Source organism: Dendrobates tinctorius, unplaced genomic scaffold (genome assembly GCF_039654945.1).
Source record: "Dendrobates tinctorius isolate UK_male_01 unplaced genomic scaffold, ASM3965494v1 ptg000103l, whole genome shotgun sequence".
Taxonomy (NCBI): Eukaryota; Metazoa; Chordata; class Amphibia; order Anura; family Dendrobatidae; genus Dendrobates; species Dendrobates tinctorius.
In genome coordinates, this window is record NW_027361771.1 from 40565258 (window position 1) to 40637346 (window position 72089).

The 72089-nt window shown below is 47.4% G+C and overlaps 1 protein-coding gene across 1 annotated transcript; it reads left to right on the top strand.

The window, feature by feature from the left end:
• The first annotated feature begins 5476 nt into the window (after positions 1–5476).
• FTSJ3 (FtsJ RNA 2'-O-methyltransferase 3) lies at positions 5477–57507 on the top strand. Its single transcript, XM_073588277.1, has 22 exons — positions 5477–5774; positions 9453–9547; positions 9676–9781; positions 11704–11750; positions 13536–13615; positions 30454–30553; positions 31359–31553; positions 32511–32626; positions 32738–32836; positions 33212–33312; positions 33404–33490; positions 33885–34007; positions 34168–34303; positions 34784–34983; positions 35066–35183; positions 36242–36326; positions 36941–37124; positions 37197–37282; positions 47288–47390; positions 53540–53723; positions 54038–54132; positions 57157–57507. Exons 2-22 carry the CDS (start codon positions 9481–9483, stop codon positions 57326–57328), a joined length of 2484 nt encoding a protein of 827 aa, XP_073444378.1. The 5' UTR covers positions 5477–5774; positions 9453–9480; the 3' UTR covers positions 57329–57507.
• Positions 57508–72089: the final 14582 nt, after the last annotated feature.

A 72089-nucleotide genomic window follows, 5' to 3' on the forward strand; every position in this document is an offset into this window, starting at 1 on the left:
AAATCCGCTATAAAAACGCTAAAAATAAGCTTCGCATTCATTTCTATGCATTTTGCACTTTTTGTGCATATTGATACGTATTTACCGCGAAAAAAACGCTTTGCGGTAAAAAACACAAGGCAATGAGAAAAAACTTTGTCCAGCTCCACGATGTACTGAAAAATATTCTTTATTCACTCAATAGAAATGAGGTTTAAAAGCCAGCATGAGTTACAAGGCATGGGATCGATCTACGCGTTTCGAGTGGCTAAGCACTCTTAATCATGATACGCAGCTTTGTCCATGGATAGATCTTATATACTCTATCCGGTCTACACACCGGTTAAATAATTAATTAAAACAAATATAAAACAAATAAAGAGAAAACTAACAATCACAATTAAATATAACAATTTGATTCATTAAGATACAATATTATTGCCTTCAGTAGTGTTTTATCTTTTTTTTTTTTTTAATTTCTTAATTTTTATTCATTCTTGTTATTATCTATGAAAAAATGAAGCAAACTTCTGAAATAGAAGAGAAACATAACAGATCTCAATGTTGCAACCATTCACGACAGTAAAATTCACATAGGTACAATTTTTTCAAAATGCATGCGGGTTTTCAATTACATATCAAAATTTTTATTTCTTTTTTGTGCAGTGTAATTGAAAACCGCATGCATTTTGAAAAAATTGTACCTATGTGAATTTTACTGTCGTGAATGGTTGCAACATTGAGATCTGTTATGTTTCTCTTCTATTTCAGAAGTTTGCTTCATTTTTTCATGGATAATAACAAGAGAATAATGAATAAAAATTAATAAAAAAATAAATAAATAAAATACTACTGAAGGCGATAATATTGTATCTTAATGAATCAAATTGTTATATTTAATTGTGATTGTTAGTTTTCTCTTTATTTGTTTTATATTTGTTTTAATTAATTATTTAACCGGTGTGTAGACCGGATAGAGTATATAAGATCTACCCATGGACAAAGCTGCGTATCATGATTAAGAGTGCTTAGCCACTCGAAACGCGTAGATCGATCGCATGCCTTGTAACTCATGCTGGCTTTTAAACCTCATTTCTGTTGAGTGAATCAAGAATATTTTTCACTACATCGTGGAGCTGGACAAAGTTTTTTCTCATTGCCTTGGATTGTGCGCTTTGACACAGCGGTCTCGTGCTCCGATGTTGGAATGCTATGTTTGGTGAGCTGGCTTTGTATCCTGGTAAAAAACACAGCATGCTCAATAATTTCGTGGATTTTTCCACATTTCTGGCCATTTCTATGGGTCTGGAACCGCGTGGAAAAAGACGCATAAAAAGTGCGTTTTCTGCGCAAAAACCGCACAGAAAAAACCGCGCAGTTTCTGGGAAGGGAGTCCGGTTTTTAAGCAGAAATTTTCTGCTACGTGTGCACATAGCCTAATGCCCACCTGAGCCTCCCGATGCGGGACATATCATGATCCGCTCACATGGCCGGCATCCCCGAGTCCAAGGCGATCCTGCTGTCCGTGCTGTTGGAGGAGGACACAGTGATGGATCTGAAGCATTCCCTGAAGTGCCTCCATGGTTCCGTCAGAATCTCCTCCCGAAATTACCTCATTTCCGGTCACTTCCGGTGGAACGTCACGTGCGAACTTTAAAGTGCTCCTCGGGGATCCGCCGTGTACGCCTGTGTCCGCGGTAAAAGTAAGCTCCCAGCCGGGGCAGTGGGGCAGAATCTCTCTCAAAATCGTGACTGTCCCGTTGGGAGGTATGAATGCTCCCCATCATACACCTTGTACACAAATGGCTCCACTTTTTATGCCTCGTACACACACGGCTCCGCTCTGTACACCTCGCACACACACGGCTCCACTCCGTAAACCTCGTACACATGCGTCTCTGCTTCGCACACCTTGTACACACGTGGCCACGCTCCGTAAACCTTGTACACAAATGGTTCCACTCCATAAACCTTGTACACATGCGGCTTTGCTCCATACACCTTGTACACATGCGATTCCACTCCGTACACCTCGCACACACGCGGGCTCCGCTCCATATACATGCGGCTGCGCTCCGTACACCTCGTACACGTGCGGCTCCGTTCTGTACACCTCGTGTACACACACAGCTCCACTCCGTACACCTCGCAGACGCGGCTCCGTATACCTCACACACGCGTGGCTCCGCTCCATACACCTCGTACACAGACACGGCTCCGCTCCGTACACCTCGTGCACAGACACGGCTCCGCTCTGTACACCCTGTTAACCCCCCCTGACCCCACACATAATCTTCCCTCATCCAGCACGATAAGAACCAGGACAGCAGAATCCTGCATAAACCAAGGGCCTGTGCGCACAGGACCTGTGATGAGGTCACAGGAGGGGAGGAGTCAGGGGTCACATGATCAGGGGGCCCTGACTCCTTCCCTCCTGTGACCTCATCAATTACAAGCCTCTTGCACGCAGCACCAGCCTGCAGAGGCTAAATTGTAGGTACTGCGGGTAGAGGAACGCATTATGCCGCCTGCCACTTGAGCAGCTGGCTCAAATCGCCTCATTATAGCTGCACCCCTGATTATACCCTATGAGGGGGCTGCATTACACCCTATGAGAAGTTTGTATTATATTCTATGTGGGAGGGCTGCATTATGCGCTATGAGGCTGCATTATAGTTTATGGGGAGGGCTGCATTATACCCCATGAGGGGGCTGCAATATACCCTATGGGAGGGGGCTACATTATACCCTATGAGGGGCCTACATTACATTCTATGGGGAGGCTGCATTATACCCTATGAGGGGGCTACCCCAACCTTTGCAATATCAATCATTAAAACGTGTACCACCTTATATAATATCCTGATATTAGCGTGTTTTACCGCACAATTGGTGGTATTGTATTTATTTCTATGTAGCAACACAGTGGGCCCAAGGTGCTCCAGTCTGACACTGTCTGTATATAATATACAGTGTTTAGTATCAGTGTACAGGTAACACAGTGATCATCAGTGACATTATACACAGGAGCTCTGTATATAGTGTAAGAGTCCAGGTAATACAGGGATCCTCAGTGACATTATACACAGGAGCTCTGTATATAGTGTAAGAGTCCAGGTAATACAGGGATCCTCAGTGACATTATACACAGGAGCTCTGTATATAGTGTCAGTGTACAGGTAATACAGGGATCACCAGTGACATTATACACAGGAGCTCTGTATATAGTGTCAGTGTACAGGTAATACAGTGATCAGCAGTGACATTATACACAGGAGCTCTGTATAGTGTCAGTGTACAGGTAATACAGGGATCACCAGTGACATTATACACAGGAGCTCTGTATATAGTGTAAGAGTCCAGGTAATACAGGGATCTTCAGTGACATTATACACAGGAGCTCTGTATATAGTGTCAGTGTACAGGTAATACAGTGATCAGCAGTGACATTATACACAGGAGCTCTGTATATAGTGTCAGTGTACAGGTAATACAGGGATCACTAGTGACATTATACACAGGAGCTCTGTATATAGTGTAAGAATCCAGGTAATACAGGGATCTTCAGTGACATTATACACAGGAGCTCTGTATATAGTGTCAGTGTACAGGTAATACAGGGATCTTCAGTGACATTATACACAGGAGCTCTGTATATAGTGTCAGTGTACAGGTAATACAGGGATCTTCAGTGACATTATACACAGGAGCTCTGTATATAGTGTCAGTGTACAGGTAATACAGGGATCACCAGTGACATTATACACAGGAGCTCTGTATATAGTGTAAGAGTCCAGGTAATACAGGGATCTTCAGTGACATTATACACAGGAGCTCTGTATATAGTGTCAGTGTACAGGTAATACAGGGATCACTAGTGACATTATACACAGGAGCTCTGTATATAGTGTCAGTGTACAGGTAATACAGGGATCACTAGTGACATTATACACAGGAGCTCTGTATATAGTGTCAGTGTACAGGTAATACAGGGATCACTAGTGACATTATACACAGGAGCTCTGTATATAGTGTCAGTGTACAGGTAATACAGGGATCACTAGTGACATTATACACAGGAGCTCTGTATATAGTGTACAGTATATAATGTCTGTGTACAGGTAATACAGTGATCACCGGTGACATCTCTAGTTGAAGTCCTTCATCTTTATCCATCACACACAGCCATCACTTCTTCCAGCCAGGGCTCATCTCTGCAGAAAATAACACAGTTATCTAGAGCACATTCTCAAATTTTTCCCCAACTTCTACATTTTGCCACATTAAAAAAAAAGCGACTGTCGCCCTGCACAGTAACAGGATCTTCACTCTGACTGAAAACAGTATCCTCAATAATAAAATATCACAGCAGTAATAATATCCATAATTAGCCCCTACAACAATTGTGTCCTACATCATGCTCCCGTGTGTCCCATTCCCGGTCCCAGGTCTCTCCACACGGCCCCCATAGTGCAGCTTTGCAAAAAAAAAAAAGTTTCTCCTTAGGCCTCTTTCACACTTCAGTTTTTTGCATCAGTTGAAATCCGCCAAAAAGTCAGACAAGCGGATCCGTTCTCAACTGATGTGAACGGATGGCACAGGATCCGTTTTCAGACGGATCCTGAAAATATGGAAATTTAAAGGAAACGCTGGCCGGGAAGGAGAGAGAAAATTTTTTTTTCTCTTTTGTCCGGCACCCAGAAAGAATTTCGGGTTAAATGAGTGTCTGGAGGATCCGCCACAGAAAAAAACGTTACAAGCTCCGTTTAGAAATCTTTGAGGATGGTGACGGACAGGAACTTTTGGCGGATCCTCACAAAAAACGGATGCAACGGACGGCAATCCGTCACAATCCGCCAGTAATGGAAGTCAATGGGGGAAAAAAACGGAGCCTCAAAAAAAATTGAGGATCCGTTTTTTTAAAAACCTGGCGGATTGTGACTGATTGTAAAAAACTGAAGTGTGAAAGAGGCCTTACCTGGCCGAGGTCCAGCGGTGTCCTCTCCCGGATTCATCTGAGGAGCAGACGCGCCGGAGTATGGCAATGACGCCATATGCTGGCAGCGTGCGTGCTGACATCAGCTGCCGGCCTGAGTTTGGCTGGCGGCTGTTAAATGGTGCCATGTGGAAAGCCTTTATGTGCCCAAAATCCAGTTCCGTGGGTTGGACGCTGTGTACTTATGCAGCGTCCGGATGTTACAGCATAGTGGAGGGGATTTCAGGAAACCCCATGCCCACTGAGTCCACAGATGCCCGCGGATCACCCGCAGAGATGGACATGTGGCGGCGCGTCTCTCCAGACTGCAGCAGGTCAATTCTCTTGCGGAGACACCAGGCCTCTGCCACAGAAATTACATCAACAGAATGCATTGCATGCGGTGAATCCGCACGGTTCAGAGAACACATGAGGATTCACCTGCGTTCAATAGAAGGCAGCGCTTAGGACCCAGCGAACATGGGCTGCGTCCAAAGCGCTGCTAGTGCCGGATCGTGTGCGGCTGGCCGAGGACGCTGAGGCCCAGATAGCGGCCCTGGCTGTGCGGTGAGGTCGGCAGATAAATGGAGTCGTATAATAATTCAGGACCTGGCCACTAGGGGGCGAACTATTCCTTTCTGGTGACAAGTTTTCAGATGCTCTCGCTGTGTTCGCTGTGTACTGTGCAGAACAGTCACAACTCAATTCCCGGAAGCATTCTGTGCTGCAAGCTGCGTGACGTCATCTTCAGGCGCCGGAAGCTGCGCTGGTGGCCTGCGAGTGTCTCCACGTGAAAGAAGTGAGGAGAGACAGAGCTTTGGTGAGTGCGAGTCGCCAGCTGCCATCTACATGTAATACCTGGGCATGAGCTGTGTAAAGTGCGTTGTCTGCTGTTGTAAAACTTATCCATGATGTACATACGTATTAAGGAATAATTCTTCAAGAAGTAACTCCTGACAGACAGCCATGTGCCCCATAGTAGCTGCAGGCACAGTGATTCTAGAGCAGAGAGTCCCAGCACATCCACATCAGCGATAGTCACAGTGATTCTAGAGCAGGGAGGCCTAGCACATCCATAGCAGCTATAGTCACAGTGATTCTAGAGGAGAGAGTTCCAGCACATCCATATCGGCTATAGTCACAGTGATTCTAGAGGACAGAGTCCCAGCACATCCATATCGGCTATAGTCACGGTGATTCTAGAGGACAGAGTCCCAGCACATTCATATCGGCTATAGTCACAGTGATTCTAGAGGAGAGAGTTCCAGCACATCCATATCGGCTATAGTCACAGTGATTCTAGAGGACAGAGTCCCAGCACATCCATATCGGCTATAGTCACGGTGATTCTAGAGGACAGAGTCCCAGCACATCCACATCAGCGATAGTCACGGTGATTCTAGAGGAGAGAGTTCCAGGACATCCATATCGGCTATAGTCGCGGTAATTCTAGAGGACAGAGTCCCAGCACATCCATATCGGCTATAGTCATGGTGATTCTAGAGGACAGAGTCCCAGCACATCCATATCGGCTATAGTCACGGTGATTCTAGAGGACTGAGTCTCAGCACATCCATATCGGCTATAGTCACGGTGATTCTAGAGGACAGAGTCCCAGCACATCCATATCGGCTATAGTCACGGTGATTCTAGAGGACAGAGTCCCAGCACATTCATATCGGCTATAGTCACAGTGATTCTAGAGGACAGAGTCCCAGCACATCCACATCAGCGATAGTCACGGTGATTCTAGAGGAGAGAGTTCCAGGACATCCATATCGGCTATAGTCGCGGTAATTCTAGAGGACAGAGTCCCAGCACATCCATATCGGCTATAGTCACGGTGATTCTAGAGGACAGAGTCCCAGCACATCCATATCGGCTATAGTCACGGTGATTCTAGAGGACAGAGTCCCAGCACATCCATATCGGCTATAGTCACGGTGATTCTAGAGGACAGAGTCCCAGCACATTCATATCGGCTATAGTCACAGTGATTCTAGAGGACAGAGTTCCAGCACATTCATATCGGCTATAGTCACAGTGATTCTAGAGCACAGAGTCCCAGCACATCCACATCAGCGATAGTCACGGTGATTCTAGAGGAGAGAGTCCCAGCACATCCATATCGGCTATAGTCACGGTGATTCTAGAGGACTGAGTCCCAGCACATCCATATCGGCTATAGTCACGGTGATTCTAGAGGACAGAGTCCCAGCACATCCATATCGGCTATAGTCACGGTGATTCTAGAGGACAGAGTCCCAGCACATTCATATCGGCTATAGTCACAGTGATTCTAGAGGACAGAGTCCCAGCACATCCACATCAGCGATAGTCACGGTGATTCTAGAGGAGAGAGTTCCAGGACATCCATATCGGCTATAGTCGCGGTAATTCTAGAGGACAGAGTCCCAGCACATCCATATCGGCTATAGTCACGGTGATTCTAGAGGACAGAGTCCCAGCACATCCATATCGGCTATAGTCACGGTGATTCTAGAGGACAGAGTCCCAGCACATTCATATCGGCTATAGTCACGGTGATTCTAGAGGACAGAGTTCCAGCACATTCATATCGGCTATAGTCACAGTGATTCTAGAGCACAGAGTCCCAGCACATCCACATCAGCGATAGTCACGGTGATTCTAGAGGAGAGAGTTCCAGGACATCCATATCGGCTATAGTCGCGGTAATTCTAGAGGACAGAGTCCCAGCACATCCATATCGGCTATAGTCACGGTGATTCTAGAGGACAGAGTCCCAGCACATCCATATCGGCTATAGTCACGGTGATTCTAGAGGACAGAGTCCCAGCACATTCATATCGGCTATAGTCACAGTGATTCTAGAGGACAGAGTCCCAGCACATCCACATCAGCGATAGTCACGGTGATTCTAGAGGAGAGAGTTCCAGGACATCCATATCGGCTATAGTCGCGGTAATTCTAGAGGACAGAGTCCCAGCACATCCATATCGGCTATAGTCACGGTGATTCTAGAGGACTGAGTCCCAGCACATCCATATCGGCTATAGTCATGGTGATTCTAGAGGACTGAGTCCCAGCACATCCATATCGGCTATAGTCACGGTGATTCTAGAGGACAGAGTCCCAGCACATCCATATCGGCTATAGTCACGGTGATTCTAGAGGACAGAGTCCCAGCACATTCATATCGGCTATAGTCACGGTGATTCTAGAGGACAGAGTTCCAGCACATTCATATCGGCTATAGTCACAGTGATTCTAGAGCACAGAGTCCCAGCACATCCACATCAGCGATAGTCACGGTGATTCTAGAGGAGAGAGTTCCAGGACATCCATATCGGCTATAGTCGCGGTAATTCTAGAGGACAGAGTCCCAGCACATCCATATCGGCTATAGTCACAGTGATTCTAGAGGACAGAGTCCCAGCACATTTATATTGGCTATAGTCACAGTAATTCTAGAGCACAGAGTCCCAGCACATCCACATCAGCGATAATCATGGTGATTCTAGAGGAGAGAGTCCCAGCATGTCCATATCGGTGATAATCACAGTGATTCTAGAGGAGAGAGTCCCAGCACATCCACATCGGTGATAATCACAGTGATTCTAGAGGAGAGAGTCCCAGCACATCCACATCGGTGATAATCACAGTGATTCTAGAGGAGAGAGTCCCAGCATATCCACGTCGGTGATAGTCTCAGTGATTCTAGAGCAGAGAGTCCCAGCACAATCAATATTGGTGCTAATCACAGTGATTCTAGAGGAGAGAGTCAATGATTCTGTAATGATGGCCCCAGTACTCCCATATTGGTTATAGCTGCAATACCATCCACAGTGATTCTGTAATGATATGTGTGTCTATGAGGCTGTAAGTTTGATTTAAGAGACTTGCGGCCCAAATATGGACTGTGAATACACCCGTCTGAGCCTTGCCTTATATTGATGAGCTATCCTCTGGTCATCAATGTAAGATATGAGGTTTGGACACACAGCATCCCCACCAAGCAGCAGTTATTACCTCTGTCAGTGGCCAGATGTAATCAGTGTAAGGAGTGAATGTTTCTGGGTACTGCAGATAGGCTCCCATTCTCTTCAACAACAGCAGCCAGTAAGTGGTGTAAGATGCTGTTACAGCTCCTTCTACTCTTGTATTGGCTCACCTATGGTGGTGGTAACAGCTGATCTGGGGGGGCGGGATGCGGGTGTCAACCCATGACAATTTTAAATTGATGACCTTAAGATAAATCATCAGTATAAAAGTAGTGGACAAACGCTTTAAATGTGGTCATAGCTAAGTAGAGAATCCAATGGTGCCACATGCTCTGCATTCCAGTATGGTGATGTGAACGAGTTTGGCATGTACATATAGCATGTCACTAGGCCTTTACACTGCAAATAACTCCTCATATCACATACTAGCCATTTACTATCCTGAAATGAATTGTGTTGTGTGTTCTTTGGATTGAGATTCTTTTTAGCCACATCCTCTCATTTTTTTTTTCTAGAGTTTCCTATCAAAATAAATTTTCCACAATGGGCAAAAAAGGAAAAATAGGAAAGAGCCGAAAGGATAAATTTTATCATCTGGCTAAGGAAACAGGTAAGCATTCTTATCTTCATGTTTGGGAATGTGACTCAAGAGGATGGGAGGATAGTAGACAGCGACTATAAAATTTCTTTTTACCCCTCTGCATGTTTTACTACTGTGCATTGTGTTCGTGTTTCCAGGGTACCGCTCCCGTTCAGCATTTAAGCTCATTCAGCTTAATAGAAAGTTTCAGTTCCTGCAGAAGGCTCGAGCACTCATTGATCTGTGCGCTGCCCCCGGAGGGTGGTAAGTGGTGGTGCATGCACTTGGCTTGCTGAATGTGTTGCAGTCACTTGTGGACTGCAAATATAGCAATTAAAGGGGTATTCCCATCCCTAAGGGTACCGTTACACCTAGCGATGCACCAGCGATCCCGACTAGCGATATGACGCGGTCAGGATCGCTGGTGCATCGCTAGGTGGTCGCTAGTGAGCTGCCAAACAGGCAGATCTCACCAGCGACATCGCTGGGGACGGGGGTCGCTACTTACCTGTCAGACACGGCGATCCTGCGTCCTCCCGCCTGGCTCCACGCGTCGCTCGTCGGCGCCACAGGAAGCCCAGCAGGAAGTGACCGACGAGGAATGGTCCAGCAGCTTCTCGCGCGATCAGCGATAACCAGCGGGGGAGCCGGTCGGAGGTAAGTATCACATGCAGCGATATCGCTAGCAATATCGCTGCAACGTCACAAAATCGGTGACTTTACAGCGATATTGGTAGCGATAACGCAGTGTGTAACGGGGGCTTAAGACCCTATCCCAATATGTAGTATGATTAAATACCTCCAATTAGAAATGTAGTATAGTTTGTCTGATTTGCTATGTCTTATTTTCTCAGGTGCAGGCATTGCAGGACCCTAGTGGTCATAACCATGGATACCTAAGGTCCTGCAATGCCTGCACCTGAGAAAAGAGATATAGCAAATCAGAAAAACTATACTACATTTCTAATTGGAGGTATTTGCTAATATTATTATTATTACACCTACTACATGTTGTGATCGGATCTTGGAGATGGAAATACCCCTTTAAGTCCATATTTTATATTGGTGTGCAGTTCATGAGGTGACTGTGGCTTTTTCCTTGTATGTTCGATAGGAATTTTTATTAGTTGACTTAGGTCAGTGGTTTTGTCTTTTAGAACCCCTGAAGAGCTGATATTGTGTCTGGATGTACACGCCAAAGTATATGTAGCACAAGAATAAGACAAGTCTTTTAAACATGATTGCCCTATTAGGCTATATGTATACGACATCTTGTTCAGGCAGATTCCATCCAGAATCCTCCCGAAAAAGCACCACAAAAGTTACCCATGAAAAAGCATAATGCACAGCACTGTCAAAACTACATGAAAGTATATAGTAAATGATGTTAGCACAGGAGTCTCTACAAGAGTGATGGCAGACTGCTGGCAAAACCACTTCAGGAAAACAACTGTCATTTTCCTGAAGTGGTTTTGCCTGGAAAAAACTTACTAGGTGTGCCGGCATCTAAAAAACGCTGTGTGTACTGTGTACACAGCATTACTCATTTTTAAAGGGAATCTGTCACCCGGCACTGACATCAGGGGCTTATCTACAGCATTCTTTAATGCTGTAGATACGCCCCCTATGTAACCTGAAAGATAAGAAAAACAAGTTATATTACTCACCTGGGGGGTGCGGTCCGGTCTGATGGGTGTCGCGGTCCGGCGCCTCCCATCTTCATACGATGCCGTCCTCTTCATTCCTTCCTGTCGTGGCTCCGGCGCAGGCGCACTGCTCTGCCCTGTTGAGGGCATAGCAGAATACTGCAGTGCGCAGGCGCCGGACCTCTCTGACCTTTCCTGGCGTCTATGTATCGTATGAAGATGGAAGGCGCTGGACCGCCCCTGAGTGAGTATAATATAACTTGTTTTTCTTATCTTTCAGGCTACATCAGGGGCTTATCTACAGCATTACGGAATGCTGTAGATAAGCCCCTGATGTCAGTGCTGGCAGCTAATACTCGAAAAAAAGGGTGACAGATTCTCTTTAATGGAGTAGATCAGGGCTGTCTGTCCTCTTTGAGTTTTACTACTAATGACATTTTCCAAATCACTGTATAGTAATGAAACCCAGTTTTCGAAGGCTTGGTGAAGAGATTTGTTCTGACAGTTTTTTTTATCAATATATATTTTGTTTTATTTCAGGCTTCAGGTTGCCTCAAAGTTTATGCCAGTCTCCAGCCTCATTATAGGTAAGTGAAATTTATTCATGAAGCTTTTTGTTTTATTACCGTATGTACTCGAGAATAAGCTGAGGCACCTAATTTTACCACAAAAAACTGGGAAAACTTATTGACTCGAGTATAAACCGGGTATGCATTGTCCCCTCATCCCCATCCTGGGATGCATGGCTCCTCATCCCCATCCTGGGATGCATGGCTCCTCATCCCCATCCTGGGATGCATGGCTCCTCATCCCTATCCTGGTGTGCATGGCCTCCTCATCACCATCCTTGTATGCATTCCTCCCCATCCTGGGATGCGTGGCTCCTCATCCCCATCCTGGGATGCATGGCTCCTCATCCCCATCCTGGGATGCATGGCTCCTCATCCCCATCCTGGGATGCATGGCTCCTCATCCCCATCCTGCGATGCATGGCTCCTCATCCCCATCCTGGGATGCATGGCTCCTCATCCCCATCCTGGGATGCATGGCTCCTCATCCCCATCCTGGGATGCATGGCTCCTCATCCCCATCCTGGGATGCATGGCTCCTCATCCCTATCCTGGTGTGCATGGCCTCCTCATCACCATCCTTGTATGCATTCCTCCTCATCCCCATCTTGGGATGCGTGGCTCCTCATCCCCATCCTGGGATGCGTGGCTCCTCATCCCCATCCTGGGATGCGTGGCTCCTCATCCCCATCCTGGGATGCCTGGCTCCTCATCCCCATCCTGGGATGCCTGGCTCCTCATCCCCATCCTGGGATGCCTGGCTCCTCATCCCCATCCTGGGATGCCTGGCTCCTCATCCCCATCCTGGGATGCCTGGCTCCTCATCCCCATCCTGGGATGCCTGGCTCCTCATCCCCATCCTGGGATGCCTGGCTCCTCATCCCCATCCTGGGATGCCTGGCTCCTCATCCCCATCCTGGGATGCCTGGCTCCTCATCCCCATCCTGGGATGCCTGGCTCCTCATCCCCATCCTGGGATGCCTGGCTCCTCATCCCCATCCTGGGATGCCTGGCTCCTCATCCCCATCCTGGGATGCCTGGCTCCTCATCCCCATCCTGGGATGCATGGCTCCTCATCCCCATCCTGGGATGCATGGCTCCTCATCCCCATCCTGGGATGCATGGCTCCTCATCCCCATCCTGGGATGCATGGCTCCTCATCCCCATCCTGGGATGCATGGCTCCTTATCCCTATCCTGGTATGCATGGCCTCCTTATCACCATCCTTGTATGCATTCCTCCTCATCCCCATCCTGGGATGCATGGCTCCTCATCCCTATCCTGGCATGCATGGCCTCCTCATCACCATCCTTGTATGCATTCCTCTTTATCCCTATCCTGGTCTGCATGGCTCTTCATCCCTATCCTGGTCTGCATGGCTCCTCATCCCTATCCTGGTATGATTGGCCCACATCCCCATCCTGGTATGCATGGCCCCCAGCAGAAAAACATTAAAAAAGTGAAACCATCCTACTTACCGTCCCTGCACTCCCTCATAGCATCTTGTTCCAGTGCCAGCAGCTGTGGGGCGATCACTTGTGCCTGCTACTAAAGGGTTTGAATATTCACTGCACTCCACGCCCATGAGAGGGCAGCGAATATTAATTCCCTTAAGTAGCAGACACGTGATCTCCCGGCCGCTGCAGGTCGTAACATATAAATGCTTCTGCTGTTCAAGGAACACCACAGCTAGTACTAATAGACTATATTACTCTGATATTATCCTCTCTATTTATATCAATTACCTAAACTGTGCTTTCTTATTCTAATAACTTTCTTTTCTTGTGGGTTTTTTTTCCCCAGGGGTTGATCTTGTGCCAATTAAACCAATCCCTAATGTTGTCACATTACAGGACGATATAACCAGCGAGTCCTGCAGACAGGTAATGCCAGTGAGACGCCCCAATAGTCTCACATCTTCAAATTATAGTTCAGTTAATGGCTCCAAATATTTCTTGATACGTAATATACAATATATTTTGGAAGCCTATCATAATATATTAGTCATGCACCATATACATTCTTATGGGGCTGTGGTATAGCAGTGGTTCACAATGGCACGGTCTTGGGAGAATAAAGCCACATGGTCCTTAGGCTTTGGCATATACAGCTCTGGCAAAAATTAAGAGACCACTGCAAAATTTTCAGTCTGATTTTTCTCTTTATAGGTATACTTTTGAGTAAAATGTAAATTGTTCTTTTATTCTATAAACTACTGACATGTCTCCGAATTTCCAAGCACTAAATTTTGTATTTATTTTCAGAAAATGAGAAATGGTTAAAAGAACAAAAAAAATGCAGTGCTTGCAGACCTCAAATAATGCTAGAAAACAAGTTCATAATCATTTAGAAACAGCCATACTAATGTTTTATCTCAGGTAGAGTTTAGAAATCAATATTTTGTGGAATAACCATGATTTTTAATCACAGCTTTCATGCGTCTTGGCATGGTTTCCCCCAGTCTTTCACACTGCTTTTGGGTGACCTTATGCCATTCCTGGTACAAAAATGAAAGCAGTTCATCTTTGTTTGATGGCTTGTGACTATCCATCTTCCACTTGATTACATTCCAGAGGTTTTCAATGGGGTTCAAGTCTGGAGATTGGGCTGGCCATGACAGGGATTTTATATGGTGGTCCTTCATCCACATGTTGATTGACCTAGCTGTGTGGCATGGCGCATTGTCCTGCTGGAAAAACCAGTCCTCAGAGTTGGGGAACATTGCTTGAGCAGAAGGAATCAACTGTTTATTCGGTCGTCCATGACAGCACCACCTGAGAGAGGGGATCCGCCCTTTAGGAACAGGAAACCTACAGATACAAAAGGGTGGCACCTCTCCCACGCATCAGTTGGTTTCCTGTTCCTAGAGGACAGGACTCTCTACAGATCGTCCGTCATGGAGCTCGTCGTTGAGTACCCAGGCCGGCTGACCGACCCAGGTAGCGAGGGGGTCTCCTACCTCGGTCAGTGCGGGGTCCCTGGAAGCGCCACGGTGGGGCCGGGTAGGTCACCACGGCAGTGGACGGAGCAGGTGGAGCAGGGGTCCGGTGGATGCCGCCTCCAAAACGCCAGCACCTGGTATGTATGCCCCGGTCCTGCTGCGCTTCCCCAGGCCCGGTCCTCCCGGTCAGTGCTGGCCCCTGGCGGGCTCATGGCGGCGTGCGCTGGGGGGCATTCCAGGCAGGAGCGCTCCCGCAGGGCTCTGATGAGCGGCGGAGGTGACGCGGCGGAAGGGGCGGAGCGACAGCGCCGATACCGGAAGTCGGGTGCCGGCCGGCCTCCGGCGCGCGCCGCGGGTGCATGCCCGTCCGGGGGTCGCGCGGCGACCCGGGTAAGGCGAGGGGGGCCGGAGCATGGGGAGGGAGCGCGAAAGGCCGGGTGGGTGGTGCTCTGGCAGGATACCTGCTGACCCGGACACCAGGAGGCCATATAAGGCAGATGGGGACGCCGCTGGGGTGCTTCTGAAGGCCCCAGCAATGGATACAACGGAAGCCCCCTTAGACCAGCAGGACGAGGCGCAGGAGCGCCCACAAAAACAGGCCACGACAAAACCGCATGCGAGTGGCCAACAGAAGAAACAGAGACGAACTAGCGACCAGAGCCGCGAAAGTTCCTCCAGAAAGGAACCCCCTGCCTCCCTCCGTGATCCGGTACCTGCTTCATCTGCATGGGTAAGAGATCTCCGTGAATGTACCCTGATGCAGTGTTCCCTTATGTTTTTTTGCAGGGGAAGAAGGCTACGGGGAAACAGAAGCACAGGGAATGTGCCCTCTGTAGTTCCCCCCTACCAGATGGCCACCCTAAAAAATTATGCCAACCATGCATTCGGCAAACGGTAGGGGTTATTAAAGACAGGGAGTCCAGGGGTAGATTGTCAGGCCCTTATACTCTCCCCCGTTTATGCAGGTAGCGGAAGAGACACCTGACTTCACTTCAAACCTGAGAGAGATGATCAGGGCAGAAATGAAAGTCTTACCTCAAAAAGAACCTTCTAGGAGAAGAGAGGCTAGTGGTTCAGGCTCGGAGACCTCAGTCGCCCCTAGGAAAGGTGACAACTCCTCGGCCTCCTCGTCGTCTTCCTCGGATGAAGACTCTAGCCGGTTCTGCTTCCCCTTAGACCAGATGGACAGATTAGTGAAAGCAATACGGTCCACCATGGGGGTAGCGGACAAAAAACAGGAACTCTCAGCACAGGACATAATGTTCGGGGGTCTAGACCCCAAAAAACGCAGAGCTTTTCCATTAAACGATAAAGTTCAGAGCCTAATTGACAGAGAATTGAAGAGACCGGAAAAAAGGGGCTCCATGCCACCAGCCTTTAAGCGGAGATACCCCTTTGATAACCCGGTAGTAAACAGATGGGATAAAGCCCCGAAACTAGACGCAGCAGTAGCCAAAGCATCTAAAAAATCCGCCATACCATTTGACGATATGGCCTCCTTGAAAGATCCGCTAGATAAAAAAGCGGATTCTTTCCTTAAAGGGACATGGGAGATGTCAGCAGGCGCGTTAAGATCAGCGGTAGCTGCCACCTGTACAGCCAGATGCATGATGGTCTGGCTAGATCAGCTGGATTCCGAGCTAAAAGACGGAGCTTCAAGATCATCTATTCGGAAAAGTTTGCCGATCATTCAGAATGCCGCGGCGTTTTTAGCCGATGCTTCTGCAGACTCTGCAAGAATGGCGGCAAAAGCCGTGGGTCTATCTAATGCAGCGCGAAGAGCGCTCTGGTTAAAATGCTGGCCAGGAGATATTCAAGCCCGGTCCCGTCTCTGTTCCATTCCCTGCGAGGGGGAGTACCTATTCGGCCCGGTCTTGGACGAATTATTAGAGAAAGCTGGAGATGACAAAAAGAAATTTCCCAGTCTTCCGAACCCCTCTTACAGACGTCCTTTTACCAGGAAAGGTTTTTTCCGGAGAAGGCCGTCCAGAGATCAGGGCAGATGGGATGAGAAAAAAAGGAAAGGTACAGGATTCATGTTTGGAGGGGGGCGCCAGGAAGGTCCAGCTCGGGATACGAAAAAGCCGCCCCAATGACTGGTTGCCCCGGTAGGAGGGAGACTAGCTGCCTTCTACCCATCCTGGTCTCTGATCTCTAATAGCAGCTGGATATTGGGGATAATAGCTGTGGGACTACGACTAGAGTTTTCTAGGGTTCCCCTTGATCAATTTAAAATCACCCCACTCAGGTCGTCTGCTTCAGAACAAGCTGCCCTGGAGGCCAAGGTTCATGACCTGTGCGCCAAGAAAGTCCTGATAGAGGTTCCAGAGGGAGAATGGGGGAAGGGATTCTACTCCCCTCTGTTTCTGGTCCGCAAACCAGACAGCTCCTTTAGGACAATAATTAACCTTAAGGCCCTCAACAAGTTTTTGGTCATACGTCCTTTTAAAATGGAAACAATTAAATCTGCAATAAAATTGCTGTTCCAAAACTGCTTTATGGTGGTGTTAGATCTAAAAGACGCATACTACCATATACCCATCCATGCAGGCCATCAGCGGTTTCTCAGAGTGGCGGTTCAGTTGGATGGGTCAATTCGACATTTCCAATATGCGGCCCTCCCCTTTGGAGTGGCAGTCGCTCCCCGAGTGTTTACTAAAGTAATAGCAGAGGTCATGGCCCATCTACGTGAATCGAACATTCTGGTGATCCCCTACCTGGACGATTTTCTTATTGTAGGTAAAACGGCGAATCATTGTTTACAACAGCTACAAAAGGCAATGTCTGCCCTAGAACGGTTAGGATGGTTGCTGAACGTCAAAAAGTCTCGGTTGCAACCAATGAAAGTCCAACAATTCTTGGGCCTAACCCTGGATTCTGAAAAACAGGAATGCCGTCTGCCTCCGGAGAAGCTTGTTCGCCTCCATTATCAGATCCTGAACGCCTCCAATAACCCCACCATGTCCCTCAGGAAGGCCATGTCCCTTCTAGACTCTCTTTCGGCCTGTATCCCGGCAGTCCAGTGGGCCCAGTTTCATGCAAGGAAACTACAGAGCGAGGTCTTATTACATCAGAAAGTCCTTGGGGGTTACTTGGAGGGTCAGCTAACCTTGTCCCGTAACACAAGGGAGTCCCTAGAGTGGTGGTTAGACAAGGATAACTTGTCTAAAGGGGTGCCCTGGGAGTATAACGTAACCCGCATAGTCACCACGGATGCTAGTCCTTACGGTTGGGGAGCTCATATGGGTGAAATATTAGTCCAGGACCAATGGCAACATGATCAGTTAGGAATGTCATCTAACCTAAAAGAATTGACAGCAGTAGAACAGGCGGCTAAAAAGCTCCTTGTGTATCTACAGGGCCATCACGTGCGAGTGTTCTCCGACAATCAGGTCACCGTGGCATATATCAATCACCAAGGCGGGACCCGTTCCAGACCCCTGATGATTGTAGCAGAGCGGTTGTTCCATCTAGCAGAACAATACTTTCTATCTTTAACAGCGTTGCATATAAAAGGAAGAGACAACATCACGGCAGACTTTTTAAGCCGCAATCAGCTAAAGCAAGGGGAATGGTCCCTAAACACCTCCATATTCAATCTGATTGTTCAAAAGTGGGGATATCCAGAGGTAGACCTCTTCGCCACCAGGGACAACAGGCAATTGAAACAATTCTGCTCCCTAAATCCCAGAGAGAATCCTCTGGCGGTAGATGCCTTCCTGATAAAGTGGGACTTCAAACTAGCCTACGCCTTCCCTCCCCTATCTCTTCTACCCCTGGTGATGAGGAAAATCAGGAAAGACAGAGCGAGGGTTATAGTCATCGCTCCATTTTGGCCCAGGAGAGCATGGTTCTCATGCCTCAGGACCATGTCTGTGTCCGATCCTTGGGTTCTGCCGGACATCCCGGATCTCCTGTCCCAGGGCCCAGTCTTCCATCCTCAGGTGGCTGGCCTTCATCTGACGGCGTGGAGTTTGAACGGTCGTTATTAAAAGAGAAGGGCTTCTCCGCAGACCTAATTAACACCCTACTTAAGAGTAGAAAAATCATTACCACAAAAATTTATGTCAGAATTTGGAAAAAATTCCTTCAAAACTCAGGAGTAGTCGCTGGGGATTCAGCGCCTATAATGCAGATATTAGAGTTCCTACAAAAAGGTCTGGACATGGGGCTCTCTACCAGTACCCTTAAAGTACAAGTGTCAGCCTTGGGGGCCCTGTTTAGCTGTAACATCGCTGGTAATTATTGGGTAAGCAGGTTCATTAAGGCGGAAGGTAGATCCAGGCCAATAATGAAGGATAGGTTCATGCCGTGGGACTTGAACCTAGTCCTCACTGCTATGACAGAGTCCCCATTCGAACCTATATCGTCGGCTTCCCTAAAGAACCTGTCCCTCAAGGTAGCCTTCCTGGTAGCTCTAACATCAGCCCGCAGAATAAGCGATATCCAGGCTTTATCTAGAGGTCCTCCTTATTTACAGTTCAAAGAGGATAGGGTAATACTTAGACCTGATCCAGCGTACTTGCCGAAGGTAGTTTCTAGTTTCCATAGAACACAGGAAATAGTTCTTCCATCCTTCCTCCCTAATCCAACTAACGAGAAGGAAAAGAAACTACACACCCTGGATGTCAGGAGAGGCCTCATAGAATATCTGACAGTCACCGATCCCTGGAAGAAAGATAATGCCCTATTTATCTCTCATCAAGGCCCCAGAAAAGGTTGTAGAGCATCAAAAGATACACTAGCCAGATGGATTAGAGAGGCGATTTCAATAGCATACACCTCAAAGGGCAGGTCGCCACCCGGGAAGCTGAGGGCGCATTCCACCAGGGCCATGGCGACCTCATGGGCCGAAAGATCAGAAGTCTCCATTACCAGATATGTAAGGCGGCTACTTGGTCCTCTCCGAGCACCTTTTATAGTCATTATAGGCTAGACTTGGGTGCTTCCACAGACCTCTCTTTTGGTATAAGGGTACTGCAGGCTGTAGTCCCTCCCTAAAGCTGATATTACTCTCTGTAAATCTCTCAGGTGGTGCTGTCATGGACGACCGAATAAAGTCTTAGTTACTCACCGGTTAACTGTATTTTTCGGAGTCCATGACAGCACCCGTATATTCCCTCCCTTTAGTTTAATTGGGGTGTGCACGTCTATTTCTTGTATATGCTCACTGGTGATGAAAGTTTATAATTGTAAAGAATACTGTACATAAATCATGCATTAACCTTGGAAGTCCTCTTGTGCTCTGTAATCCAACTGATGCGTGGGAGAGGTGCCACCCTTTTGTATCTGTAGGTTTCCTGTTCCTAAAGGGCGGATCCCCTCTCTCAGGTGGTGCTGTCATGGACTCCGAAAAATACCGTTAACCGGTGAGTAACGAAGACTTTTTCCAGGATAATCTTGTATGCGGCTTGATTTATACGTCCTTCGCAAAGAATAACCTGCCCAATTCTAGCCTTGCTGAAGCATCCTCAGATCATCACCGATCCTCCACCAAATTTCACAGTGGGTGCAAGACACTGTGGCTTGTACGTCTCTCCAGGTCTCCGTCTAACCATTAGACAACCAGGTGTTGGGCAAAGCTGAAAATTAGCCTCATCAGAGAAGATTACCTTACTCCAGTTCTCTATGGTCCAATCCGTCTGGTCTTAAGCAAACTTCAGCCTTTCTCTCCTTTGCTTCTCATTGATGAAAGGCTTTTTTCTAGCTTTACATGACTTGAGCCCTGCCTCTAGGAGCCTCTTATGAACTGTTCTTGCTGTGCACTTCACCCCAGCTGCCATTTGCCATTCCTTTTGTAGGTCACTTAATGTCATCCTGCGGTTGCTGAGTGACATTCGAATAAGATGACGGTCATCCCGGTCAGTGGAGAGTCGTTTTTGCCCTCTGCCGGTCTGTAGCTTTGTTGTCCCCAATGTCTGCTGCTTGACCTTGTTCTAATGGACTACCGTCTTAGTCATTTTAGGGATGGAGGCAACATGACGCTCACTGTATCCCTCTGCTAGTAAAGCCAGAATTGAGCCTTCTTTTCCTCACTCAAGTCAACACTTTTCTTTTCAACTCCTTTGGCATGGTTAAGGCTACTTTCACACTTGCGTTTTTTTTGCTGCGCGTTTTTTGCCCACACAAACGCATGAAAAAAATGCATCATGAATCTGTGTGCATTTTTTTGCGGGTTTTGGTGCATTTTTTTAAAAAAAAACGCATGCGCTTTTTTTGCGCATACGTGCGCATTACAATGCACACGTATGCGCACCCATAGACTTTAATGGGTGTTTTGCTGTAAAAAAAAATGCATTGCGAGCGCATGTGTTTTTTTGGGGCAAATCGGACGCACAAAAAATGCAGCAGAATGCATTTTGTGCGCCCGAGCGCACACTGCAAAAAAACGCATGCGCATACAAACGCGTACGTGCGCATATGTATGCGCACTCATGTTAAAGTATAGGGGAAAAAAACGCATGCTTTTTTTGCGCTAAAAAGCAGCGCAAAAAAACGCAAGTGTGAAACCAGCCTAATAGTTATTTTTTTCATTCCTTTTGGGATATTACTAGCACTTGTTTTGCTATCCAGCTTGTCCTATTGCAAAAGGATTATGAGCAACACAGTGGGTTTTTTTTGTACTTTTCTTCGTTAAATAAGATTTGGTTCAGGTGATCACCTAATCAGAAGCACATTAAGTGGAATGAGGTGTAATCTGGTTGGAATTCAACTGACACTGGAATGGAATGGCTGTCAGACATGTAGAGAAGCTGATTTTTATAAAAAATGTGCAGTGGTCTCTTAATTCTCTTAATTTTTGCCAGAGCTGTATAATCAAGCAATAAGGCTATGCGCATTGTAGGAAATGTATTAAGCAACCTCCTTGTCATTCTTGATCAAAATTATTTTTTTTAAAGCAGATCTTCTACTACTGTTAAATACATCTGGAGGGTAAAATGTTCTGCAGACACAGAACTCTCTCCTACCAGAGACTTAGGAGGTACTCTAATCATCTACCGAATGCTAAGTAAAGGGAAGGTGCCACAAGTTTTAGTTAGTTTTTTTTTTTAAGGGGTGGTGCACAAGCAAAAAAACAAGGATTCTTGTTTTTCAATTTTTTTTCTTTGCTTTCTGGAGTTAACCTTATGAGTTTTGTTTTGATTGATAAGACTTAAACAAATGTTCACTTATAATGTTTTATTTTTAGAAGGTAATGAAGCGTTACTAGGTTTTTTATGTTGTTTTTTTTCCATTTAGGGGATTTTTTTGTTTTTTGTACGTTTTCGGTTCCTATAGGAGACTTGAACTTGCGATTGTCTAATCACTTGTTCTATATACTGTGATACCATTCTTTTGCAGCTATAAGTAAAATCATGATCTCCTCAGATGCACTTCATAGAAGTACCAACATGGCAGCCATGGATTAAGATTTGCATGTCTTAAGCAGTGCTGTGGTGTCGGTTTGGTGGAGTCAGTCGGTATAAAATAGACCGACTCAGACTCCTAAAATATATTATAAATTGGGTTCAGTAGTACAGTGCAGGATGTGCTGTAAATTTTTTCATAATTCGGGAATGTTCTGAAATGTCCTGCAAATGTCTGTTCTGTTCCTGATCTCAGGATCTCTGCTTTTAGTTGAGATGAATCTGTGCTGCACTTTATGTACATGCTTAGTAGTGACCAGTGCTGTGGAGTCAGAGGTTTGGCTTACCGACTCCACAGCCCTCGTCTTAATTACCACTGACTTGGAAAGCTAGCAAAATTTAAGAGGTTGAACATCAACAATTGGAGCAAGTTCTGGTCATGGTTGTAAAACAAAGCTGACATTTCTCGTTCGCCTTATTGGGGGACACAGAGACCATGGGTGTATGCTGCTGCCACTAGGAGGCTGACACTATGCACAAAAAAGGTTAGCTCCTCCTCCGCAGTGTACACCCCACCGACCGGCAGGGAATTCCTCAGTTTAGCTTAGTGTCAGTAGGAGGTGCACACGGGTCTTTCATTAGACCCATATCTACCTCGATGTGCGTTGTTCCTTTTCAGGTTTCTCCGGAGGGATACAGGGTGAATAGTCACCTCTGTAGTCCCACGAAGAGGCTGCGAGTACGGCGTGTACTGCCACCCCGTATCCTCGCAGCTCTCTGCACCAGGACCAGCAGCCTTTCGGGCGGACGCCAACATGTATACGTGTCGGCTTTTCTGAGAGTCCTGGTCGTCCGTCTCCCACCCACTCGCCTGCCAGAGCCTGTCGGTCGGATGAGACGCAGACAAGCTTCAATCAGAAGGTACCTTTATTTTCAGGGTTCGGGCCCGGGACAGGGTGAGTATTAGATCCCCACTCGTCTCTGGACTTGGTCCTTTACATTCCGAGTTTGGAAAGATTTTTACCAGGGAAAGAGGGGATCCGACCAGACGCTTTCAACGAGGGAAGCGTCTCGGCGTTCTGTACCCGTTTGCTAAAGAGCTCACGGACAACTGGTCCGCCTCTCCCTCGGTCGATCCGCCCATGTCCAGGCTTTCTAATAACACGGTTCTCCCGCTTTCAGGCGTGGCGTCTCTAAGGGATTCTAATGATAGGATCATAGAATCCCTAGCGAAGTCTGCATTCGAAGCGGCTTCGACGGCGGTATGCCCAATTTTTGCTTCATCTTGGGCAGCAAAAGCCGTAGCCACTTGGGCAGAGGATCTTCGTCAGGGCATCCTAGAGAAAGCACAACCAGATCGACTGGCCGATCTTGCCACTCAGATTTCCCATGCAGGGGATTATCTGCTTTCTGCTTCTTTGGATGCCGCATCCTGCGCAGTTCAGGCGTCAAGTAACGTTGTGGCAATCCGACGTACAATTTGGCTCAAGGCCTGGCAGGCGGACCTGTCTTCTAAAAAGTCGCTTACTAATCTGCCTTTTCAGGGAGGGCGCCTCTTTGGATCCCAATTGGACCAAATTATTAAGGACGCCACCGGAGGCACGAGTTCTCTCCTGCCTCAGTCCAAACCTCGCAGACCCCCACTGAGGCGTCAGTTTCGACCCTTTCGGGCTTACCGCCGTTTCAATACGGCGGAGACCTCCTCCAACCAACAAAGACCGCAGGCACGCCAAGATAGGAAGAAAGTTTCCTTCAGACCCACTCCCTCCTGGCGCTCCCACTCTTCGCAGGTCAGACCATCCAGATCCGGATCTGGACGGCCCACATCAGCATGACTATCCTCGGATTCCCCAGGGTCCCTTCCAATTGGGAGGTCGACTCCTGTTCTTCAAGGACGTCTGGCTGGCCTCAGTAGAGGACGCTTGGGTCAGGGAGGTTGTATCGTCAGGATACAAGATAGAGTTCGTCTCTCTTCCACGGGATCGTTTCTTCGAATCCCGTCCTCCAAAAGATCCAGCTTTGATCCCGGGGTTCTTTACTGCCATCGACTCTTTCCTCAGTTCCGGGGTGATTGTGCCTGTTCCAGAATCGGAGCGGTTTACAGGGTTTTATTCAAACCTGTTTGTCGTGCCGAAAAAAGACGGGGCGGTCCGACCCATCTTGGATCTCAAGCTGCTCAACAAGAGAGTCCGTCTTCGCCACTTCCGGATGGAGTCGGTTCGCTCGGTAATCGCTTCCATGGAGGAGCAGGAATTCATGTGTTCAATAGAGATCCAAGATGCCTATCTACATGTTCCCATATTCTCCGGACATCAGAAGTTCCTGCGTTTTGCGGTTCGCCAGGAACATTACCAGTTTGTCGCGCTGCCCTTCGGTCTCGCCACCGCTCCCAGAGTCTTCACGAAGATCATGGCTGCGTTGATGGCCTTGTTGAGGATCAGAGGTTTCGTTCTTTTTCCGTACCTCGACGATATTCTGATCAAAGCTCCCTCTTTCCAACAGGTACGCCTAAGTTTGACGATCGTCCTGGACACTCTTTCCGATTTCGGGTGGATCGTCAACAGGAAAAAGTCCTGTCTGGTCCCTACTCAACGTCTTGTGTTTCTGGGCCTACTGTTCGACACTCAAGGGTCTTTCTCCCACAAGAGAAGATTCTCTCCCTGCAGCAGGCTGTACGATCGCTGCAGACCACACGATTTCCATCCCTCCGAACAGCTATGAGGGTCCTGGGAAAGATGGTGGCGGCAATAGAGGCAGTTCCCTTTGCCCAATTTCACGCCAGACTTCTCCAACACGCCATTCTGTCGAGGTTGAACAGGTCGGCTCTGTCCTTGGATCACCCTGTTCGTCTTTCATGCCGGATCAAGCGGTCACTCAACTGGTGGTTGACGTATCCTCTCATCCTCTTGGGGCGGTCTTTTCTTCCTGTTCACTGGCAGATTGTAACAACGGACGCCAGCCTCCTTGGCTGGGGTGCAGTGTTCCGCAATCACACTGTTCAGGGTCGTTGGTCGACTCAAGAATCTGCTCTGCCGATCAACGTACTAGAGATACGAGCGATCCATCTGGCTCTCATCCACTGGGAAAGGCTCCTCAGGGGCCTGCCTGTCCGGATTCAGACAGACAATGCCACAGCGGTGGCATATGTCAACCGCCAAGGAGGGACACGGAGTGTCTCAGCCCTGGCAGAAGTGTCCAAGATCCTTCAGTGGGCAGAGATTTCGGTACCGACAATCTCCGCGGTACACATTCCCGGCGTAGACAACTGGGCCGCCGACTTTCTCAGCCGCGAGGGTCTCGCGGCAGGAGAGTGGTCCCTACATCCGGAGGTATTTCTTCAGCTCTGCAGTCGTTGGGGAACCCCGGGCGTAGATCTGCTAGCTTCTCGCCTCAACAGGAAGGTCCCACAGTTTGTATCCAGAGCTCGAGATCCTCTCGCAGTGGGCGCCGACGCTCTGGCCATTCCTTGGTCACAGTTCGAGCTCCCCTACCTGTTTCCTCCCCTGCCTCTTCTTCCCAAGCTGCTGAAGAAGATCAAAGCAGAAGGAATTCCAGTCATTCTCATCGCCCCGAATTGGCCCAGAAGGTCTTGGTTCGCGGACATTGTCAACCTTCTCGCGGACGCCCCCTGGAAGCTTCCAGACAGGGCAGATCTGCTGTCTCAAGGTCCGATTTGCCACCCCAATTCTCGGCCGCTCAATTTAACGGCGTGGCTGTTGAGACCGAGGTTTTGAAACGAGCAGGATTCTCCGGTCAAGTAATTCATACCATGATCCGAGCCAGGAAGCCATCATCTTCCAAAATTTACTACCGTACTTGGAAGGCCTATTTCACTTGGTGTGAGGCCAATAACATCGCGCCTATGTGCTTTTCGCTCCCTTCAGTTCTGGCGTTTCTTCAGGCAGGGTTGGATGCGGGGCTTGCTCTCAGTTCCTTGAAGGGTCAAGTTTCGGCGCTGTCCATTTTATTTCAGAAGACTTTGGCCTCCCGCCCTCAGGTCAAAACCTTTCTTCAGGGCGTGGCTCAAACGGCTCCTCCGTATCGAGCGCCCGTGGATCCATGGGATCTTAATCTGGTTCTTGAGGTTCTGCAAGGTTCTCCCTTTGAACCTCTCAGAGAAGTCTCCCTTTCCCTTCTCTCCTGGAAGGTAGCCTTTCTGGTGGCCATCACCTCCATCCGGCGCGTGTCGGAATTGGCGGCTCTTTCCTGCCGCTCTCCTTTCCTGGTACTTCACCAGGACAAGGTAGTTCTGCGGCCTCCGCCCTCTTTTCTTCCGAAGGTGGTGTCCTCCTTTCACCTCAATGAGGATATTATTCTGCCGTCCTTCTGTCTGAGTCCATCTCACCCTCGGGAGCGGTCCCTGAACAAGCTGGATCTGGTCAGGGCGATGAGAGTCTATCTGTCTAGGACGTCTTCCTTGCGAAAGACGGACTCTCTTTTCGTCATTCCAGATGGGGCGCGGAAAGGTCACCCGGCTTCCAAAGCTACTATTGCTCACTGGATCAGATCAGCAATTTTGGAGGCCTACCGGGTTAAGCATCGAGTGGCCCCTCCGGGGATCAGAGCGCACTCTACCCGGGCAGTGGGTGCTTCCTGGGCGGTACGCCACAGAGCCTCCGCGCTGCAGCTTTGCAAAGCTGCAACCTGGTCTTCGGTTCACACGTTTGTGAAATTCTACAAGGTCCACACCTACGCTTCGGCGGACGCCAGCCTAGGTAGAAGGATCCTGCAGGCAGCGGTGGTAAGTCCACTGGCCTGATGGAAGTTTGTTTCCCACCCCAGGGACTGCTTTGGGACGTCCCATGGTCTCTGTGTCCCCCAATAAGGCGAACGAGAAAACAGGATTTTTGGGTTGCTTACCGTAAAATCTGTTTCTCGGAGCCTTCATTGGGGGACACAGCACCCTCCCATGTTCTACAACTCCTGTTCTTACTTTGGATGATTGGTTACAGTTGAGTTGTTTGTTCAGTTCTCAATCTAGTCTGTTACTTCTCCTACTGCTTTCTCACTAACTGAGGAATTCCCTGCCGGTCGGTGGGGTGTACACTGCGGAGGAGGAGCTAACCTTTTTTTTGTGCATAGTGTCAGCCTCCTAGTGGCAGCAGCATACACCCATGGTCTCTGTGTCCCCCAATGAAGGCTCCGAGAAACAGATTTTACGGTAAGCAACCCAAAAATCCTGTTTTTCTGAGTATGGTGCTCACTCAGCTTCTGAGCCCGCTCCGTACACTGGCAACTGGTCTGTGCCGTACATTTGTCACATGATGGGAAAAGGTTAACAAATTTTTTATATTTTTTTTTTATACTATTATCCAGAAATCTTTAATTTTTTACTGAGCCTCAGAATTGACTGACACTTTGGCCACGTTCAGTATTTGGTGAGTTTTTCACATCTATATTTGTAAGGCAAAACCAGGAGTGGAACAATCAGAGGAAAAGCATAATAGAAACACGTCACCACTTCTGTATCTATCACTCACTCCTGGTTTTGGCTTACACATACTGAGGTAAAAAACTGAACATGTGAACGTGGCCTTATTGTACTGTGTTGATCACTTTTTAGTTGTCCCCTCATTATCATCATCACAGATAGGACGCAATGTGAAAGCAGCCTTATGTCCCTCTTGAGGTATACTTCTGAAATCCCTTGCAAAACGTATAAGCCGACGGGGCCATGGACTGTAATGGTGACGGCAGAGCGAATGTGCGCTCTGCTGTGCATCATTTTCGGGAGTGTGCTCCTACAGGAGGCGTACACCCAGACACAGTCTATCTGTGTGTCCAAGCACTGTAGCATGTATGGATGTATTCCCCGATTGGGTCACAAAATGTAATGTGAAAGCACCCTAAGACAGGATTCACAATGAAAACATTTCCCACCTTTTGCTTTAGTCTTCTTCTCACCAAGAGCAGTAACTTTTTTCATTTTATTTTTCTGCCAATATAGTCATAGGGATGAGGGAGGCTCCATTTTGGATTTATTAATACAGGCACAATATATTGTACAGAGATCTTCCTTCACTCCTGAAGTGGCCCCCACACTTAGGATAAGTACACAAATCCCCGAAGGAACAGAACTTCACCATTTGGCCAGAGAATTTGAGGCCACATGTTATGCTAGTTTCACACGTAAATGTCTCCGGTACGTGTGGTGACAGTTTTCTCACATACCGGAGACACTGACACACATAGACTCATTCAAATGAATGGGTCTATGTACATGTCAGCGTATTTTCACGGACCGCGTGTCTGTGTGCAAAACACGCTGACATGTCCAATTTTGAGCGACAGAATGGATCACAGGGACCCATACAAGTCAATGGGTCCTTGTAAAAACGTACCGCACATAGATGGCGTCCGTGTGCCATCCGTGTGCGTTTTAAAGTTATAGTGTTAACATTGAAACAAATTGTTTGATTGGCGTTAAGATCGTTACTGCCGATCAGAGCGCTGCGGTTCCCACGCTGAAAGATGACAACGTGTGAGCCAGCAGCTCTGACCAGCTGTAAAAAGGTTACCGCCAGTCACAGGCATAGGCTGATGAGAGTAATACTCTCATCATCCTACATCTGCTCTTGATGGCAGTGCGAGCATGCGCATGATGATGAGTATTCATCAGCCGGCGCCTGTGCAATAAATAAATAATATAGCGTGGGTTCCCCTCTATTTTTGATAACCAGTGCAGGTAAAGCTGACAGCTATGAGCTGCAAACCCAAGCCATCTGCTTTATTTTGCCTGATAATCAAAAAAATAGAGGGCTCCCCATGCGGTATTTTTAATTAATTAATTATTTAAATAATAATAAAAAAACTGCATGTGGTATCCCCCATTTTTGACAACCAGCCAAGCTAAAGCAAACAGTGGGGGCTGGTGTTCTCAGACTGGGAAAGGGACATGGATATTGGCCCTCCCAAGCCTAAAAATTGCAGCCTGGAGCTGCCCCAGAAAAGACACATCTATTAGATGAGCCAATTCTGGCATTTTACCTGGATATTACCGCTTGCCGGCATTTTACCTGGATATTACCACTTGCCTTGGTATGGTGGCAAGTGGAGTAATAGGTTTGGAGTTGATGTCAGCTGTTTGCCCTGCTGACATCAAGCCCACAGGTTAGTAATGGAGAGGCATCTATAAGACGTCCTCAGATTGTAATAAAGACACAGCAAAAATAAAGTCCTTTATTTGAAATAAAAACTCCCCACTCTCTTTTACACATTTATTCAGAAAAAATAAAAAAGCAAAGTTATACGCGCTTTTCCACGGATCGATGCCCATATCCCACTGTTAAAAAAACAAAAATAATAAAACACCTTATTCCTCACCTGTCCAACGATAATCCATGAATGGGCATGTTCCACAACGATCCGGATGGTTTGTAGAGCATTCGCATCATTGATGTGACTGTTCTCGACAACAGCCGGAGCACACTAAGACAAGAAGTGTCAGAACGCTCCTGCAGTGTGTAGTCACTGGAGTTCATAGCTAATGAACCACAGGCACCGCTCGCATCGTGGGATAATTCTCATGCAGCGAGTGGTGACGTCAGTGAGGTGACTGGGGTTCATTAGTTTTGAACTCTGTTGACCTTTCTCATGTCAGCGCTACACACTGCAGGAACGTTCTCACGCTGCTATCTCAGTGTGTTCCGGCTGGAGTGAAGAGCTGTCGCATCACTGATGTAACTGCGTTCCAAACCATCCAGATCGTTATGGGTCATGCATGCCGATTAATGGATTATCATTGGACATTTGAGGAATATGTTGTTTTATTTATTTTTTTACACTAGAATATGGACATGCTGTGTCTATTACAATCTGACTTTGGAGCTAGGAATGCCTGCGCATGAAGAAAGAGACCTAGCGATTCAGAAAAACTATACTACATTTCTAATTGGAGGTATTTGCTAATATTATTATTACACCTACTACATATTGGGATAGGATCTTGGAGATGGAAATACCCCTTTTAGATAAGTTGTACATTTCATCCCTAGTGTGTTCCCTTTTTATTAGGGATGAGCGAATAGCTTTAGAGAACTCCTTATCCGAATAGCTATAGCGCTTACCGAATAGCTGCATCAGTACCCCGGGTACCTGGAACGCTCCCGATAATCAGCTGTTGGGCGCCGCAGCTGCATGTGTCACGGTTGTGTGACAGTCACAACACATGCATGGAGAGCCCAACAAACACGCTGTCCATGCATGTCTTGTGACTGTCACACAGCCGCGACACATGCAGCTGCAGAGCCGAACAGCTGATCATCAGGAGCGCTCCAGGTATCCGGGGTACCAAGGCAGCTATTTGGATAAGGAGTTCTCCCAAGCTATTCGATCATGCCTACTTTTTATTAAACTGGAAAAGGATTCCTCAGTAATTCCTTTTAGGCATATTGATGCCGCTGATCTCATCACTCCTGGTTGTTTACTTCTACAGGCTTTGAAGAAGCAGCTTCAAACGTGGAAGGCAGATGTTGTTCTGAATGATGGAGCGCCTAATGTCGGCGCTAACTGGGTTCACGATGCATTTTCACAAGGTTAGGATTTTTGCATGTCTTGTCTACTGAACCCGCCAAACATGGTAGAATGAAAAATGTGACCTGGGGTGCCAGATCTCGGCTTACATGCTTTCTATACCTGTTCTCCTCCCCCCGGGTGCTCTATTCAGCCACACATCTGCCGCTCCATGAAAATCTTTAGACCAGAGATGCACAACCTTTTTTTGGTCCAAGTGCCATATTTAGTGATTGACTCCCAAGGGCCACATAAAAGCTGATGGGGGTTTCTGATGGCTAATGACCGCTTCCCTAAAGGAGTTGTATGAGGTTAAGATAGTCCCTTTAAAGAGTCTCAGGGAAATCGCTGTTGTGACTTCCTACAATTTCTCTAGGATTGGGGTAACAGTATGTCATGAGAATAGTAAAATGTCACAACCCTCCACCCTGCAGTGCCTGATGAGTTACAAAGGGACCCAGTATTTAGTGTAGAGAGTCACAATTGTGGGTCAGGCAAAGAAAAAGATAATTAATTTGTTACATAGGCATATGAGTCATACAGATTACAATTTTTTAAAGGGGGAGTAATCCACTTAATTCTGATCAGCCATAGACACATGTGAGAAGATGACGTCTATTATCTCAGCCAAACTCTAATTACCAGATTAATATTATACCCTTTTGTCAATGCTCAGAGATTTCTGAAATGTTGAGAATTCCAAGCAATGTATTGTTTATTTGCCTTTAAGTAATGTCCTATGTATACTGTCTATTGAGTCCACTCTACAATTAGTTTGTGTACCTATGGGTTGTATACTTTTGGATTGTGACCTTCTCTTTCATGCAGTTCACTTGTCTTTGATGGCACTGCGGCTTGCATGTGACAGTCTTTCAAGAGGCGGCTGGTTCATTACAAAGGTTTTTCGCTCTGCCGATTATCAGTCCTTACTTTGGATCCTGAAGAACTTTTTCAAGAAAGTTAGCTCAACTAAACCTCAAGCGTCTCGTAGTGAGAGTGCTGAGATCTTCGTTGTGTGTCAAGGTAAATGTGAACTTTCCATTACGCTGTTTCTGGCATTTATATATTTTAGAATTTGCTGCATATTTAAGAAGTGATTGATGTGATAAAAATGTATTTTGCAAACTAACCAGGGGCATTGCTGAGCGCCAGTTGTTTGCCTGGGGTCAAGCATAGCATAAGAGCATAGGTACAGTGCCCCTCCTTAATGATAGCCATAGAACTAATGCCAGTCACAGTTCTATCCCTCGTCCAGGACTTTCAGGCACAAATTCCCTCAGAGTAGCCACACATGCCCTGGCTATTCATATTCACGTCACAATAATGTCGCACCTGTGTTCAAAAGGTTCATACTGAATCATTGATACTTCCTATAGAATTTTAATGTTATCAGTTAGATTTTCTGCAGGGTACTAGCATTTTTAACAGTGCTAATAGCTCTGCGGATTGTTTTTATATTGCATGTCCATTTACACTGCATGACTATCGGTTACAAGCGTTCCTAGGAACACTCGGTTCATCACACTCTTGTAGTCTAATCTGGCTGGCGATCTCCCAACAAACACTCGCTCGTTGGGTGAAATGATCTTTTGGTTTGCACATAGGATGATTGTTCTCTGCAGCCCATCACCTTCGGTAAACAGGACTTATTCCTCTGAGAACAGCCTGTTTACACTGAATTATCCGTTACGGGTCATTCAGTGCACATCTGAAGTTGGGGTCGGGATGTATAAACAGGCTACTAAATGACTGCTGACCAGCAAACATGTTGGTGGATGGCGGTTGTTTAGCATTGCACGTTATGCAGTGTAAACGAACCCTTACTGTCAACCACGCCAGAACCCTGACTGATCGGGAAAAAACATAATTGTGGTTACAGCCTTTACGATGAGTTCCTCATCTAATATTTACTTATTGAGGTCTGCTCCAAGCATCTTCTAAAGTTAAATGTTCTCATTTTTGGTTGGCTTTTATTTTTAGGATACTTGGCTCCTGATAAGATTGACTGTCGATTCTTTGATCCCAAATATGCATTCAAGAATGTGGAAAGCACTGTGCAAACAGTATCTCAGCTAGTATCGAATAAGAAGCCAAAGGTACGTTCTTTATTGTCTGCCCTATGAATTTTTAACCGCCCCATGTTTCTCATGAGTGTGAGATACAGATGTGCGTGACCAAATTACTTACTACCATTATTCTTTCCATAGGCAGAAGGATATGAGGAAGGACCTGTTTACCAACGAGCATCTTTAGTTGAATTCCTGAAAACTAAAGATCCAGTCAACTTTCTTTCCAAGATCAGTGAGGTGTGTACGTACATATATAAAAAAGAGATGAAATTTGGCCCCGAGAAATCCATGACACATGATTTCTGATTAAACATGATAAATTCCTATCCAGCCCTGGATGGTTTCAGCAATCAAAAGAGTTGTCAGTCTAGAATTGCTGCCTATCAATATAACAAGGTTGAAGTGGTGCTAGACTTAGCCACTGCTTCTGGAGAAGGGAAAGTAGAGAAGAGTCAGCTGCCTATATGCACAGAAACCGCTGTGGCATTGAGATCTCCTGCTTCTCGAAGACTACAAGGGCGCTAAGGGCATGAGCAGTTCTCATCCTCTTGTTGCCCATGGTACTTGGAACTATATTCTTCGTTAAAGTAGTCATTAATATTTTTCTTATAGATTGTAATAGATGACCAAGATTTAGAGAAACACTCGGCCACTACCAACGATATTACAGAATGCTGCAAAGATATCAAAGTCTTGGGACGGAAAGAGCTGAGGTACTGCTGTTGGGTGCATCATGTGCATCATTGCTTTACTAACAGTCATTGTGGATTTCACTGCTTATAAACAATGATCTTAACCTTTCAGGTCCTTATTGAACTGGAGATCTAAGCTGCGTAGACATGTCGCAAAGAGGCTAAAAGAGGAATCCAAAAGTTTAATGGAAGGAATAAAGTAAGACTTTCCTGTTCGTCAGTTCATTATTTTTACAAACTACTAATGTTTAGCTCCTTGAATAAGAATCTGTATGAACCTCTTCATGACTTTCACTGCATATTTACTGCAGCAGTTGGATGGGATTGTATGGACAAGGCCCAGGAGCTGTGCTTGCTCCAGATCCAACAAGAACCAGCCCATTTCACTGACCCATTCTTTTGAAGTTGTGTCTGCAAAGCGGACCAAAGTAGGACATGTCTCCATATTATTTCTTTTATTTTTTAGGTAGACCCTAGTTCCACAGCAAAAAAAAAAAAGATTATGAAAAAAATGGACATGTGATTAGCTCCACAATATGTAATGACAGCAAACATATGACAGAGTCTGATGCTTGTGCTTGAATTCTTCTCAGTCTCAGTTCTGATGAGGAGGGTGAAGGTTCTGATGCTGAAGAAAAGGCGGAGGAGGATGAGAATGAGAAGCTTGAACAAAAGTTAGCAGAATTAAAGGCAGAAGAACTGGCAGCATTAAAAAGGTCAGTAATCTTGAATTGTCTCAGTAAAATGATTTGCTATCACATTATGTTTCTTCCCTACATTGAGCTTATTGTTTCTTTAACTACTTACATATAGTTTTGATTTGAAGGCTTGAGCGTAGTGTGATAAAACACTTACAATGCCCTTTTTGATTTGTAGAAAAAAAAAACAGTTACTGAAAGTCCAGCGTCGTCAGAGGTTAAGAATGGAACTGAAGATGGATCTCCCTGGGGTTTCTATTGCTGATAATGGAGACACCGGCATGTTCTCCCTTAAGACAATAGGCAAAAAAGAGGTAGGCAACTGCAGCAAAAAACAAAAGAAAGTGAGGCCACTTGTTAAGAGTAGTCCACCTGGCCGGGAATGCTGTCATGATTTTCCCTGCAGTGTTGATGTATTCCCCTTGAAGGTCGTGGATTAGCTTGCAGTATAAGGTCTTTCCATGATCCTTTGTTTGGCACTTTATCAGAAATGAATTACCTGGAGGAGATTTTTTGACATATGAACTTAATCTCATCATTGTGATTCTCTTTAGACTGTAATGGTTATGAAGGCACATTTATTATTTCATATGGGTAAATGAAGCCTTGTAGGTTGTGCACTGGTAAGGATAGTGTTGTGGCCTATAGTGGGCTGCACTGTGTTATGTCTATGACTCCCATCGGTTTTCTCAAATATAATTTGTCTTGCTTTGTATCCCAAGTCTTAAGTATTACCAGCTTGGTGTAGTCTAGGTAACAGCCCTGTTTGTATGTGATTTTTTTGGTTCTTTTAGCTTCTGCAGACCCTTTCGCATGGAGACATGGCTGCCGCAGATGCACTGGTGTCGCACGGTGACCCTAATGATGGAGAAATATGTTTCTCAGACCTTGAAGATATGGAGAATGAAGATGATGAAATATCCCTAGCTAGTGACCTGGATGAAGAAGACCTGACTGAAGTGAGAAAGCAGGAAAAAAAGTTGCAGCCAACAAGGCAAGAATAATGTTTTCAGTTTTTTTCTTTTAGCGTGTTTTTTTCCCTTCGGTTTTTTACATTCTCATTTTCTTTTCCTCAGGAAGCCAGTTGCTGCTCCAGAGGTACCAGAGGATGAGGATGAAACAAACCCTTTGCTAGTGCCCCTGGAAGAAAAGTCAGAACGTGACCAGAGAGATAAAAATCTGTGGTTTGGAAAGGCAAGTGTGAATTGTTAGATTCTTCATGGGAGTTTCTGCTTTCTACCCGTATTTCACTGCATGCTACTTGCGGCAATTCACCATAGAAATACCTAGTTATTAGTTTGTATAGTTTTCATCATATAGGACACAACTTCCATATTGTTTGAGATCTCTGAAAATGAATCATGTTTTTACAAAAGAAAAAAGGTTTATTGATAGAAGCAGAAAGGGAAAAGGGTTTGTATTATCCTCCCAGTAATCATCAAAACTCTTATCCATAGGTCGTGTCTGTTCCAGTCCATTCGCCTAAAAGCGCTGAGCTCATAAGAAACTAGTCAAGTGATTCATACTGCTCCAACCAGGGGCAGCATGAATCAGAGCCTGGGTGCGTTATTGCAGCCAGGTACGTTTTTCTCTGAACCGCTGTGGTGTTTTAGAGAAAACAAAGTTTGAAGATCTGGCCGGGGACCATACACAAGATGAGTCTGATGGGGTTCCCTGATGGATTCTCCCTTCCCCACTCTGTTTGACTGACAGGTCTCTCCCATGTGTGTACGTTGGTGGGAGACCGGTCATTAATCTGTGGTGAGTAGAAACCGACCACTGACCCCATCTGACTTGTCTTGGATGAATCTACAAACAATGTTCCCTTTGAAATGCCGGAGCGTTTTAGAGAAAAATATACCTGACAGAAATGGTGCACTCAGGCTCTAATTCATGGTGTCCGTGGTCATGGCAGCATGGATTAGCTGACAGGTTCCATTTCATTACCAAACACTTCCTATGGACAAAAGTAGGACTGTTTTTATGAGGAAAAAAGATACAATTTTTTTTTGTCAGTGTGCAACCCCTTTAAGTTTAGGAAATTGATCACTTGTGTGTTTATGAGGCTAAAAAACCTTCTAGAAACAATCACTTTCCTGGTTTTGTTTTTCTAAAGCAGCGATGGCTTGTTGTGCGAGAGATGTCGATGATTATATGATTTAGTCCAGGGGATAGGACACCATTGTGGCAAAGATGTAAATTCAGGTTTAGTAAGATGCTTGTGTTTAATTATTTGTGACTGATGTTTTCAGGGGATTTTTTCATCCGTTCTACAATCTGATGGCGATGAGGAGATAGAGATTAAACAAGCAAAGATCTTACAGGAGACCATGAGTGGTAAGTGGAGCAGACTGCATATAGCAGAGCAGAGCTGTAGGTGGTCCTCACAAAAGAGATAGGCAAGTTAAAGTAGTGATTGCAATGGCTGGGGTGGTTCAGTCTGTCATCTGTAGTGGCTGATAACAGGGGATAATAGATTACATTCAGCTGTTCCTGCTCTTCAGGGGGTTTTACACATAGCGATATTGCTAGCAATATTGCTATAACGTTACCGATTTTGTGACGTTATAGCGGTATTGCTAGCGATATCGCTATGTGTCATACTTGCCTCCGACCGACTCCCCCGCTGTCTGTCGCTGATCGCGCGAGATCGGCCGGCTCCATTTCTCGTCGGGCGCTTCCTGTGGCGCTGACGAGCGACGTGTGGAGGCGGGCGGGAGGACGTCAGGATCACTGCGTCTGAAAGGTAAGTAACGACCGCTGTATCGCTCCTGCATCGCTGTGACATCTGCCTGTGTGGCAGCTCACTAGCGATCATTTAGCGATGCACCAGCGATCCTGACCGGGTCGTATCGTTGTCGGGATTGCTGGTGCATCGCTAAATGTAAAAGGGCCTTTAGATGTCAGCACTGCTGATGATTCAGAGTTGAAACTTGTAGCTGTCTTTTCAGGTACAATAATAAAGGGGAAGAAGGAGCTTAAGAAAGGACGGAAAAACACAGATGAAGCCTCCTCCAAAGTGATCAGTAAAGCAGCAGATAGAAGAGATCCTGCGCCAAAGGCAGAGGTCACTAAGCAGGGAGGAAGAGAAGAAGATCTGAGCGAGTCGGACAGTGACAGCAGTGATGACGACAGGTGAGGTGACACATCAGATGACCTTCTAAATTAACCATAGTCCATAATATTAACCCTATGTGGTTCTTCTAGGGATATTCGATCTATGAAGAAGAAATTTGGAAAAAGATCTGTTGAAGAGAGTGACGATTTTGAAGTTGTTCCTGTAGAACGTCCAGGTGGGTATAGTGCCTAAGACCATTGTGTTAATGTAGAGTTGAGCAGATATCCATCTTTCTGTATATTCCAGTAATGAGTTCTGTCTATATAATGAAGAACAGCTCTTCTCGCATGAAGAGTGTGAAATTTCTCCTCAGGTGTAGAGGGGTTATCAAAAAAGGAGAGAAGAAAAATCTCCTGACTTCGGTGAAATTTGGCCACCACTTTAGGGAGGTAGGAAGAGGTCTGGTCTCACCACTATCCTATCAGGAAAAACTAAAAGAAAAGGAGGATCAATAGATAGAGCCCGTATGTCACTAACTCTTCAAGCTGATGTTAATGCGACTAACAGAGCAGTTTTTAACGATATGTATTTTAAAGAAGCTGACTCTAAAGGTTCAAATGGAGGACCTGTCAGGGTATCAAGGACCAGGTTAAGGTCCCAAGGAGGTAAACGAGCATTGTTTACAGGGTCGCTATTTTCACATGCTGTAATAAACCATGAAACCCAACTATCACCGGTAATATTATAACCATATAGGGCTCCTAAATCTGATATCTGAACCTTTAATGCTAACTGAAAGGCCTAGCTCCCGACCCCTCTGCATTAATCGGTACCTCACTAGAGAAGGGGACTAGTAAGGCACTCAAAGAATTTTTTCCAAACCTTACTGTATATTTTAGTTGTGGATTACTTTCTACTTTCAGCAACTGCCTCTTAAGTTCCATGCCGTCAAGTGTAGACCTTTCACCTGAGGATGGTGGAAAGGACCCTGAGAGAGCAGGGCCGAATCTGATGGGAGGATCCAAGGATCGGATACGGACATGGCTCTGAGCCATGAAAATCAAGGTCTCTTGGGCCAGAAAGGAGCGATGAGGATCACCCTTGCTCTCTCCTCCCTGATGTTCCTGATGACTAGTGGAAGCACAATTATTGGAGGAAACACATAGGCCAGACTGAACTGCCAAGGGGACTGGAGGGAGTCAACCATTTCCGGCTGATCTGCTCTGTTCAGGGAGGCATACCTTTGGACCTGTCTGTTGTCCCTGGTATTGAACAAGTCTATCTCTGGAAGCCCCTACAAGTCCACTATCTTCCTGAATATTTGGTGACAGAGAACCCATTATCCTTGATGTAACGTATGGCGACTGAGGAAGTCCGCTTTGAGAGTTTCCACTCCCCTGATGTGAAGGGCTGAGAGGGACAACAGATGGGTTTGGGCCAGTTTGAGAATCTCCACCGCACTAGACATCAGCGCTTTTGATCGAGTTCCTCCTTGCCGATTTATATATGCGACTGATGTGGTATTGTCCTACAAAACCCTCACACGAGGCCCCCCCCCCCTCCCCGCAGCTGTGGGAGAAAGTGATGTAACGCATGACTGACTGCCTTTAATTCCTTTAAATTTGAGGAGTCATCAGCTTCCTCTATGGATCACTGCTCCTGGGTCTGGTCATCACCCATATGAGCTCCCCATCCATCGTAAGTAGCATCAGTAGTAACTATCCTAGAAGGTTTTATTACCCATTGAACCTCCCTAGAAAGATGATCCTGATCTAACAACCAGGACAGGGAGCTTATTACTTCTATCAACAGAGTCATTCTACGCGTACCCCCTAGGTGACCTTGCAGTCGATCTTCCGCACAGAGGATCTCTTGCTGCAGACATCTATTGTGAAATTGGGCCCATTGGACAGCTGGAATGCAGGACCTGAGGGACCCCAGGAGGGACATCTCATCTCTCAGGGACATATAAGGGTTATCAGTTGCCATCCTAACCTTATTTAGTATACCCAGCATTTTTGCCTCTGGGAGGAGACACCTATGACTTACTGAATCTAGGTGTAGACTCAGGAAGGATTGAAGAGTTACTGGGATCAGTCTGGATTTGTCCAGGTTGATTATCCAGTCCAACGCATGTAAGGATGAAATTTTGTCAGCAAGGCCACCCCTACATTGGGAGGCAGATCTCCCTACTATCAAGAAATCATCCAAGTATGGAATAATAAGTGTATCCCGTAGATGTAAATAAGCCATCACCTCCAAGATCACTTTTGTGAACACACGAGGGTCCATAGAAAGATCAAATTGCATCGCTGTGAATTGGAAATGTCGGACATGACCTCCCATCATCACCGCCACTCTGAGGTACTGTTGGAACTCGACATGTATGGCCAGATGGTAATAAGCATCTTTCAGGTCCAGGACAGTCATGAAGCATCTGGGAAATATAAGTTTAATAGCCGATCTTATAGACTCCATTTTGGACGTGTGACGTTGAAGGAAAGTATTCAATCTCTTCAAATTAATGATGGTTCTACGTATAAGAACCATCTGGCTTGGAGACCAGGAACAAAGGGGAATAAAATCCCGTTCCTTCCTGGTCTCCCGGCACCTCCATCAGGACATGCTTAGACAACAGACTCAAAACCTCCACCTCAAGAGCCTCTTGTTGTGCAGGGGATTTAAGAGAGGTCATGATAAAGGAATCCGGGAGAATCCAACAAAACTCCAGCTTCAAACCAGATTCTACTAAGCTGAGGGTCCAGGGATTAGATGTAATCTCCCACGATTTATGGCAAAAGAATTTTAGCCTGCCACCCTCAGGAGGGTCAGGGTCAACGGACTTTGTTACTCTTTCTCCTTTGTCTCCTAGCGATCTCGGTTTACATAAGGCCTCCTTCTACTGAATGGCCGCTTTCTGAAGGCCCTCCTGTAGGACGGAACAGACTGGTTAGGGAACCCCTTCTTTCTCTCTCCCGCCTTGGTGAGGATCTCATCAAGCACCTTGCTAAACAGGAACTCAATCTGGCATGGAATTGCGCACAACTTAGACTTTGATTTCGCACCACTCTTTCAGCCATAAGGCACAATGAGCAGAATTAACGAGACCAGCTGACCTAGCCGCCAGGCATAGGGAGTCCGCAGAAACATCAGCTAGATATGCTGTGTCTCCCCTGATGAATGGAATAGAGGACAACAGCTTCTCTTTAGACACTCCCTTCTTGATTTGTTCTTCCAGCTGGTCACCCCAAACCAGCATTGACCTTGCTGTACATGTTCTGGATATAGCCGGTCTAAATGGCTCAAGTACAGGATTCCCTTGATCTTTTGAGCAATGTCTCTGCTTTGCGGCCTAGAGGGTCAGATAGAACCCTAGAGTCCTCTGCGGGCAGGACAGAATGTCTAGATGTCGAATCCACTGCAGCGTCCACCTTGGGATCCTTGGACCAAGTTGTCAAGTCATCATCAAAGGGATACCTCCTCTTGGAAGATGAAGGGAGGAACCCTCGCTGCTCCTGCTTGTCCCACTCCTTCCTGACCAAATCTTTCACCGCTCCGATAACTGAAAATGCTCGTCTCTTTTTTTGCGAGAGACCTGCAAACATGATCTCCTGCGTAGATCTGGCTTCTTTTGCCTCTGAAAGCCCCTTGGTGTTTCTAACTGATTTCACCAGGTAATCAATGCTCTCTATGGGGAAACAAGATCGCCCCTCCTCACCAGATGATGACGAATCAGAAGAACAAGAGGACCTAGCCTGATCAGTTCCAGAAGCAGAAATGGAGACAGGGGTAACACTCCTTGCTTTGGACCTATGCTTCTTAGGTCTGTTTGAACGTTCTAAGGACTGGCGTTCTTCCCTTATCATTGTCTGTATATCAGCGGACCGAACCGATGACTCCTGCTGTAAAGTTTGGCTGAAACATTTCTGACACAGTCTTTTAAGATAGGTGTCAGGAAGGGGCTCCGAGCACAAGGCACATTTTTTGTGTTTGGATTTTTTAATTTTCTTGGCCTGAAAGGGAGGTACACAGAAAAAGGGGAATCAGCTTAGTAGGCTGAGCTTGTCAATGTGGTACCGGTTCTGGAGGCAGAGGCACAGCACGAGTTCTAAAAGGTTCAGCTCTCTTACTCCGTGGGTGCACCTCGGATTCTCCTGAAGAGCACATCATGCGGGCACACTGGCAGCAGGAGGCCGCCGGATCTTATACTTACAGCCCGTCCATCACTCTCCATGCCGGAATACGCCACCCCGGACCCCCGGAAGTGAATTCCAAGTACTTCCGGTTTAGGAACACTGAATGACCAGTGTGCAAGCTCGGGCTGAAACCCGGAAGTACTGCCCGATGAGGAGCAGGGCGGCTGAAGCTCGCACCCTGCTCCCCTAGATGAGTGACGCCGGCCTGTTCCTGCCGCACTGTGTTCCACGTGAGCCAGGACGGCCTCTCCCGAATCCTATCCTCACGCCATCCACCGCTAGATGGGGGGGGGGGGGAGTCTGACAGGCAGGGCTCCCCCGACGCTGCTTCCGGAGCCGCAGACCCTGCCATTCCCACGGAGACCACTCAGGCGGCTGCATTTTGGCCCAGATACTTCTTTATCCTGCAGTTTCCCATAAGAACAGGAAACCAACAGAGGAGGCGAGGGGGACTGCCCCTTTTATTCTGTAGGTTTCCTGTTCCTATGGACTGGGCTCCTCTCTCATGTGGATGCTGTTGTGGCGAGAAGAAAACAATGCTTTATCTTCTTACCGCCGAACAAGAAGTGCAATAAAATGCGATCAAAAAGACGGATGTAAATAAAAATGGTACTGCTGAAAATGTCATCTTGTCCCACAAAAAACAAGCCGTCCAACAGCTCCATCAGCAGAAAAATAAATAAGTTATAGCTCTCAGAATAAAGTGATACATAATTATTTTTTCTATAAAATAGTTTTTTGTGTAAAAGTACCAAAACATAAAAAAATGATATAAATGAGGTATCGCTGTATTCGAACTGACCCGAAGAACAACGCGGACTTACCAATTTTACCACACGTGGAACGGTATAAAAAAACAAAACAAAGAGCAATTACTGAATTGCTGGTTTTTGTTTATTCTGTCTCCTAAAAATCAGAATAGAAAGAGATCAAAAAATGTCATGTGCCCGAAAATGGTACCAATAAAAACGTCAGCTCGTCCCGCAAAACAAGCCCTCACATGACTTTGTCAGCCGAAATATAAAAATATTTTAGCTGTCACAATGTGGTGATGCAAAAACTAGTTTTCGCAATAAAAATTGTCTTTTAGTGTGTGACAACAACCAAATATAAAAGCCAAATATAAATCTGGTATCTCTGTAATCGCACCGACCCGAAGAATAAAGTCGCCTAATCACTTATACCGCATGTGGAACGGCGTAAAAAGTAAATAAAACAATTCCTCACATGCTGTTGATTTTTTTCATTTTACTTCCCAAAGATTGCAGTAAGGCTCGGCGCACATTAATACTGCGCTCTGCGATGATTGCTTACACCAGAGTTTCCGTGTAAATCTCTGAGATACGTGATTCAGACAGAACCCCTGGTGGAAGATTCCCTGTAATGAAGCAGATGGAGGCACTGTGGACTTGCATACCAGGTTGGGGATGAGGAGTCTTACAGACCAGGATAGGGATGAGGGGGCCATGCATATAAAGATAGGGATGAGGCGCCATGCAGACCAGGATAGGGATGAGGAGCCATGCAGACCAGGATAGGGATGAGGGGGCCATGCATACCAGGATAGGGATGAGGGAGCCCCATGCATAGTAGAATGGGGATGAGGGGGTTAAACCAGGATGGGGATGAGGGGGCCATGCATACCAGGATAGGGATGAGGGGGCCATGCATACCACGATAGAGACAAGGGGACCATGCATACCAGGATAGGGATGAGGAACCATGCACACCAGGATAGGGATGAGGTGGCCATGCATACCAGGATAGGGATGAGGAGGCCACGCATACCAGGATAGGGATGAGGAACCATGCATACCAGGATAGGGATAAGGGCGCCATGCATACCAGGATAGGGATGAGGGTGCCATGCATACCAGGATAGGGATAAGGGGGCCATGCATACCAGGATAGGGATGAGGTGGCCATGCATACGAGGATAGGGATGAGGTGGCCATGCATACGAGGATAGGGATGAGGTGGCCATGCATAGAGGATAGGGATGAGGTGGCCATGCATACCAGGATAGGAATGAGGTGACCATGCATACCAGTATAGGGATGAGGAGCCATGCACACTAGGATGGGGATTAGGAGGCCGTGCATTCCAGGATAGGGATAAGGGGGCCATGCATACCAGGATGGGGATGAGGGGACCATATATACACCAGGATAGGAGATATTAAGTACAGAATTGACCACATTTTTTTGTCTCAATTTTTTCCTAATTTCCTCCTCTAAAATCTGCGTCTTATAGTCTGAAAAATACGGTAGTCACCTTTTATGAGTTCCTCTGCTTGGTAATTCAGGATGACTTTCTCCACATCCCGATCTGCTTGGCACATCAGAGGTTTCTCCGCTTTGCAGTCCAGGGGGGAGTCCTATCAGGTCACACCTCTCCCCTCAGGCTGGCTTCTGCTCCCAGAGTGTTCACAAAGGTTATGTTCAGCAGCATACACCCCATGATCACCTGTGTCCCCCAATGACTGCTCCAAGAAAGAGATTTTGCGGTGATAACAAGAATTCTATCTGCAGATTATTAGCATTTTTTCTGATGACAGGTTCCAGTTTAACGGTTAAAACAGGGGTCTCAAACTCGGCAGAGTAAATGGGCAGCACATTAAAAAAAATTTCAAGCTGGCGGGCCGCATTCCTTTCAAACTTAATACTGTCACAATTGATAGCGGTATCTAAGGGGTTATACGGCCGCGATCGGTGCTAATACCGATCGTGGCCGTTCAAATAGGTTGTCAGCTGCGATGTACAGCTTACTTCAGCGGATGATGGTGTCGGCTCTGCATGTGATCCGGCGCTATCATCTTGCTGTACTCGCACAGCCACAGTCACCTGCAAAATCCAGCAATGGGGGGAAAGTCACGCCTCTGCTCTCTGCGCACTGGCGTGATGTCATTACACAGCACCAGAGGGATGTCATCACTCAGAGCCACAGCCACTACGGAGCGGCACACTCCTCTCTTCTAGCGTGAGCAGTGGCGTAACTATAAAGTTATGGGCCCTGGTGCGAACTTTCAAATGGGGCCCACCCCATGCCAAAATACACACACATCTCCGCTCCGTACACCTCGTACACACACATCTCCACTCAGCACACCTCATACACACGCGGCTCTGCTCCACACACCTCGTACACACGTGGCTCTGCACACCTCGTACACGCACGGCTCCGCTCCATACACTTCATACACACACGACTCCGCTCCGTACACACATGGCTCTGCTCCCTACACCTCGGTCCTTGTACACACGCGGCTCCGCTCCGTACACCTCGTACCCACGCGGCTCCTCTCCGTACACCTCGTACCCACGCGGCTCCGCTCCGTACACCTCGTACCCACGCGGCTCCGCTCCGTACACCTCGTACGCACGCGGCTCCGCTCCGTACACCTCGTACGCACGCGGCTCCGCTCCGTACACCTCGTACGCACGCGGCTCCGCTCCGTACACCTCGTACGCACGCGGCTCCGCTCCGTACACCTCGTACGCACGCGGCTCCGCTCCGTACACCTCGTACGCACGCGGCTCCGCTCCGTACACCTCGTACGCACGCGGCTCCGCTCCGTACACCTCGTACGCACGCGGCTCCGCTCCGTACACCTCGTACGCACGCGGCTCCGCTCCGTACACCTCGTACGCACGCGGCTCCGCTCCGTACACCTCGTACGCACGCGGCTCCGCTCCGTACACCTCGTACGCACGCGGCTCCGCTCCGTACACCTCGTACGCACGCGGCTCCGCTCCGTACACCTCGTACACACACACAGCCATGCTACATCCACCCTGTAATCCTCTCCTGACCGCACACAGAAACTTACCCAGCACCATGACAACCAGTACAGACACATGTGACCCCCTGACTCCTCCCCCTCCTGTGACCTCATCACAGGTCCTGTGCACACAGCCATCGCGCGCTCCTGGATGGCTGCGTGCCTTCCCCCTTCTACCTGCCTCGGGGTGAAACGTGGTGCACCGCGGGCCGCAGATGACTGCCTCAGGGGCTGCGTATTTGAGACCTCTGGGTTAAAAGAAATGAGGTGTTCATTCTCCGGGTTGCTTGTTTGTGGAAACTGCTCATGCTCTATACTTCACAGTATAGAGAGAAAGATGGAAAATGATCTCCAATGTTTTGATTGGCTTAGGAGGGCTTGATGGCTGTGCCGGCAACTATGTGCTCAAAGCGTTTAGTCTAAGGGTTTCCCAGGAGTGGAAATGTTTCTGTTATAGAATAAGAAAAATCCGAACCAAGTCTAAAACTCAGGATGATGTCTGATCCAAAGCTGATAAACTAACAACCCATAAATCAGTTGGAGAGTATAAGAAATGTCTAATAATGGGCTAATTTCATCCAATTTAATACAGCATTTATTAATACCTTATTTAAAAGAAAAGACTTCCATCTCAAACAATGTTCTGGAACAGTGGGATCCACTAAAACAATAATTTTGTCTGTTTAGATAAGATGCCACATACCCAGGGTTTTAAAGAAAGCAGGAGGGGAAATGGAAAGAAAAACCTCAATACTTTGCCTTGTAATTATTCCCTAATAAAATCCCTACTTTTTTTTGCTGAGATTGACACCCTAGAAATGTTCGCAAGTTTGTGGTGCCCCGCTTACATTCGTCTTGCCTTGGTCGGCCCTAGATACCCCTCACAGGAAGGGATAGTCAACGAGCAGATATCCTGCAGGAGTCCCTACACATTCTACTGGTTATAAGGTGTCGGTGTCCTATATCTGATGCTGCAGGGAAGAGGGAAAACACGATGTACCCGTGTCACCGATTTAAGTGTTCTTTTGCCTAATGTGACTCACACCTGAGTCTAAACCCCAGGTACGGGATAATAATTGGTCTTCATACAACACTGTCTTGCTGATCGTACTGCTGTAGAGCAGGTAGCACTCGGTTGGTAACACTCGTCTATGCTCGGTGTACATGGAGCTTGATACAGGCTTGTCCTTAGCGGTTTCTCATATCGATGATTTTAGTCATTGTTAGGTGTATAATTGGTTTACAATACAGGATATTTTGTATACCCTATGATAGACAGTCAGTTGGGTGCTGATTCAGCCATACAGGACTACTAAGCATCATCTGATTGCATTGACAAATTTACTACCCAGCAGGGTGCCTGTAGCTCTTCATGCACAAAGTCAGATGGCTTGGAAGAATCAAATTATAGGGCCGCGCTAATGCCATAATAACACCAATGCAGTAGGACATACTTTGATCTGCTCTGATCTATTCTCACTATAGAAACAGATTTTCTTATCCTCAGAATAATGTACAAATACAGATGCAGGAATGTGTGAAATATAAAATGTGGCCTTCAGAATGTCTTTGCAAAGATGAGCCAAAACCAGTTTTGAAGCCCTATAAGAGAAAAGGACAAATGATCCAACAACGAAAGCTTGAATTAGTCCCCTGCACCTCATATATCAAAGCTACACTTAAGGAAAACTGGTGTGGTTTAGGCCAACAAGCCAAGTCCTGGTAATGCATCAAGCTCACCCCACAGACTGTTCACAATTACTATTGAGCGACACCATTTTTAGTGATCTTCCTTCTTCAGGTTTGGCAAATTGATTTGCTATTCATCTGCTGATGGATTTGTAAGGGACTGTCCATCCCCGACATGTCTGTCTTACTCTGTGAAGTAACTGTTTTGAAGAATCTTTTTTTTAGAATTTTGCTTTGTAAATTTCCTCTGTTTTTCCCCTTGGAAATGTAGAAATTAAATGACTGGCTTCATATTTCTCCTTTTCCGTTGGTTGTATTCCCTACACAGTTGGTCACTGTCCGGTTAGTGTCTAAGTATGTGTTCACACCTTATTGGCATGTGTAATAGTAAGACCGAGTTGTCTGTGGGTATATTTCTGGGGAGAGTGATAGAGGAATGGCAACATGGAGTTGTCAGTTCCCAACAGTCTGACTCTGTATAAATGAATCACTCCTGCAATGAAAGGGTACTACTTCTTTAATTGGGTATTATAGGGTTGTGGACGCTCACCAGAACGTTCCTTTCTCTCCCCAGTGAAACGGTCCCGCGTCTTGGACCCAGAAGGCCTTGCTCTTGGAACAGTCATTGCTACATCGAAAAAAGCCACCAGGGAGCTGATTGACAAGTCTTTTAACAGGTGGGTGCTATTTTAGCAGGACCCTTTGAATTCTATTTCTTTATCGCCTTATTGGGGGACACAGAATACCATGGGTGTATGCTGCTGCTGCTAGGAGGCTGACACTATGCAAAAACAAGAAAATTAGCTCCTCCCCGGCAGTATACACCCACCGACAGGCACCAAGCACCTCAGTTTGTGCTTAGTGTCTGTAGGAGGCGGACCGGGATCTCCCCAGATCCGCAGTTTTAATCCAATTTTCCTTTCAGGTTTAGTTTGAACTTTTTAATTTTTCCCTCTTTTCTCTTTTAGGTTCTTTTCCATCGGGAAACAGGGTATAGTTGTTACTCTGATTTCCCATATCATGCGGCTGAGCGAGCAGTGTGGTGTCACCCACATCGCAACTCTCAGTACCGCAGGCAGGACTTTTCCCTATCACCTTCTGGTGACAAGGGTTACGGACAGGTGGCTGGTCCTTGCCGAATCCCCCTCCTCACCCCTTTCTCGGGACAGGGCTGAGAGGAAGACGGCGATCGCAGGTGTTTCAAGCCGTCTTCTGCAGGATGCGGGTACAGAGGACTCCTTCCCCTCCCAGCGGCCTGCCGTTTCCCCGTGGGCCCCTGTGGTCATCCTCTTCTGGGACGTCAGGTAAGTGCCTGTACGTTCCCTCCGGCCCCGCATAAGCTCCAGTGACATGGGAGAAGAAGGGACCTGGTTTTGCACTTCCACAAGTTTGAATCTCCCGCCCCTTTTTCTGCCTGTCGCTCGCTCAGCCGCTTGCCTTCCTTCACTTTCCCTGCTCTAGCCAGGGAGTCTACGGGGATCCCCTCACTCACCGCAGCGTCAGGACCTGGTCAGCTCATTCTTAGCGCGGTATGTCGGGCATGGGGCTGCGGCGCCGTCAGGGTGGGAGGCACTTTCACTTTCATTTTCCCCTCAGCGCGGGGAACTCCTCTGCTCTCCCTCCTCCCTTCCTGAGCGCGCTCTTTTCAGCGTGCCTTTTCTAGCCCATCACAGGGCTTCTTTCTCTTTTGGATGCCAGCCCCCTCTTCTGCCATGCCCTCCCCAGTCGCTATTAACCAATCACGGCGTGGCCGCTAAGCTCCGCCCATCTCCCAGCACAGCGTTTCCTGATGCCTGAATCACTCCTTCCTGCGCGGTTTGGGGGGCACTTCGGCGTTTTCTTCTGCTGCTCGCACAGAATCTCGGTAGGCTCGGCTCTGAGGCAAGGATTAGCTCTCCTCGGCAGTTATTCCCTAATATCTGCAGCCAATCAGTGCAGTTTACTTATGCCCAACCCTTCAGGGGATCTCTGCTTCAGGCCCACCGCTACCTATTACGCCTGTGCGCGCTGTAAAAAGAAGTGGGCATCGGGTCAGTCATCCCCATTCTGCCCCCCCTGCAGTCCTTCAAATATGTCAGCATCTCAGGAACGCTCTTCCCTCCTCTCTTCCCCCGGAGTGGGCCGTTACAATGTCACAGTCCGTTTCTGACTTGACAAAAGTATCACAGTCGCTGGTCCAGGTCTTAGAACGTTTACCTCAGCTATCCTCAGCCACCTCTGCCCCGACCACCTCTCGGGGTGAGTCGTCCGCACCTGACCGCGACCTTCAGAGAGACAGACAGGGAAGGACTTCTAGGAAGCGGGCTCTGTCCACTTCGTCTTCGAGCTCGCAGGGCCCTTCCGCTCCCAGGCCTCCTTCTCCTTCCTCGGATGACAACCTTCAGTCAGGCGAGGATTCCCATTCGGAAGCTAGCTCAGAGGGGAACAGCGTTTCTAAGACGCGGGACATGGTCGATAGTCTTATTGCAGCTATCTTCCAAACACTAAAACTTAAACAGGATGAGGCTCCAACTCAGGAAAGCTCTGTTCTCCTTAGACGAGCCAGACCTCTGTCTCGAACCTTTCCAAATCACAACGATTTCGACACTACCTTATCCAAACACTGGGAGCTCCCTGAGCAACGTTTCTCAGGCCGCAAGTACTTGGACGTTCTGTACCCCTTTGACGCAGAACTGCTCTCAAAGTGGTCCAAGGCTCCCGAGGTAGATCCTCCAGTTTCCCGGATAGCCTCAAAAACGGTGCTCTCTCTGCCAGACGGGGCATCGCTCAAAGATCCTACTGACAGGCAGATTGAATCTCTGGCTGAGTCTATCTTTGAGGCATCTGGCGCCTCTCTCTGCCCTATTTTCGCATCCGCCTGGGTGGCGAAGGTCATTTCCGCTTGGGCAAAAATTCTTCGCAGAGGCATCTTAGCGTCAGCTCCTCAAGACGAGTTGTCAGATCTTGCAGATCAGATTAACCAGGCGGGAAAATACCTTTTTTCCGCCTCCTTGGACGCGGCCGGCTGCGTAGCAAGGGCTAACAGCAACATAGTAGCTGTACGCCGAGTCCTTTGGCTAAAGTCATGGAATGCGGACACTACTTCAAAAAAGTCGCTTACCAATCTGCCATTCCATGGCTCTAGGCTCTTTGGAGCAAAGCTGGATCAGATAATTTCCGTTGCCACTGGAGGTAAAAGTACTTCGCTTCCCCAGTCTCGACCAAAACGTCCTTTCAACAGAAGGGGGTTTCGACCGTTCAGGCCCTTTCGTCCCTTCTCTGCCACGGAGAGAGCCACTCAACAGGATCGGCCGCCTGCCTCCAGGGAGCGGGATCAGAGGAAACCTTCCTACAAACCCGCTCCTCGCTGGAGATCTAGAGGTCAATATTCCAGGTCTGCAGGAGCCAGTTCCGGCAGATTTTCGTCTAAGTGACGGGTCACCCCCACCTGGAATTTCTTCCAGGGTGGGAGGCAGACTTTCCTTTTTCGCGGATGCTTGGCTGTCTGTTGTCGACGACGCTTGGGTCAGAGAACTCGTCGCATCCGGTTACAAAATCGAATTTGCTTCACTCCCGAACAGACGGTTTTTCCAGTCTCGTCCTCCGCGACAGCGGGCCCAGATTCCGGGTTTTCTGCAGGCCATTTCCTCCCTTCTTTCCGCCGGAGTCATTGTTCCCGTTCCCTCAGACGAACGGTTTTCCGGGTTCTACTCCAATCTCTTTGTGGTCCCGAAGAAAGACGGCTCTCTTCGTCCTATTCTGGACCTCAAACTGCTCAATCGCCACGTGAAGATTCTTCATTTCAGGATGGAGTCTCTTCGGTCGGTGATTGCTTCCATGGAGCCCGGGGAATTCCTCTGCTCGGTGGACATTCGGGATGCCTATCTGCACATTCCAATCTGTGTGCAACATCAGAAGTATCTTCGATTTGCGTTTCAGGGAGACCACTTTCAGTTCACAGCTCTTCCTTTCGGCCTGGCTTCAGCGCCCCGGGTTTTCACGAAGGTGATGGCGACCGTCATGGCCATCCTTCGCTCCAGAGCGATCCTCATCATCCCTTATCTGGATGATCTTTTGATCAAGGGTTCGTCTCGCCAGGACTGTCTCCGGAGCCTTCAGATAACCCTGGACACTCTCAGCCGCCTAGGTTGGCTGGTCAACAAGGAGAAGTCCATTCTGATCCCCACCCAGCGTCTGACCTTTCTGGGTATGGAATTCGACACGGAGCTAGCCCGTGTTTTTCTTCCAAAGGAGAAATTTACAACTCTGTCCAAAGGCATCAGAACTCTCAAGACGCCTGCTCCCATTCCCATTCGGTTCTGCATGAAGGTCCTGGGGAAGATGGTGGCCGCCATGGAAGCGGTGCCCTTTGCGGAGTTTCATCTTCGCCCCCTCCAGCTGTCTCTGCTTTCAGCCTGGGACAAGACCACGATGTCCTTGGACCGTCCTATTCGGCTTCCTCTCAGAGTGAGGCAGTCTATCACTTGGTGGCTACGGCCAGCGTCAGTTCTCCAAGGGAGGTCCTTCCTTCCGCCTCAGTGGAAAATCATCACCACAGATGCGAGCCTTCTAGGATGGGGAGCTGTGTTCCATCAGAAAGCGGCCCAAGGCCGCTGGAAGCCACAGAAGTCTCTCCTCCCAATCAATCTTTTGGAGATCAGGGCTATTTTCCTGGCCCTTCTTCATTGGCAGCCCCTCCTCTCCGGCAAGCCGGTCCGTATTCAGTCGGACAACGCCACGGCCGTGGCGTACATCAACCATCAGGGGGGCACGCGCAGCAAACAAGTAATGTCAGAAGTGGCCAAGATATTACGCTGGGCAGAACGTTACGTTCCGACAATCTCCGCCGTCCATATTCCAGGGGTGGAAAATTGGGCAGCCGACTTTCTAAGTCGCCAGGGCCTAGCGTCCGGCGAATGGTCCCTGCACCCCGCGGTTTTCTCTCAGATATGCGACCGTTGGGGCACCCCGGATGTCGATCTCATGGCATCTCGGATGAACCACAAGGTGCCGCAGTTCGTAGCCAGGTCCAGGGACCCTCTAGCCGTCGCATGCGACGCACTGGTGACTCCGTGGTCCCAGTTTCAACTTCCATATCTGTTCCCGCCTCTGGCATTGATCCCTCGGGTGGTCAAAAAGATAAAAGCGGAAGGCGTACCAGTGATTCTAGTCGCTCCAGATTGGCCGAGACGGCCTTGGTACGCGGAACTGGTCAACATGCTCGCGGACGTTCCCTGGAGGCTTCCGGACCGTCCAGATCTTCTCTCGCAAGGCCCCCTTTACCACGAGAATTCTCAGTCTCTGAGTTTGACGGCATGGCCGTTGAGACCGCAATTCTGAAGGAATCAGGTCTGTCCAGTCAGGTTATTCAAACTATGATCAGAGCCAGGAAACCAGCCTCTTCCCGCATTTACTATAGGTACTGGAAAGCTTTTTTCCGTTGGTGCGATGATAACAGAGTCTTCCCAATGTCTTTTTCTATCCCGTCTATCCTGGGGTTTCTTCAGGCTGGGCTAGACGCGGGTCTGTCCCTCAGTACGCTCAAGGGCCAGGTTTCCGCTCTCTCTATCCTCTTCCAAAGAGAGCTAGCTTCTCTACCACAGGTCAAGACCTTTCTACAAGGGGTTTCCCACGTGGCTCCTCCTCATCATTCGCCAATAGACCCGTGGGATCTCAACCTCGTCCTTAGCGCTCTCCAGAAGGCGCCGTTCGAGCCTCTCCAGGACATTCCTTTGTCCCTTCTCTCTTGGAAGGTCACCTTTTTGATCGCCATTTCATCCATCAGAAGAGTTTCTGAATTGGCGGCCTTGTCATGTCGTTCCCCTTACCTCATTCTCCATCAGGACAAAGCCGTCCTTAGGCCCGTTCCTTCTTTTCTTCCAAAGGTGGTTTCCGCTTTCCATATCAATGAGGATATCGTCCTTCCTTCTTTTTGTCCGGCTCCATCTCATCCTCTTGAGAAGTCTCTCCACAAACTGGACGTAGTTAGAGCCCTGCGTGTCTATCTCGCCAGGACTTCTTCCTTTCGTCTGTCCGATTCCTTGCTGATCATCTCTGAAGGTCGCCAGAAGGGCCTTCCGGCTTCCAAATCCACGATCGCTCGCTGGATTCGTTCTACCATTCTGGAAGCGTATCGTCTTCAGGAAAAGCGGCCCCCTCCGGGAGTAAGAGCTCATTCCACCCGGGCTGTGGCGGCTTCGTGGGCTGCTCGTCACCAGGCCTCGGCCATGCAAATTTGCAAGGCCGCAACCTGGTCATCTTTGCACACCTTCACGAGGTTCTACAGGGTTCATACCCAGGCCTCGTCTGATGCTGTGGTTGGTAGGAAGGTTCTGCAGGCGGCGGTGGCTCACCGGCCGACCTAAGCCTTTCGGTTACCTTCGTTGCTTATTGCTGTTCCCACCCTTGGGACTGCTTTGGGACGTCCCATGGTATTCTGTGTCCCCCAATAAGGCGATAAAGAAAGATGGATTTTTGGTTCTTACCGTAAAATCTCTTTCTTGGAGCCTTCATTGGGGGACACAGCACCCTCCCAGTTTAAGTTGTACTGTGTTGGGTCTTAGAGTCCCTTGTTGGGTTGGTACATATGGTTAGAGTTTTTCTTGTTGCTTCTCCTACTGCTTTTTCACCAACTGAGGTGCTTGGTGCCTGTCGGTGGGTGTATACTGCCGGGGAGGAGCTAATTTTCTTGTTTTTGCATAGTGTCAGCCTCCTAGCAGCAGCAGCATACACCCATGGTATTCTGTGTCCCCCAATGAAGGCTCCAAGAAAGAGATTTTACGGTAAGAACCAAAAATCCATCTTTTATCGCCCTGGCATTATTGTTTCATTGTCCGACTCCAATTAGGCGAGCCTTCAACGAAGCGGAAGACGAACTCCCAGATTGGTTTCTTAATGATGAAAAGAAACATCGATCAGTCCAGATTCCTGTAGACCGAGAAATGATGGAGGAGTATCGTAGGAGACAGAAGGAGCTAAACGCTCGACCAATCAAGAAGGTTGCAGAAGCAAAGGCTAGAAAACGAAGACGGGTGAGGCATAGCTCGTATGACTCTGATATAACGCATTCTCATGGTTTTAGTTTAAAGGGTTGTGTGGGATTGCAAAAAGGTTCTGTTTACCCCCACCCTTCAAATACAGCCTTCTTATGTCCGTGGGTTGTATATGCTATTGCGGCTCAGTACCTTTTGAAGTGAATGGGTCTACGCTGCAATACCAGACACAGGCCATGGACAGGATTGACACTGTCTCAGGAAAATTGTAGATTAAATCCTGAAGAACCTTTGTTTTCTGGAACTCCCTCTTTTACCCGTGTCTTCATTTCCATTACTTTGTTTTATCACAGGAGCTGAAAAAGATGGAACAAGCCAAGAAAAAGGCAGAAGCAGTTGTTAACACAGTAGACATTTCTGAGAAAGAAAAGGCGGCTCAGCTGCGCAGGTAATCCGCGGTTTCCTATTTTAGTGTTTGTTTGCTTTGTATGAAATTATAAATACACATCCGCTTTCTTCCAGTAATGGCGCCACACTTGTCTAAGGGCCGATTCTGGAATTGCAGCTTAGCCATACTCTAGTGCTTCAGAAATTGACATGGACAAGAGTTGCTCTGTTTTTTCCCATTTTCTGTCTGACAGTTTCTATTTGCAGATGGAAGTGGGCCCCAGTACCTGTTGCGCCCCTATGCGGTTGCACCAATGATATGTCCATCCCTGATAATTATAAGTTGTACTAACTCATACAAATATTTTCTATCATGGTTTGAGTGGGAGGATTCTCTTTTCAAATAGGCACATTGGCATACATGTCTCATAAAGAGGGTGTCCACTACTAGGACAACCCCTTCTTAAACTAAATGTTCAGCCTGGATAAAAGAATAAAGCCTATACTCTCCTCCCAAGTCAGCCCCGTTCCAGCGGTGTCGGCACTTGCTCTCCCCATTGCCATGATGTGGTGTTGTGATATGTGACACCGGCGCCCAATCAGCGTCACTATCTCTGTCTTCGTACAAACTGAACATGAAGATGAAGTCAAGGCTACAGCTGATCCCAAACTTCCTCTTCATGTTCAGTATGTCTGAAGGTGCAGACTGTGACATCAGCACTGATTGGGCACCGGGTGTCACGGTGTCATTCCAACACATTTCATCCCCGGGACCGCGAGTGCCGACATTGCTGGAATGGAGCCGGCACGATAGGGCAGTATAGGCTTTATTATTTTATTGGGGCTGAACATTTAGTTTAAAGGGAAGGTGCCACCAGTTTTCTTGTAGTTTGGTTTTTTTGTTCAATTTAAGCTTATAATAGTAATTAAAATGTGTTAATGCACTGTTTGCAAACATTTCTATATGAAAAATATATATATTTTTACAAATGTATATAATTACCACTATGGGGAGCATTCTTCATTTTAGACCTCAAGCATCTCTAGTAAGACTTACCAGCTTTACTGTTAACTGGAAAATTGGGGCAGTAACTACTGACCACCATTTCCCTCCCCTTTTTGGGTGGTCTGGTACCCCTGGGGTAGAATGAGGAGTAACACCACAGGGCAGCACCATTTTGTGGGTGACTGCCCTGTGATCTGCTATCACCAGCAGTTACTGCATCGGAAGCACAGCCTGTTTACAGAGGCGCAGAAGACAGTGGACTTAGCAGCATCGTGGACCGGAGGAAGAGTGAAGACATCTGGTGTGTATGGAGCAGCATTATCGGAGCAGGAGCTGTCAGCAGAATGTCTCACCCATCACACTGCATATGTCTCTCTCTCATCAGTCTCCATATGTCTCTCTCAGCCAGACTGCATGTATCTCTCACCCTCCTCCACAATGTCTGGCCATTCACTGCAGACCTGCAGCTCCTTCTTATCTTACTGAGGGATGAGTTACAGTATAGCTCCTGGTCCTATAATGCTGATGGTACACTGTTCCTGATTGGTTTCTTTGCAGTCTCTGCTACTCTGCCCACACTTTTCTCCCAGATTTTACTCCTGTCAATCTAGGATCTGTTCTACTGGAAGCAGTACTGCTTATGTTAGCAGATCCTAATGGCACGAGACAAATCGAGCGCAGTCGACAGCTGAAGGCGCCATGAAAATGGCAGCAGAACTCTCCCACTACTGTGAATTGTGCACCCCACAGGGGCAAGCCCAGTTCTCCATTAGGGTATGTGCACACGTTGCGGATTACCCTGTGGATTTTTCCGCGCCGATTTGGCTTAATCCGCAGGTCAAATGACCTGCGTTTTACCTGTGGATTTAGTGCGGATTTCCCCTGCGTTTTTACACCTGCGGATTCCTATAGTGGAACAGGTGTAAAACGCTGCGGAATCCACACAAAGAATTGACATGCTGCGGAAATGAACCGGCAGCGTTTATGCTGTGGATTCTTCCGCAGCATATGAACAGCGTTTTTCATTTTAGATTGACTTTAATGGTACTGTTCACCGCAGTAGAATCTGCTGCAGATCCGCAGGGCCAAATCCGCTGCGGATCCGCAGCAAAATCTGCAACGTGTGCAGATACCCTTATAATTGATAGGGTCGGCTTCCGTCTGTTATCATCTATGACCATGGGCTGCCGTAATATGACACTGAAAGTATCATGCTGCTACAGTGAAAGCAAGATGTCAGCCCCCAGTGCCTTCTTTAAACTCCTATAACACACGAAATATGTTTCAAATGCAATCAAAACTTGGTTATAACAGCATATTATGTTACATTACATTGATTTATTCATGATCTACAAATGCGGTACCTTCCCTTTAAGGCTAAGTGCACACTTTGCAGAAAATTTCTGCTCAAAAACCTGAATCCCTTCCCAGAAAACGCACCTATTTTTCCGCGTCGTTTTTTCCGCGGTTTTGATGCGTTTTTTTCCGCAGCGGTTTCTAAAAGCATGGGAGAAGCCTAAACCGCGGAAAAATCCGCAAAATTAATGTGCATGCTGCGTTTTTTACCGCGATGCGTTTTTTTTGCGGTAAAAAACGCATCAATGTGCACAAAAAGTGCAAAATGCATAGAAATGACTGTGCAGCTTATTTTTAGCGGTTTTATAGTGAAAACCGCAGTAAAAACCGCTAAAAAAACACTGTGTGAACACAGCCTAACAAGGGTTGTCCTAGTAGTGGGCAATCCCTTTAACCCTTTCCTTTTCCAAGTGAATTCATGTTCTTCTGGCACAATTCCCATCTCATTAACCAGTCAATATAATTTCTCTATTCCATGCCATCATGTGTCCTGCAAACAGTGCCATCGAATCTGTCAGTCCACCATACACTATGATTGAAAGCTGCATGAAACCATTAGAAATAATTCTCATATTGGTTGTAATGTAACAAAATAGGTAAAAAGCCAAATGTGGTGTGTGAATACTTTCGCAAACCACTGTTGGCTTTGTTTATGATTTTTGTTATGCTGCTGCAGTGTTTCTATTTGTGACTCCTTGCCATCTCTTATCTTTATCTTTCCAGTATATACAAAAAGGCAGGTCTGGGAAAGGAGAAGCGACAAGTGACCTATGTAGTGGCCAAGAAAGGTACTGGAAAGAGAGTCCACCGCCCTGCTGGAGTGAAAGGTCAATTTAAGGTGGTGGATGGCAGGATGAAGAAGGACATGAGAAAACAGAAGAGGAGGAGGAGATGAACATTTACTGTTGTTTGTTTTTATGCGCTGATGGCAGGAGACCTCGCAGTCTGATCATCTCTCTGGACATCTACATCTTGAGTCCTGAGGTTATTGCTCATGGAGCAGTTTTGGACACCATGAATTTTTTGTATAATATTGTGAATTTTAATAATAAATAGTACTACTGCTCTCTGGTACTACATGCATGAGACGCCTGCACACATACAACTGTTAGTGGGACATAAATGCTCGAGACATCACCTTAAACTAAGTGACTGTGTTCCTGTTCAGACTTTTTTCCTATCTTTACTAGCAGGGACTGTAATTCTAGTGCACTTCATCTACAATGTGATGCTTGAAGTGATCTTATTTATATGGCTAGCAAAAGAGCTCTTAGGTGGGACACACAGCGAAAACAATGTGCAGGACCTTAGATGCTCTAAAACCACAGCTACTGTGAAACCCTCTAAGACCGAGAACAGACACTGCAGATGACCTATTTTTTTTCACTAACAGAGTCTATGTATAAAAAAAAATGCAGCATTCACTATTTTATTCCATAAATCGGATGAGACTCAGCCTTTCGAGTATATGGGTGCAGAAAAACAACCTCATGCCGCAGTATAGCATATTATTTTTATGGATACATTACAATTCTGTAACAAAGGAAACTGTAAATGGTTTTAGAAATTATTAATAACTGCTGTAAAAAAAAAATGGATTGTACAAGGATGACAACTGGAAAAAAATATTGTCCCACTTTTCTGGATGAAACTGGTGATTTTTTTATACAGTCGTGTGAACTTATACTTAGTGATTCTACTGTTTGTTTAAAGGGAATCTGTCAACAGGATTGTGCACAGTAACCTACAGACAGTGTCAGGTCGGCGCCGTTATACTGATTAAAATGATACCTGGGTTGATGAAATCCGTCTTGTGGTTATTTAATTTATTTTCAATTTTCAGTTAATGATATGCTCGTGGTCCAGGGCGGGGTGTATAATGGAGCCGACCTGACATTGTCTATAGGTTACTGAGCACAATCCTGCTGACAGGTTCACTTTAACCCCTTTACCCCCAAGGGTGGTTTGCACGTTCATGAGCGGGCCAATTTTTACAATTCTGACAACTGTCCCTTTATGAGGTAATGACTCTGAAACGCTTCCATTGATCCCACTGATTCTGACATTGTTTTCTCGTGACATATTGTACTTCATGTTAGTGGTAAAATTTCATTCATATAACTTGCATTTATTTGTGAAAAAAACGGAAATTTGGCGAAAATTTCGCAATTTTCCAAATTTGAATTTTTATGCCCTTAAATCACAGAGATATGGCACACAAAAAACTTAATAAGTAACATTTGGCATATGTTTACTTTACATCAGCACAATTTTGGAACCAAAATTTTTTTTTGTTAGGAAGTTATAAGGGTTAAAAGTTGACCAGCGATATCTCATTTTCACTATCGCTTCATTGTGGGACACAGGAACCATAGTGGCAGCAGCATACCCCCCCCCATGGTTCCTGTGTCCCCCAATGAAGGCTCCGAGAAACAGATTTTACGGTAAGCAACCAAAAATCCTGTTTTTACAACACCATTTTATTTCTACGGACCACATCACATTTGAAGTCACTTTGAGGGGTCTATATGATAGAAAATACCCAAAAGTGACACCATTCTAAAAACTGCACCACATTCAATAAGTTTATTAACCCTTCAGTTGCTTCATAGGAATTTTTTGAATATTTAAAAAAAAAAATGAACAAACTTTTTTTCACAAAAAAAATAACTTCAGGTCCAATTTTTTTTATTTTACCAAGGGTAACAGGAGAAATTGGACTCCAAAAGTTATTGTGCAATTTCTCCTGAGTACGCTGATACCTGATACAGTTGTGACCAAAAGTATTGACACCCCTGCAATTCTGTCAGATAATACTCAGTTTTTTCCTGAAAATGATTGCAAACACAAATTCTTTGGTATTATTATCTTCATTTAATTTGTCTTAAATTAAAAAACACAAAAAGAATTGTCCTAAAGCCAAATTGGATATAATTCCACACCAAACATAAAAAAGAGGGTGGACAAAAGTATTGGCACTGTTCGAAAAATCATGTGATGCTTCTCTAATTTGTGTAATTAACAGCACCTGTAACTTACCTGTGGCACCTAACAGGTGTTGGCAATAGCTAAATCACACTTGCAGCCAGTTGACAAGGACTAAAGTTGACTCAACCTCTGTCCTGTGTCCTTGTGTGTACCACATTGAGCATGGAGAAAAGAAAGAAGACCAAAGAACTGTCTGAGGACTTGAGAAACCAAATTGTGAGGAAGCATGAGCAATCTCAAGGATAATAAAGCATTATTTATTCGGTCGTCCATGACAGCACCACCTGAGAGAGGGGATCCGCCCTTCTTAGGAACAGGAAAACCTACAGATACAAAAGGGCGGCACCTCTCCCACGCATCAGTTGGTTTCCTGTTCCTAACAAGGACAGAACTCCCTACAGATCGTCCGTCATGGATAACCGAATCCCAGGCCAGCGGACCGACTCAGGTAGCGGGGGTTTCTCCTACCTCGGTCTCGCTGGGGGCCCTGGATGCGCCACGGTGGGTCCGGGTAGGATTTCCACGGCAGTGGTAAGAGCAGGCGGAGACAGGGTCCGGCGGTCGCCTTCTCCACGGGACCGGTGAGGTAAGCGGGTCCCCCTGTGTCTCCTTCCCCCGGGGGTGCGGTCCGTTCGGGCGGGCGCCGCCGGCGGTGTCCCACAAAGGGAGCGGCGGTTCCGAGCCGGCGGCGCAGTTCTAGCCCCTTGCCGCGCGTCCCTGCGGCCTCTGTCGCGCGGGGAAGTGACGCGGCGAAGGGGGCAGGGCCTAGCGCCGAAACCGGAAGTCGGATGCCGGCGACTTCCGGTTGTGGTGAACGTGCGCCGATGCGCGCCCGCAGCCTGAGGGGGCCGGGCACCTGAAGGGGAGGGGGAGGATCGCGGGGAGCGGTCCAATGGGGGGCCCGAACACCGGACAGAGTCCTGCTAATCCGGAGGGGGAGCCTTCTTAAGACAAGGCATCGCTGCTGAGGTGCTTCTGGAGGCCCAGAGATGGACACAACAGAAGCCCCCATGGACCCACAAGAGGTGCAGCCCGTGGCAAAGCGCCCCAGTGACCAACCTAAAAGGAAGGAGGGACGTTCAAGTGGACGGAGCCACAGCAGTTCCTCTAGGTCAAAGGATCCTCCCGCAGCCCCCCATGATCCGGTACCTGTCCTCATCTGCAAGGGTAAGAGATCTGCGAGAATGTACCCTGATGCAGTGTCCCCTTATGTGTTTGATTCTCAGGGGAAGAAGGCCACAGGGAAGCAGAAGCACAAGGAATGTGCCCTCTGTAGTTGCCCCTTACCAGATGGCCACCCCAAGAGATTGTGTCAGTCTTGCGTGAGACAGACGGTAGGGACGGAGATGAGGGGTAGAACGTGAGTGGAGTATCAGACTCTTACACTCTTTCCTATTTATACAGGTAGCGGAAGAAGCTCCAAGCTTCGCTACAGACCTGAGGCAATTAATCAGGACTGAAATAAAAGCCCTATCAAAAGAAGGTTCTTCTAAAAGAAGAAGAGCTAGTGTTTCAGGCTCAGAGTCTTCAGTCGGCCCTAGGAAGGAAGATATCTCCTCAGAGTCCTCGGCCTCCTCTTCTTTTTCCGAAGAGGATTCCAGCCGGTTTTGCTTTCCCTTGGACCAAATGGATAAATTAATTAAAACCATAAGGTCAACCATGGGGGTAGAAGAAAAAAAGACAACTGTCTGCTCAGGACAGGAGAAATTGGACTCCAAAAGTTATTGTGCAATTTCTCCTGAGTACGCTGATACCTGATACAGTTGTGACCAAAAGTATTGACACCCCTGCAATTCTGTCAGATAATACTCAGTTTTTTCCTGAAAATGATTGCAAACACAAATTCTTTGGTATTATTATCTTCATTTAATTTGTCTTAAATTAAAAAACACAAAAAGAATTGTCCTAAAGCCAAATTGGATATAATTCCACACCAAACATAAAAAAGAGGGTGGACAAAAGTATTGGCACTGTTCGAAAAATCATGTGATGCTTCTCTAATTTGTGTAATTAACAGCACCTGTAACTTACCTGTGGCACCTAACAGGTGTTGGCAATAGCTAAATCACACTTGCAGCCAGTTGACAAGGACTAAAGTTGACTCAACCTCTGTCCTGTGTCCTTGTGTGTACCACATTGAGCATGGAGAAAAGAAAGAAGACCAAAGAACTGTCTGAGGACTTGAGAAACCAAATTGTGAGGAAGCATGAGCAATCTCAAGGATAATAAAGCATTATTTATTCGGTCGTCCATGACAGCACCACCTGAGAGAGGGGATCCGCCCTTCTTAGGAACAGGAAAACCTACAGATACAAAAGGGCGGCACCTCTCCCACGCATCAGTTGGTTTCCTGTTCCTAACAAGGACAGAACTCCCTACAGATCGTCCGTCATGGATAACCGAATCCCAGGCCAGCGGACCGACTCAGGTAGCGGGGGTTTCTCCTACCTCGGTCTCGCTGGGGGCCCTGGATGCGCCACGGTGGGTCCGGGTAGGATTTCCACGGCAGTGGTAAGAGCAGGCGGAGACAGGGTCCGGCGGTCGCCTTCTCCACGGGACCGGTGAGGTAAGCGGGTCCCCCTGTGTCTCCTTCCCCCGGGGGTGCGGTCCGTTCGGGCGGGCGCCGCCGGCGGTGTCCCACAAAGGGAGCGGCGGTTCCGAGCCGGCGGCGCAGTTCTAGCCCCTTGCCGCGCGTCCCTGCGGCCTCTGTCGCGCGGGGAAGTGACGCGGCGAAGGGGGCAGGGCCTAGCGCCGAAACCGGAAGTCGGATGCCGGCGACTTCCGGTTGTGGTGAACGTGCGCCGATGCGCGCCCGCAGCCTGAGGGGGCCGGGCACCTGAAGGGGAGGGGGAGGATCGCGGGGAGCGGTCCAATGGGGGGCCCGAACACCGGACAGAGTCCTGCTAATCCGGAGGGGGAGCCTTCTTAAGACAAGGCATCGCTGCTGAGGTGCTTCTGGAGGCCCAGAGATGGACACAACAGAAGCCCCCATGGACCCACAAGAGGTGCAGCCCGTGGCAAAGCGCCCCAGTGACCAACCTAAAAGGAAGGAGGGACGTTCAAGTGGACGGAGCCACAGCAGTTCCTCTAGGTCAAAGGATCCTCCCGCAGCCCCCCATGATCCGGTACCTGTCCTCATCTGCAAGGGTAAGAGATCTGCGAGAATGTACCCTGATGCAGTGTCCCCTTATGTGTTTGATTCTCAGGGGAAGAAGGCCACAGGGAAGCAGAAGCACAAGGAATGTGCCCTCTGTAGTTGCCCCTTACCAGATGGCCACCCCAAGAGATTGTGTCAGTCTTGCGTGAGACAGACGGTAGGGACGGAGATGAGGGGTAGAACGTGAGTGGAGTATCAGACTCTTACACTCTTTCCTATTTATACAGGTAGCGGAAGAAGCTCCAAGCTTCGCTACAGACCTGAGGCAATTAATCAGGACTGAAATAAAAGCCCTATCAAAAGAAGGTTCTTCTAAAAGAAGAAGAGCTAGTGTTTCAGGCTCAGAGTCTTCAGTCGGCCCTAGGAAGGAAGATATCTCCTCAGAGTCCTCGGCCTCCTCTTCTTTTTCCGAAGAGGATTCCAGCCGGTTTTGCTTTCCCTTGGACCAAATGGATAAATTAATTAAAACCATAAGGTCAACCATGGGGGTAGAAGAAAAAAAGACAACTGTCTGCTCAGGACATTATGTTCGGGGGTCTAGACCCCAGAAAACAAAAGACTTTTCCACTAAACGAAAAAGTCCAGAGCCTGATTGACAGGGAGTGGAAAAAAACGGAAAAAAGGGGTTCTATGCCGCCCGCTTTCAAACGTAGATACCCCTTTGAGGACCCAATAGTAAGTCGATGGGATAAGGCCCCCAAGCTGGATGCAGCGGTAGCTAAAGCCTCAAAAAAGTCATCTATACCCTTCGACGATATGGCCTCCCTTAAAGACCCCCTAGATAAAAAGGCAGATTCCTTTTTAAAGGGCACATGGGAGATGTCAGCAGGCGCCCTAAGGCCAGCAATAGCAGCCACGTGCGCAGCCAGATCCATGATGGTCTGGCTGGATCAATTGGACTCTCAGCTAAAGGATGGAACCTCGCGAGCCTCCATCCGTAAGTCTCTACCAATTATCCAGAATGCTGCTGCCTTTCTGGCAGATGCCTCGGCGGACTCAGTAAGAATGGCGGCTAGGTCTGCAAGTTTGTCTAATTCGGCCCGAAGAGCCCTCTGGTTAAAATGCTGGCCGGGAGATATCCAAGCCAGGTCCCGTCTCTGTTCTATCCCCTGTGAGGGTGAATACTTGTTCGGCCCCGTCCTAGACGAACTGTTAGAGAAGGCCGGGGATGAGAAAAAGAAATTTCCGAGTCTGCCGAATACATCCTGGAGACGTCCCTTTTCTAGGAAAGGGTATTCCCGCAGGAGACAGGCCAGAGATCAGAACAGATGGGACAACAAAAAAACCAGAGGTACGGGCTTCATGTATGGAGGAGGGGGGCGCCAAGAAGGTCCATCACGGGATAATAAGAAGCCGCCCCAATGACTAGTGGCTCCGGTAGGAGGAAGATTATCTGCCTTCTACCCGGCCTGGGCCAGAATCTCGAATAGCAGCTGGATACTGGGGGTGATAGCTACAGGACTGCACCTAGAGTTCGCCTGCGTTCCCCAAGATCGGTTCAAGGTAACCACTCAAATCTTCCCCGCTAGAACAAGCTGCCCTGGAGACCGAGGTCCTCGAGCTACTGGACAAAAAAGTCCTGACGAGAGTTCCAGAGGAAGAGAGGGGGAAAGGCTTCTATTCCCCCCTGTTCTTGGTCCGTAAACCGGACGACTCATTTAGGGCTATATTTAACCTCAAAGCCCTCAATAAATTCCTGGTTGTACGTCCATTTAAAATGGAAACAATCAACAGCGCAATAAAGATGCTGTTTCAAAACTGCTTCATGGTGGTCCTAGATCTGAAAGACGCTTACTATCATATACCCATAGGTCTAGCACACCAATCTTTCCTTAGACTGGCGGTTCAGTTGGATGGGTCAATCCAGCACTTCCAGTACGCGGCCCTACCCTTCGGGGTGGCGGTTGCGCCTCGAGTATTCACCAAAGTGATGGCAGAAGTGATGGCCCATCTGCGCGAACTAAACATTCTAGTCGTCCCCTATTTAGATGACCTCCTTATAATAGGCAGTTCAGCCGAGCAGTGTTTAGAACAGTTACAGAAAACAACGGCGGCTCTAAAGCGGTTGGGATGGCTACTTAATATCAAAAAATCCCGTTTGCAGCCATTAAAAATTCAACAATTTCTAGGCCTAACCCTAGATTCAAAAAAGCAGGAATGCCGTCTGCCCCCAGAGAAGCTGCTGCACCTGCATGGCCGGGTCCTGAACGCCTCCAACAACCCCTCCATGTCCCTCAGGAAAGCCATGTCCCTGTTGGGTTCCCTCTCATCCTGCATTCCCGCAGTCCAGTGGGCCCAAGTTCATACGAGAACTCTACAGGGCGAAGTTTTATGGTATCAGAGGATTCTTGGGGGTAACTTAGAAGGTCGACTGACCTTATCTAGAAACACAATAGAGTCCCTGGAATGGTGGCTAGAAAGAAATAACTTGTCTAGAGGGGTCCCTTGGGAGTATAACATTACCCGCGTGGTCACCACGGATGCAAGTCCTTCCGGTTGGGGGGCGCATATGGAAGAAATTCTGGTCCAGGGCCTATGGGAACGAGATCAGATACAAATGTCTTCTAATTTGAAAGAATTAACAGCGGTAGTACTCGCAGCTAAAGAGCTCCTTATGTATCTACAGGGCCATCACGTACGAGTTCTATCGGACAATCGAGTGGCCGTGGCCTATATCAACCACCAAGGCGGAACTCGATCCAGAACTCTGATGAAGGTGGCAGGACAGTTGTTCCAGCTAGCAGAGCGTCATTTTTTATCTCTCACGGCTCTTCACATAAGAGGGAAAGAGAACATCGCGGCAGATTTCCTAAGCCGCAATCTGTTAAAACGAGGAGAGTGGGCCTTAAACACCTCCATTTTCGTTCAGATTGTGCAGAGATGGGGTCAGCCAGAGGTGGATCTATTCGCCACCAAGGAGAACTCGAAAACGACACAGTTTTGCTCCCTAAACCCCAGGGAGACTCCTCTGGCAGTAGATGCGCTTCTGATAAAATGGGACTTCAGGCTAGCCTACGCCTTTCCTCCCCTATCTCTACTTCCTCTAGTGTTGAGGAAGATCAGGAAAGACAGGGCAAGGGTCATAGTCATCGCCCCGTTCTGGCCCAGAAGAGCATGGTTTTCGAACCTCAGGATCATGTCGGTAGACGATCCTTGGGTTCTCCCGGACATCCCGGACCTTCTGTTCCAGGGCCCGGTCTTCCACCCTCAGGTGGCTGGCCTACATCTCACGGCGTGGAATTTGAGCGGTCACTGCTAGAAAGTAAAGGCTTCTCTCCAGACCTAATTGACACTCTACTAAAAAGTAGGAAAGTAGTGACAACTAAGATTTACGTCAGAATTTGGAAAAGGTTCCTCGAAAGCTCAAATGTAAATACTGGTGATTCCGTCCCCATAGGCCAGATCTTGGAATTTTTACAAAAAGGGCTGGACTTGGGTCTCTCCACCAGTACCCTTAAAGTACAGGTATCCGCCTTAGGGGCCCTCTTTAGCTGCAACATCGCGGCTAATTATTGGGTCAAAAGATTTATCAAAGCAGCGAGTAGATCCAGACCAATAGTAAAGAATAGACTCACGCCATGGGATTTGAACCTAGTCCTCACAGCTATGACAGAAGCGCCATTTAAACCCATCTCGTCGGCCTCTATTAGGAGCCTGTCCCTCAAAATAGCTTTCCTAATAGCCATAACGTCAGCCCGTAGGGTAAGCGACATTCAGGCATTGTCTAGGCGCCCACCTTTTCTTCAGGTAAAGGAGGATAGGGTAATACTTAGACCCGACCCAGCGTATTTACCAAAAGTAGCCTCCAGCTTTCATAGGTCGCAGGAAATAGTCCTTCCATCCTTCCTCCCTAAACCAACTAATGAGAAAGAGGAGAAGCTACACACTTTAGATGTTAGGAGATGCCTCTTGGAGTATCTAGCAGCTACCGATCCCTGGAAGAAAGACAATGCTCTCTTTGTCTCCTACCAAGGCCCTAGGAAAGGTCTTAGGGTGTCCAAAAGTACACTAGCCAGGTGGATTAGAGAAGCAATCTCGTTAGCTTATGCCTCAAAAGGTAGAGTAGCTCCGGAGAAATTGAAGGCGCATTCCACCAGAGCCGTGGCAACCTCGTGGGCCGAGAGGTCGGAAGTCTCCATCGACCAGATTTGTAAGGCGGCCACTTGGTCCTCTCCGAGCACTTTTTATAGTCATTATAGACTAGACTTGGGTGCCTCTGCAGACCTCTCCTTCGGTATCAGGGTTCTGCAGGCTGTAGTCCCCCCCTAAAGTAGTGATTACTCTCTGTAATTCTCTCAGGTGGTGCTGTCATGGACGACCGAATAAAGTCTTAGTTACTCACCGGTTAACGGTATTTTTCGGAGTCCATGACAGCACCCATAGATTCCCTTCCCTTAGTTAATTTGGGTGTGCACGTCTTCCCTTTGTACATATCCACGGGTGATAAAGATTTAAGTGTTGATATTGTTGTACATATAATTATGCATTAACCTTGGAGGTCCTCTTTTTATACTCTGTAATCCAACTGATGCGTGGGAGAGGTGCCGCCCTTTTGTATCTGTAGGTTTTCCTGTTCCTAAGAAGGGCGGATCCCCTCTCTCAGGTGGTGCTGTCATGGACTCCGAAAAATACAGTTAACCGGTGAGTAACTAAGACTTTTTTGCTTTGTTTTTTATTTTTTAAGGGGTTCGCTAAAGGGGTTAACTAATGGGACAGTTTTATAGGGCGGGTCGTTACGGACGCGGCGATACTAAATATGTGTACTTTTATTGTTTTGTTTTTTTCTATTTCCAAAAAATGAATTTATTAGGGAATATTTTGGATCCGGGGACCTGCAGGGAAGTAGACCCCGGCAGAAGCGCTGCACATCGCGCTGCTGCGGGGGTCTCAGGGAAGCACGGATGGAGCCCCCTCCCTGCCGATGCTTCCCTAAACCTCCGGTACACTGCGATCGTGTTTGATCGCAGTGTGCCAGGGGTTAACGTGTCGGGGGTGGTCTGTGACTGCCCCTGACACATAGTGCCGGGTGTCAGCTGTGATAATCGGCTGACACCTGGCCGCGATCAGCGGCGCTCCCCCCGTGAGTGCCGCTGATCGCTATGACGTACTATCCCATCCATGGGCATAGGGGCCGGGGTCCCATGGACGGGATAGTACGTCAGATGGCAGAAAGGGGTTAAAGGGGATCTGTCACCTATTTTTTCGACTATCAGCTGCCGGCACCGCTATCAGGGGCTTATCTACAGCATTCTGAAAGAGAAGAAAAACAAGTCATACTCACCTAGGGGTCCAGTCCGGTCCGATGGGTGTCACGGTCCGGTCTGGCGCCTCCCGTCTTCTAGTGGTGACGTCCTTCTTATTTGCTTCCCGTTGAGACGCAGGCGCACTGCTCTTCCCTGTTGAGGGCAGAGCAGAGTACTGCAGTGTGTAGGTGCCGGGAAAGATCAGGTCCGGCTCCTACGCACTGCAGTACTCTGCTCTGCCCTCAACAGGGCAGAGCAGGAGCCACAACGGGAAGCAAAGAAGAGGACGTCATTAGAAGATGGGAGGCGCCGGATCAGACTGCGACACCCATCAGACCAAAACCGGACCGCCCCTGGGTGAGTATAATATAACTCATTTTTCTTCTCTTTCAGGTTACATCGGGGGCTTATCTACAGCATAATAGAATGCTGTAGATAAGCCCCTGATGGCGGTGGCTGCAGCTTATAGTGGAAAAAATAGGTGACAGATTCCCTTTAAACATAGGAAGGAAAATCGCATCATAGACCCATGGCACGTCCTAGGTTACTCTGCTTATGTTCGTAACCTGCCCTCAGCTGGGTGCCATGGATGAACACTTGTGTGACAGGTTGAACGTATTGTGTCACTGCCAAGTACCGATGAGCGAGCGTTATCGGATGCTAATAGGGTATCTTCGGCGTGCTAGAAAACTATGTTCTAGTCACTGAGCCTGTTCGACAGCCACAACACATGCAGGTATTGCCTAACAAACAGGCAATCCCTGCATGTGTTGCAACTGTTGTGTATTGTTTTCTAGCACGTCGAAAATGCTCGATTAGGACACAACAAAAAATACCTCCCACATCTCCATTGCTGGAAAACTCAAAAACGTATAGGTCTGAGAAATGTGCAACACAAACCAAATGGTTTTATTTTGTTTGATTTTTTTACCACTAGAATATATAAACTTCTATTTTCATGTCGCAGAATGAAGAATAAATTAGTTAATTGTTTTTTACCACCATTTTACCATTCTTTGATTTTTTTTTTCCCCACTTTCCAGTAGATTATCTAGTAAAGTTAGTGGGGTCATTCAAAACTCGTCTTCATCCCACTAAAAACAAGCTCTCATACATCTATCTTGATGGACAAATACAGTTATGCATCCTGGAAGAAGGGGAGCGGAAAAAATAACATAGAAGCTCAAAAATGGAATATGACCCTGTCAAGAAGGGGATTGGAACTGGTCTACAGATATCTGCTATGTCACACCTGTCTTAGAGGGGTTGTCCGGTGTTAAACTACAAGTCGCTCTATTATCCAAATAGAGCAATGCCTAGTGGCAACTTCCAAATATAAATACAAATCAAAAAAGAAAAGGGAAGCTAAATGCCATAAAAATACAAGATTTTATTGAAACATTTTTTAAAAAAAAATAAATAAAAGAATGAAATCGGGACAAAATATGCAAAAATAAGCCACTTATTTAAGGTGATGAGTAGTGTTGAGCGATTCCAGCCGATATTGAAAAATATCGTATCCGAATGGATCGGCCGATCTAAAAAAAAGTATTGGGTATCGCCGATTCCGATACCGGAAGTCCCATTCAAGTCTATGGGACTTCCGGTATCGGAATAAGAAAAACCCTTTTCTGTCCTTGTACAGCCTCTCGGGGGTGTGTACGGACCTTCCGGGGGTCTGTGCCGGCCTGCCGGGGGTCTGTGTCGACTGCCCGGGGGTCTGTGCCGACTGCCCGGGGGTCTGTACCGGCCTGCCGGGGGGCTGTGCCGACTGTCCGGGGGGTCTGTGCAGGCATCGTCCGATGGGACTACAAGTCCTATCGGGCGATGCCTGCTACCATGACGGTGATTGACACATTAGCCAATGATGGGACAGTAGTAGTCCCATCATCCGGCTAATGTGTTGAATGTAAAAAAAAAAAAACATACTACATACATACTACATATATACATACTACATACATACTACATATATACATACTACATACTACATACATATATACTACATACATACATATATACATACTACATACATACTACATATATACATACTACATACATATATACTACATACATACTACATACATACTACATTTTTTTTACATTCAACACATTAGCCGGATGATGGGACTACTACTGTCCCATCATTGGCTAATGTGTCAATCACTGTCAGTGTAGCAGGCATCGCCCGATGGGACTTGTAGTGCCATCGGACGATGCCTGCACACACACAAGACCCCCGGCAGGCCCGCACAGACCACCGGCAGCCGGCACAAGCCCCCCGGCAGGCCCGTACAGACCACCGGCAGCCGGCACAGGCACCCGGCAGGCCCGTACAGACCCACGACAGTCGGCACAGACCCCCCCGCAGTCGGCACAGACCGCGCATCATGATGACGTCATTTCAGCAGCCAATCACAGCCATGCCAATAGTTAACATGCCTAACAGGATGTGCCCACACTTCTGAGGATTCCCATTGGCTGAATCAAATCAAGCAGGCTGATAGCTTTATGGGAACTTCCGATTCCGGTATCCAATACGAAAAAAGTATCGGAAGTCAGTATCGGAATTCCGATACAGCTAATATCGGCCAATACCCGATACTTGCGGTATCAGAAAGCTCAACACTAGTGATGAGATATTGGTAGCAGAAAAACCCAATTCTATACAATAAATATGCCAGAATAGAAAAAATAAGTACTGTATATACTCGTGTATAAGCCGACCCCCCCCCTAATTTTGCCACAAAAACTGGGAAAACTTATTGACTTGCGTATAAGCCTAGGTTGGAAAATGCAGCAGCTACTGGTAAATGCTGTTTTTAATTGTATTTTTATTTTAAAATGTTTCAATAAAATCTTGTATTTTTATGGCATTTAGCTTCCCTTTTCTTTTTTGATTTACAAGTCGCTCTATTTGACTGCAAACTTGTAAGTCGTCACATTGTTCACACTGCGCACTGTGAGGATTTTTCTGCATACTTCCGGCCTTGCCCAATACACTTGCATTGATCAAGGCTGTGCCCATCTAGTCAAGATGTATGCAAATAACCTTACTTGCGATCATGCTACCAACTGTCCCAGCACGGTGACTGTAGACTTGTAGTTTTCATGCTACCACCCCTCCCAGCAGTGACTGTAGACTTGCAAATTTGACGCTACCACCTCTCCCAACAGTGTGACTGTAGACTTGTAGTTTTCATGCTACCACCTTTCCCAGCACGGTGACTGTAGACTTGTAGTTTTGACACTACCACCTCTCCCAGCACGGTGACTGTAGATTGGCAGTTTTCACGCTACCACCTCTCCTGGCACTGTGACTGTAGACTTGTAGTTTTCATGCTACCACCTCCACTGGCACTGTAACTGAAGACTTGTAGTTTTCACGCTACCACCTCTCCCTGCACTGTGACTGTATACTTGTAGTTTTCATGCTACCACCTCCCCTGGCTCTGTGACTGCAGACTTGTAGTTTTCACGCTACCACCTCTCCCTGCACTATGACTGTAGACTTGTAGCTTTCACGCTACCTCCTCTCCTGGCACTGTGACTGTAGACTTGTAATTTCAACGCTACCACCTCTCCTGGTACTGTGACTGTAGACTTGTAGTTTTTGGGTCCCGCATGTGACACAGGTGAACAACATTAAGGATAGAGAAGGTACATGAGGGTCCCCGCCACCTCTTTACACTCCTCCCACCTTGAATATGGTTGTCACCGACCATGGCAGCAGCTGTCAATGTAAAACTGTTAGAATTTTTTTTTTTTTTTTTAAGACATATTTACAATATAAGATGGTCTCTATCTGATAACTTTTGTTGGGTCAACCATGACCCGGCTCACTCATCAGCTACTCCTGCACAGAATTTTTCCCCCTCCCTCCTTTTAGCAGATCACGGGCCCTTAAACATACGTGGGTGACTTTATCAAGGTTCAGACAGGTAAAATTCAGGGCAAATGCAGGTAATCTGTAGGGTTAGAATAACTCCTTAAAGAAACCGCACGCACAGTCCATGGTGATTAACCCTTTCAAGGTTCCAGTCCCGTAATCCAGCAGAGGATGCGCAAACGAAACTTGCATGTGGAAGGGGAAAAACAAAAACAACAGTCTTTTATCTGTGGCCATTCGGGTCACCCACGACACTCAGTCCTGGTGACGTCCAGAGCTCACTGGCCTTCCAGAGACGCGGAACTGTCACATATTTTGGTGCAACCAGCACAATGCTTTCTTCTTAAAGGGGCCGCCTTCACTCCTTGCAGCCGGAATG

What these genes read in the sequence shown, in the direction of transcription:
- FTSJ3 (XM_073588277.1), top strand. Translation starts at nt 9,481, where the DNA reads ATGGGCAAAAAAGGAAAAATAGGAAAGAGCCGAAAGGATAAATTTTAT. An exon ending in TTGGGACGGAAAGAGCTGAG is followed by an intron (nt 33,313 to 33,403) that starts GTACTGCTGTTG and finishes TTAACCTTTCAG; the next exon opens with GTCCTTATTGAACTGGAGAT. An exon ending in AGACAATAGGCAAAAAAGAG is followed by an intron (nt 34,304 to 34,783) that starts GTAGGCAACTGC and finishes TGGTTCTTTTAG; the next exon opens with CTTCTGCAGACCCTTTCGCA.